Source organism: Rattus norvegicus, chromosome 19, assembly GCF_036323735.1.
Source record: "Rattus norvegicus strain BN/NHsdMcwi chromosome 19, GRCr8, whole genome shotgun sequence".
Taxonomy (NCBI): Eukaryota; Metazoa; Chordata; class Mammalia; order Rodentia; family Muridae; genus Rattus; species Rattus norvegicus.
In genome coordinates, this window is record NC_086037.1 from 10,230,042 (window position 1) to 10,292,526 (window position 62,485).

The 62,485-nt window shown below is 48.0% G+C and overlaps 2 protein-coding genes, 1 long non-coding RNA gene and 2 pseudogenes across 4 annotated transcripts in view; all 5 read right to left on the reverse strand.

The window, feature by feature from the left end:
• Positions 1-3,284: 3,284 nt before the first annotated feature.
• On the reverse strand, positions 3,285-14,815 carry Cx3cl1 (C-X3-C motif chemokine ligand 1). Of its 2 annotated transcripts, XM_008772329.4 has the most exons (4): positions 13,460-14,815; positions 12,690-13,011; positions 7,637-7,757; positions 3,285-6,138 (listed from the first exon to the last, which is right to left on the reverse strand). In XM_008772329.4, the coding sequence occupies exons 2-4, from the start codon at positions 12,757-12,759 to the stop codon at positions 5,148-5,150; spliced, it is 1,182 nt and encodes a 393-aa protein (XP_008770551.1). In that variant the 5' UTR covers positions 12,760-13,011; positions 13,460-14,815; the 3' UTR covers positions 3,285-5,147. The 2 variants fall into 2 exon arrangements, with proteins under 2 accessions (XP_008770551.1, NP_604450.2); NM_134455.2 differs by lacking the exon at positions 13,460-14,815 and having other exon boundaries at positions 3,293-6,138; positions 12,690-12,779.
• A 9,320-nt stretch (positions 14,816-24,135) lies between these two features.
• Positions 24,136-25,424, reverse strand: Gnb1-ps1 (G protein subunit beta 1, pseudogene 1; annotated as a pseudogene).
• Positions 25,425-28,777: 3,353 nt separating this feature from the next.
• On the reverse strand, positions 28,778-29,404 carry Psmg4-ps1 (proteasome assembly chaperone 4, pseudogene 1; annotated as a pseudogene).
• Positions 29,405-33,547: 4,143 nt separating this feature from the next.
• Positions 33,548-40,318, reverse strand: Ccl22 (C-C motif chemokine ligand 22). The gene is given in 3 exon segments (NM_057203.1): positions 33,548-35,072; positions 38,955-39,078; positions 40,223-40,318. Coding segments are annotated over 3 exon segments (279 nt in total). The 5' UTR covers positions 40,296-40,318; the 3' UTR covers positions 33,548-34,990.
• An 18,210-nt stretch (positions 40,319-58,528) lies between these two features.
• LOC102550889 (uncharacterized) overlaps positions 58,529-62,485 on the reverse strand; it is a 12,165-nt gene continuing 8,208 nt past the window's right edge. The window contains exons 2-3 of the long non-coding RNA XR_361619.5: positions 60,154-60,215; positions 58,529-58,833 (exon numbers count right to left, since the gene is read on the reverse strand). This is a non-coding gene — a long non-coding RNA (uncharacterized LOC102550889). The remainder of the gene's footprint in view (positions 58,834-60,153; positions 60,216-62,485) is intronic.

Sequence of the window (62,485 nt, forward strand, 5' to 3'; positions counted from 1 at the left end):
TGTGTGTGTGTGTTTGTGTGTATGTATGTGTGTGTTTGTGTGTGTGTATGTATGTGTGTGTTTATGTGTGTGTGTTTGTGTGTGTATGTATGTGTGTGTTTGTGTGTATGTATGTGTGTGTGTTTGTGTGTGTTTGTGTATGTGTGTGTGTTTGTGTGTGTGTGTTTGTGTATGTGTGTGTGTCTTTGTGTGTGTGTTTGTGTGTGTGTGTGTGTTTGTGTGTGTGTATACACAATTTCAAACCATTTGGAAATACAGATCTTGAGTTCTAGTTACCAGCCACTGGTCACAACCACTTGTCTTAAATGTTCGGTGAGGGTCATCTTACGATTTCTATACCCCTGAGATAAGTTCTCCTTTCTGTTTGATATAAGAGGAAAACAAGGAACTGGGTCAAAGTTGCACAGCCAGCAAACCCCATGTGATATTGTGTCTCTGTATTGCTAGAGACGAGGGGTGAGTTTTGAGCAGTACTCTTCTGCCCCCTAGGGACAGCAGGGCCACCTGGAGGTTAAGGAAGGGCATCGTCTGCTCTGGCAGTAGAGGCACTGACTGCAATGGCTTGAGATTACAGAGGTCCTTCGGGAGTCCTAGCTGAGGAACTCGGTGTGGTTCAGGCAAGCCAACCTAGAACTAGGTTTTGTTTTGGAACTAGGTTTTTTTCACATCCTTGAAATTGAGTCATTATGTACTTTGAACATGTGCATGGGCCCTTGAGGCCTTTGAGCCCTCCCTGCCACCCCCTAAGTACAGCTGTAGGCACTCACATACTGTGCTTGAACACATATACTACATGCAACACATGCACACATGTGCACACACACACACTCACACACATGCACACACACACACACACACACACACACACACACACACACCCTGCAAAACATCTATTATTCAGCTCAAAGCTGGAAATTCCCAGCCATTCACTTGTGTGTTTTTCTGTGTGGCCTCGCCCATCTGGGGAATGCAGAAGTCGGGCACAGATCTAGGAGCAAAGGAGCTAAGGTGGAGGAGCCGAGGCTGGCTACTGCTGAGTCTCCCTGGGGAGAGGGAAAGGGGTTTACCTGTTGCAGTGGGCCCTAAAACTCTGGCCAAGTAAGAGGTAGGGGCAAAGGGTGAGGAGGAGGGGCTGTAGCTTAATGGTACAAATTCCAGGCCTGCGCTCCAGGGGCTGAGGGTAGGAGGTCTGATGGGTTTAGAGGTCTGCAAGCTTAGGAATTGTGGCTGCTCATCCGTGACTTACGGGAACAGTGTGGAGCTGGGCGTGGTGACACACACTGTGGCACTTGGAAAAGAGAGGGCAGACCATCAAGGTTTTGGTAGGTTGCTCTGCCTCTTTATTTCCGGTGGATTCCTTGCCGTGTAGGAAGAGGTCAGGGGAGACATCATCAAAGCCAGCCTGGGCCACACGAGGAGAGCTGGTCTCAAAAAAACAAACAACAACAACAACAAAACCCAAAAAACCAAGAAAACACAAACAAACAAAAAACCAAAGAACAAAAACCATCTCCCAGAGCCCCAAAGCCTAACGACATATGCCATAGGATTTGAACTCTGGAGAAAGGCTTGGCCACGTGCCAGCTCTGCAGGAGACTGGAACAAGTCACACATCTTCAGATCTCACATCGGGAATGAGTCAGTTGCTCTACCACTGAGCTATGCCCCTGAGCCTGAGTGCACATATCCTGGCAAACTTTATTGCCATGGTAAAGCTCACTGCCGGAAGAGCTTGGCACAGAGCCTGGTGCGAGGAAACTACGAAGAAAGAGTGTCTATTATCAGCACGATTGCACGGAGTTTTAGAATAACTGCCATTTCAAACTTGGAACTGGTGATGGGAACTGCTTTCGCTAAGTCAAGCTTGCAAACTGAAAGAGAAAATGAGAGGTCACGGAACTTTGAGGTCCCTGGGGAGCCTTCAACCGGGATCCAGGTTTCTTGACTCCCTTCCTCTTCCTGAACCCGTTGGAGATGTCATCCACGCCTCCATCATGTCCAGCCAGGGAACGGCCTGGGGCAACAAACTGGGGCGGTTCCCATTTGGATGTGGGAATCATGTGAGGAGGATGAAGGTCCATCTGAAAAACTCCCCTCACAGACGGAGAGCTGACTGCAGCTTTCATGGATGTGGGGAGGCAGCCTCTTGTCCTTCAGGAGCTGAGGATCTGTGCTCCTGATGAAAATGGGCAGGAAACGAAGGGGCAAGGGAGGCCCCAGAAGAGAGGGAAGTGAGATCACGGTCTGCCTTCCCTTGACACATTTTTGATAGGGACAGTGACTCCAAAACAATGTCCTTAGCATAGGAAACAAAGAGGGTGGTGATGACAAATAGCACCTGATGGATCCAGTGAGCCCAGGGAGATGGTTTAACTGCATAGGACAGGCTGCAACCCCCACTCCCAACCCCCACCTGTCACCCGGAGAGAACACAGGCCTATGGGGTCCCGTCTCAGTCACAGAAAGAATTTAGGAAATGAGTGTACACGGCCGACTTCCTGATTTTTAAATGCTGTCTCTAATTTTATTTTCAAAGATTTACTTATTTTTATTTTACGAGTATGAATGGGTATCTGCAGGCGTGTGACGGTGCCCATAGAGGCCGGGAGAGAGAGCATCAGATCCCCTGTGAGTTGCTTGATCTGGGTGCTGGCAAGAGCAGCAGGTGCTCTTAAAACTCTCTCCAGCCCCTCGCTGCCTCCAGTTTTAAAACTACAGTGTAAACACTGAATCTACGATGTTATTGATAGAAAGATGTTCTGACATTTAATAACCACAGAATACGTAATGCTAGCTACTCAAGATGTTGAGGCAGGAGGATTATAAAACCTGCCTGGTGGCTGGAGAGATGGCACAGTGGTTAAGAGCACTGACTGCTCTTCCAGAGGTCCTGAGTTCAAATCCCATCAACCACATGGTGGCTCACAACCATCTGTAATGAGATCTGATACCCTCTTCTGGTGTATCTGAAGACAGCTACAGTGTACAGTGCACTTATATATTATAAATAAATAAATCTTAAAAAAAAAGATCCTGCCTGGACCAGACCAGTTACACCCACATGCATAGAGGCTCACCATTATACACAGAGGCAGCACTGAGCCAGGCCGGGGCCCAGTTCTCCTCATTCCCATCTGCAGTGCCTTCTGGGAAATCCCTGCCCATGGTGCATGATGAGTTAGACACAGGGTGTCAGAACTTCCCCTCACCTGTTCCATTCCTCATGCTCCCTCCTCCCCCCCAAAACCCCAGCCTAAGGCCTACCCCAGAGAAAAGTTCCCTTATTTGATCCACAAGACTTTAAAATTTTATTAGTAAAATACAAAATGGCACAGACATTGGTAATGATGCTTGAAAAACCAACTCCTTCCAAAGTCCTCCTCAGATTGTTTTGGCCCACGAGGCGCGGGAACCAACAAAGTCCAACCATGGGTGTCCCAACCCTTGAAGGCTCCCCACCGAAGGAACCAGGATATAGTGCACTCGGGCTGCTGCTCCTCAGGCCTACAACTAGTACTCTGGAGCCAGACCAGAGCCTCCCACAAGCTTCCCAAGAGAAGGGTCGCCAAGGGGCTGGCTTCCTCACTCTGGGACAGAGCCACCTGTTCTGAGCTTCCACCTATCAAGGAGTGAGTCACTGGCTGGGTGAAGCCCGCCCCTGGGAGGCTCCAAAGGTGACGGTTGGAGCTATTCAGAGCAGGGTGGGGAAAGCTGCAACGGAGGGCCCTCCCCCCAGGGGCGTGGTCTGCCGGTACAGCTCCCGCTGGGGCGCTGGGGCGCTGGGGCGCTGGGGCGCTGCTCTCTGCTTCAGTAGACACTTTGTGCCCAGGGCAGAGTCCCTTCCAGAACACGTCACAGGGCTCTTGGAGAATGTTATGGGAGTTCTGGCCCTGCCTGAAGTGAGGCGAAGGTGAGACCTTGGCAGGAACTGCGCTCTCAGATGTAGGAAAGGACCCTGGCAGCTTCTGAATGATCTGGGCTGTGCAAGTACACACATGCACAAGTCCCTAAGCTGAAATTGGGTGTGTGGCCACTCCAGGGGTTTGCCCTGGATCCTTGGCCTCCCAGGGACTTGTCATAATCTTCCTTCTGTGGCTTGTTCTTCAGGCAGGGCAGACCTGTGACTGTCACCTTGGTGCACAGGGGAGGGGTGCCAGTGAGAACACAGTGGAGCCTTCTGAGTTGGCCTCTCTTCCTGCAGGTCCCCAGCTCAGCCTCCATTTGGGGGCCCATGGGGTAGGATCTGCACTCTCAAGTCATCCCTTGCCAGCCCTCAGAATCACAGCATACAAAAGTGTCAGTCCAGTGGAATGGCAGTGACTATTCATGTTGATAAGGGCTGGGGGGGGGGTGGCATCCAGGGATGGGGACAAAGATCTCAGAGAAAGTGATGATGTCAGGGCCATGGGTTTTTGCCAGCTCTGGGCCGAGTCTCTTTTCCTTTACAGGTGGGGCACTTTGTTGTGCTGGCAGCGGAGTGGGGACCAGAGCCTTCCTTCAGAGGCAGCATGCCTTCACGGCACATCAAAGTCTGGGGAGGAACACTTTAAACCCTCACAGAAGCTCATCTCCCGTCCCAGAGAGCTCCAGAAAACACAGCATTAACCTCATGCAAGCAAAGACAGAACGAGTTGTTGGTGGTGATGGTGGTGATGGCTCTGTACACGGGAGAGAGAGACCGGGATAGATAGCACCGCAGCTGGCCGGGGAGGAGACAGGGCTGGCGACTGCAGCAAAGCCAGGAGACACGAGGAGGTCAGGGGACAGGCAGAGAGGCCTGGCCTGCTGCTTGTAAGATGGGTGGACCACGGTGCGCACGGGAAACGGGTGTCTCAGGGGCTGGGAATCCAATAAATAATTGCTCATAGAGTTTGGGATGTCAAGGGCCCCTCTAACCAGCCAGCAGCAGAGGATTCTTTCAAATATGGGGGAGCTGGAAGGCCACCTGCTCTGTCTGTCTCTGATAAGTGAATAATGGTCTAGGGTGGCCTCCAGGGCCACTCCTCGGGGGTTGGAGCACATGGCCCCTGGAGGATCCAGCTTCTGCATTCCCATTCTCCCAGCGTGGATGAAGGTGGGTATGAGGATGGGGGTCCCCAGACAGCTGTCTGAATCACACTCTGGACACGGGCAGGCAAGCAGGCAGCTCACACCGGCACCAGGACGTACGAGTTACTGCCACAGCTACGGGGGACGTAGCGGAGGCCTTCCACCATCTCCCCTGCCATTTTGCGGGGACAGCCCTGGAGGCTCTGGTAGGCAAACATGGCCACCCCCAGACAGAAGAGTAGACCAAGAAAGGCCAGTAACCCCACTGCCTGCCTCCGGGTGGCTGCCTGGGAGTCAGGGACAGGAGTGATAAACACACTCAGTTTCTGGGGATCTGCAGTGGCATGAATGGGTTCCTCTACCTTAGGAGCCTGGCTGCCCGAGGCCACCAGCTCTGGGCTGGGGGTCTTTTCAGAGGAGGTGGGAGCCACTGAGGGATGGACTGTGCTGCCAGGTCCTCTGTCTTGGAAAATATCAGTATGAACTGGGTTTGTCTCCTCAGGCCCTGGAGATTTCTCTGGAGTGGAGTCCTGCTCCTGGACCCATGGGGGCTGGCCTTCAGACCCAACATTCTGCTTGGGGCTTGAAGTGGTGGACACTTGAGTAGACAGGGCTATAGTGGGGGGGGATTCAGTAGCTTTTTCCTCGGCCCAGAGGCTAGATCCAGATTGGTAGACAGCAGAACTCGGCCAAATGGTGGTAGAGACAGCAGCCACCTCAGAAATTCCAGTGCTCTGAGGCTTGGCGGCAAGCCCTGCATCCTGAGCTTTGGAAGTTGAGGGAAACGATCCAGTCACTGCTGCTGGTGGCTCTTGGGAAGTCCCCATGGGCCTTCGGGCCTCCTGGGAAATAGCAGTCGGTTCCAAAGTAAGGTCTTCCACTGTGGCTGACTCAGGCTTTGCCAGGGCAGTTGGGGACAGTCCCCTGGTGGTCGAGGTGATCCTAGGTGTCACATTGTCCACACGCTTCTCAAACTTGCCACCATTTCTAGTCAGGGCAGCGGTCTGGTGGTCCAGGTGCTTCATGGCGTCTTGGACCCATTTCTCCTTTGGGTCAGCACAGAAGTGTCTGTGCTGTCTCGTCTCCAGGCTATAAGGAAGACAAGGGTCTGGTGATGCCCAGATTCTAGACAGCCAGGCTGCTGTGGTGTGGGGGGCTCCTTGCACGCTCTTCAGGAAAGCTGGCCTGGCTTGCTAGCATGAGGTTTTGGGTCACTCCATCCCCTGTCTCCTAGTCCTCGGCTGAGACACAAATACCTGTTGTCTGGAGGGAACCCTCCACCTCAGATGAACTGTGGCATTCAGCCTGAGGTGCTTCCCCTTTCAAAACCAGGAAAGTCCCAGGCCAAAGAAAAAAAAAGGGGGGGGGGTAAACTATCTAGAGAACGGGTGTTGTGAGATTTAGAAATAACCACAGTGTTAACCACATCACTGCTATCAAGGTAAGGGGGTGCTCTGGGCTCTGACCTCCTGGGGATGCCACAGGCGTTCTCTGATACCAGATATGTGGCAAGATGGGTTTTCTCGATCTGGAAAGATCCTGTGCATAAGATCCCGGTCCCATGGTGACAGCTGCCCTCTGGATCCCGACCTCCTCCTCTAGGGTTTGTCCTTTAGCTAAAGTATCTTCTCAGAGCCAAAGTCAAGCAGTATCCTCACTGGGATCTTGAGTGTGGTTTCTGTCTAGAGCCTTCCCGTGAGGCTGGGCATGACTGCTTTGCCCCAACAGCAGCTCAGAGCTGACCAGAGCCTACATTCCGTGCCTACGGCCTCTGTGGCTCACACATTCAGCTAACTCCACTACATTAACCCCATTGAACAGGTGGGAAAAATGAGGTTGACAGATGAAGTGCGACCAACTGGGGTATGCCGGGGTGCTGTGGCACCCCCAAAGGTCCCAAGTCCCTCTTCTACTTTCTCTAGAAGAGAGAGGCAAGTGTTTGGGGGTATCTGGAAGGAGCAATCCTTGCTTCTGGGGAAGCAGAGCCAGCAGGAATGCAATATGAACCTCACTCCTTGGGGGAGCTCTCTAGGAGACAGGAAAAGCTGGACTTCCTCCAGCAGAGCCCGAGTTAAAAGGGACACTGATCATTTCCTGCCTGACTGAGGCTGCTCAAGGGACCACCATCAATGCTGGGGAAGGCAGAAAATGACTGACTGGGCCTGTTTCCTCCCCAGAGGCCTGGAGGGCCCTGCTCTTCTGTCAGCTTGGTGACAAGAAGTTAACTTCTAAGTGTTTAGCCAACCGTTTTAGCTCCTCCATCTCCTCTCAGCCTCCTGCTAATCCATCTCCTGCTGGAGTCTGGATCCTGCTCTGATGGGCCACTTCCCTCAGCCTCCCCACGGAACTAGTGGGCTGAGGGGAGGCTCCATCCTGGGTGCTGCCTTGGACCACAGTGGGCCATCCAGGACATCCAGAAATCCGTTTCCTACCTCTGTGGTTTGCCACTGATCTTAAGGTCAGCGAGGGAGCCTGTGGGCCTGGAACAAGGGGGCACTTGCTAAGGCCTTTGTCGGGAAGCCCAGGGAGAGGTGGGGGGAGGGGGCGGGATGTCCCGGGGCCTCCGGAGGTCAGGAGTGATACCTACATGATGGCGCGCTTGCCGCAGGACTCCTGGTTCAGTTGATAGTGGATGAGCAAGGTCACCGGGATTGGCGAGGTCATCTTGTGGCACGTGATGTTGCATTTCGTCATGCCGAGGTGCTGACCTGAGTCCAGAGAGGCCCCCCAGTCAGTAGGACCCTTGGGCATCTGGTGTCCCATCCCCATTTCAGCTTCTCCCAGCTACACTCCCAAGACAGAGTCCACCTCTGACCCAACCCTTGATAACCTGACAGACAGCAAGAGTCTCAGCTCCTGGGGTTGTTTTTGGACCAATGAGAATTAATATTTATTCATAAATCTCCTTTTGCCTGATATCCAGGAAGCATTTAGTTTTGTTATCATTATTATTATTTTTAAGACAGGGTCTCTATTGTAGCTCTGGCTATCCTGGAACTCATTAAATAGACCAGACTAGCCTTGAACTCACTAAGACCTACTTGCTTCTGCCTCCCAAGTGCTGGGATTAAAAGTGTGGGCCACAACTCTCAGCCCAGAAGCATTTAGTTTTTAAAGTGAAGTCATAGCAGGGGAGAGGGATCTAAGGGAGACACAGATCAGTCACCTGGCCTAAACGTGATGAAGTGGCCCTACTCTTCAGGCCCCGCCTCACCCGGCTGGCCTTGCCTGCCCTGCTCATCCTGTCTTTGGCACGATTAAGTCAAGCGCTCGGCAATCACCCTACACATGCATCCTCCACACACATGATCAGGTCCATGGAACAGGTAAGGTCCTGTGTTGAATAGGAGAGTTCTTCCTGGGAAATGTATGAGTATCTGCTGAACAGGTTGCCCTGTGCTCTGCAGAATGAGTTTGGGCTAAGGAGTTCAGGAGAAAAGGTAGGGACAAAGTAGTGGGTAAGGACATGACACAGCTATGAAGCAAAAGCCCCTGGGCAGGGATTTCTGCGAGTGGATAATCCCAGGCATCTGATGTGAACATTTAACATTCTTTGCGTTCTATTTCTGTCAATCTGCTTGGTCGCAATCCTCCCAATGCCACCACTTTTGTTTGATACAGCTCCTCTCCTCAAAAATTTTTGAGCTGTATCAAAAATAAAATTATTTTTCGTTGCTACTTCACGACTGTAATTTTGCTGCTGTTATGAATCGTAGTGTACGAATCTGATATGCACCTCCCCTTCCTAAGTCCCTGGTCACAGTAGCCCGGTGGCCACTCCTGCATGGGTCTGGCAGATGTCTTCCTGGAGAAATCTTGGGATGATCTGAGATAGGAGGCTGTGTGGCAGGGAAGACCCCCAGCTAGGATAGAGAAGACCACTACTGCCTGCAGACTGCGAGGGCCACAGAGCCAACTTACGCTGTGAGCCACAAAGCCCTTGGCTGGGATCAGAGCTTGGTTCTACCAGGATGGCTGTGTCACCAGTTGGGGGAGGGCTTTCCCTTCTTCAGACCTAGGCTCTCATTTGTAGAAAGGGAGGCAGCACTTGTGTGCAGCCAGCCACCTACTGTCCGCTAAATGAGTTGGGAAGTTAGAGGGGCATTGTGTCTGCTCACACCACTGGGGGTCTCAGCTTTGGCTGCAACCTGGGCACTCAGTAAATACTCAGAAAAGAAGCAATATTTTAACCTATTTTAATCTACTTGTCCCTCCTTTAGATATATCCACCCACCCTTCTATCTACGAATGCATTTATTTATCCATCTGTCCATCAGACCATCCGCCCATCTGCCCATCTATCCATCTTTCTATCCTACTTACCCCCTTCCTCCTAGCTGCCTTCTTCTTGTTCCTACTCATCCTTTCCCATCCATCTACCCACCCTACTCACCCGCCTATCCGTCTGTTACGCTTTCAAAATCTCACCCACCCATCAATTTTTCACCCATTGCTTGTTACTAATCCACTCACCAGTCATCCGTAATCCATCCATCCAGTCACCCATACACCCATGCATGCACACATCCATCCATCCATCCATAATCCATTCATGCATCCATGCATGCATCTGTCCAGTCATCCATCCATACATCCATACATCCATCCATGCATACATGGAACCATCCATAATCCATCCATCCAGTCATCCATGCATCCATTCAGTCATCCATCCATCCAAGTCATGCATGCATCTATCCACCCACCCATCCATCCATCCACCCACCCATACAACCACGCATCCACTTCCCAAGTCAGCCAGCACTGGCTTGCGTTACGTCTAAGTCTGTACACAGCTCTTTAACTCTGAGCACTTCCTCCTGCAGGTGCTGCCCGTTTGGAATGATCACTGTTTACTTAGGCAGCAAGGGCTGGCTCCTCCCTCTTGTCAAGCCCTGAGCTGGGTGCTGTGGGGCATGTGGGGTAGTGGGGGGAGGTGAGGTGGTAGGGGTGTCGTGGAATGGGAGTGGGGGTATGAATGAGATCTGTCTCTGCCTTCAGAAGGGTCTTGGGTCTACAGGCAGGTAAGATACAGATGATGAGGAGGAGGATGTTGAGGACCTGCTGTGTTTCAGATCCTGTGGGCAGCACACACACATCTGCTTTTATTAACTCCCAATCCCCGCAAAGGGCACACTGTTATCCTCTTCTTACAGATGGATGCAGAAACTGACGATCAGAGGGTCCAGACGCTTGCCACTGTAAGCACAGTCTACTGTCCGTGGCAGAGCTGGTTTTCTTCCTAGATGCTACGGTTGCATAATCCTGGCAAAGCCCCTCATTCTGGCCGTTCACAAACACCCTAGGACTTACAGGAATTTGAGATAACTTTCAAATGTAAGGAGTAATCAGGGGAGGCTTCTTGGAAGAAGTATGCTCCTTCTGATTGTCCCTTAAGGACTGCTAAGACACATTGGACCCTGGGGCGGCTTTTCTCAATGGCCGTACTGTTCACAGTTTGGACCTGCTTAACTTTTTGTCCTGGGGGCTGATGCTGTGCACTCTGGAAATATCGGGATTTTCGTAATAATTAAAAATGTCTGTGGAAGTTGCCAAATATCCCTTGGGCAGGCCATCAGCCTTTAGAGAGCTCATCTATTCCTTCTTCCCACAGATAATGTCAACATTTCCTATAGGCCCCTCCCGGGAGGCTGAGACCAGTAGGAGAGCTACATGGAAAGACCCCGTCTCAAAAAAACAAAACAAGAACCAAGCAAACAACACAAGTTAACCCTCCCCCTTCCTGTGCTTTTTCCTTCTAATAGACCAAATGGCTCACTGGCTTATTTTTGTGTACTGCAGCCAAATTTCAGCACCCCGAGAGATGGGCTGCACGGACCCTTTATTCACTGCTGTGGTCCTAGCACCCAGAAATGAGCTCGTCACACAGCAGGTGTCTGGCTTACATTTGCCAAATGAATGGAAGTGCTTAACGGCATATAAAACCTCGACCAACAGAGAAGGGCGGAGTGGGGGGAGCTTTTAATAAAATATACAGGGCCCTCGATCTGGCACTGGAGCTGTCCGCCTCCGACCCCCTCAGCCCCCACTGAGGATGGGGGAAGCAGGCTGTAACAGCTGAAAACAGATCTTTTTTTTTTTTTCTTTTCTCTTTCTTGCTGAGACTTGAGTGGGAGTGAATGCGTCAGTGCTGGAGAGCCTTCTCTGCTCTAACTTGCATTTGCAGGTTTGTTACATAAAGCACTGAGCGATTGCCTGACACAGCCCTGCAGACCCACATTTGGGGACTGACGCAGATGCCCTGCATCAGCCACGCACCAGCCTGCAGCAGCCCTAAAGCCTGAGACCCCCTGCTGGGGAGCTCTAAGGCAAACCTAGCTGAATACCTCATTCAAGGGGAGGAGAAACTGAGGTTCACTGGGGTTGCATCATGCTCACCGTCTCCTAGCAGAGCCAGCAACCATGATTAGGGTCCCCAGACTTCAAACATTCTGGGTTTCCTTTCCAGCCTAGCCTAGGATTTCCCTATAAGCTTAGTGAAAGTGATATGTACTGGCCATGTCCACATGCACTTTCCAAAATGCCTCCCTAGACACTGGAGCCTTCTCACCAGTGGGGCAATGAATGGTACAGCAGTTGAGCCCAGAGAAGTCAAGACCCAGCTCCAGGACACACAGGGAGGTGATGGTCAAGCAACCTCCATCTGATTTCCACTTCCCAGTGCTCACTGTCTCCAAATAGCTCAGACACCATAAAGCCAGGCACAGTTTTAGCCTACCGCCCCCACTCCCACCCACTCACCCACCCAGCTCCCCGTGGCACTGGTGATTTAGTTCCATGGAGATATCCCGGAAGCTGGGGGTTGGCTATTATTCTTTTCAGTTTCACTGTGCACCCTAAGGCAGAGTGCCACCTTCTCTGAGCATAGACCTGCCAAATAGCCCTGCTAAATTAGCCTTGGCCCTCCCTGAGGATAGAGTTCTAGAGGATAACGGGGGGGGGGGGTGGGGGGGTGGGATGGTCAACAGAGACGGTGGGCAAGGCTGTTAGTCTCTCCTCCATTAAGTCCCGTGGGCCTCACTCTCTCCTGCCCTGCGCTGAGCTGGCTGAGCATCCTCAGACAGATCTCTATCTCTGGGTCTCTATGTCCCTAGGAATGTCTACACCTTGTGCTCCCAGGTAGTGGATTCCAGGAAGCAAGTCTGTGGAGACAAAATATTTTCTAAGCTGGGTTTGGAGGAAGTGGCCAGGATGATGGGGGAGACACAGGCAGAGAGACGACAAGCTGCACGCCAGTACAAGACACAAGCCCTATCGGTGAGCTGCAGTGACCTTGACCTTTAACTATTCCTGGGGGCCTTGTACAACAGGGCAGGGGAAGTCCTAACTATTCCCTGGCCCCGTGCGTGCCAAGGCTTATACAGGTTATAGTTTACCTCAGTAGGAAGAACCAGCTCTTGTCCATCAGCCAGGAGCCTGCTTAGGTTTTTCCCAGCCTTCATTCTCCTCCCTGCACACCTTGTGCTTCCCACAGATCCTCCGAGGTGTCTCCCCAACTCCCAGCCCAGTAGCCACTGGGATGACTGGGACTAGCAGGGGCCTATTTTCCCCAGGGAAATGCAGTCTGCACCCCAACATACCCTTCCTTTCTTCCCCAGGTAGGGTCGGGACCCACTCACCCGCCAGCAGAGTACACAGATGAAAGAACGCGGCCAGGCGCAGCAGCCACGCGAGCTGTGAGGGAGCCATGGCTGGATGGCTGGAGTGCAGGAATTCGGCGGGCCAGGAGACTGAGCAGTGTCGCAGCTCGGAGTAGTCGCTCGCCGATAGCCTGGTTGCTTTTTATAGTGGGCTGGCAGCCTCCGCCCCCGGCGCCCGCAGTAGGAGGCGGTGGGAGGGGAGAGGAAGAGCCTGTAGCTGAGGCTGGATTCCTCCCAGGTTGCCAGGGAACCAGTTGCACTCCAGCGCTGGGCTCCGCTGCGGGAGCGGCGCGGTGGGAACCTGGTGGGAAGCAGGGTTACCTTCCCCGGAGAACCTAGGTCTTGTCTAAGCCGACACGGAGCCAGAGACAGGCCGGATCTACCAAGCCCTTTCTTGATTTAGGGATAGATGGGGTCTTTCGTCCGTGTGATGCTGAAACCCCCCCCCCAGCATTCACCCCTTAAAACCCCCCAGATACATCTCAGCTAACGCAGCGGCTGGGCTCACACCAAGCCTAGCAAGCGGAGTTTACTGAAAGAATGATCCAGTCTCGCTTTCTGTGGACAAATGGGGAGACTGAGGCCCAGACAAGGGAGAGACCACTCCAAATCATACAGAGCTTCACAGTGGATAACAGACTTATTTAGACCACAGAGAAGACTGCAGAGTAGGGCTGCTGGGGACACGGAGGGAACACGGGCCTCCAGGCCTCCGTAGCTGTGCCCACTCTAGCCTTTGATCTACTCACTGCCAGCTCTGCCTTCTGTCAGCTCCCGGAACAGCACAGCCACGCACTTGTCTTCAGGGGCTATGGGTCTCTTGGCTCCTCCTGGACCCTAGTGCAGAGACTTAAAGAGGTCCTGCCTCCTTCCAGGACAGCTCTGCCGCAGTACAAGGAGAGTCTGGCTAACCCAGCTTCCGGCTCGGATCTTCCTGAAGCTTTCTCAATGAGACCAAGCAAGACTTAGCAGCCAGGCTTGGGTAGGGCAAACAACCTGCTTTCAGGGAAAGCAGGCTTCCCGGAAGACAGGAGGTACAATCCTGGGAGTCTAGAGGAGTCGACTAGAGCCTTCCCAGTCTCAGGCTGGGAGTGAATTGCGCTATTCTTTTTTGGGCTGCCAGCCAGAGGGAAAAACCAGTTTGTGAAGAAAAGTGTCCCGGGCTATGGAGCCAGCTGGACCATAGCCAGCCTGGTCCAGACTCCAGAGACTGCAGCTGCTGCACCAGAAGACCTCGTACTCTCTCCTGCTGTCCACTAGAGCAAGGCTGGTACCTGGGGTGGTTACTCATAGTGTATGAGGATGGCTGTCCTGGCAGGGGTCAATGTCCACAGAGGCCCAGAGAACCTCCTCTCACTTATCCAGATAAGAAGCCAGGAAGCCTCATTTTACAGCTGGAGAGACTTAACAAGAAGTGATAAAGATGGGGGGCTGGACTAGGTATGGGATTCATGCTTGTAATCCCAGCACTGAAGAGGCAGAGGAAGGATCCACTGAAGTCTAGCCTGGGCTACATAAGTGACTTCCAGTGGCTAGAACAACAACAACAACAACAACAACAACAACAACAACAACAGAAAAGAGGCAAGGGGGGAGAGAGAGCAGGGGCAAAGGGAGAGAGAAGAGAGAGGAGAAGACAGGAGGAGGTAGGGGAATCCAGGGAGGATTATGGGAAATCAACACTTGTATTTTTAAAGGAAAAGGATCTGGGAATGCAATCTTGGACTCTCTGACTCGAGGGTGTGCTCCAGAGTAGAATTTGAAGGGAAGGGAGATGGTTTGCAGGACGTAAGCCTGGCTCTGGAGTTACTGTTAAGTGTTTGGATTCTGTAAAATTAGGAAGGAGGTACTAACTCACGCTGAACCAGGTGCTGTCTAGTTCCCATGGTGCTGAAGCGGGGTGGGAGGGGTGGGAGGGGTGGGACGGGTGGAGCTCAGCTGTACGGCACTCACCTGGTGTGCCGAAAGCCTGGAGTCTATCCCGAACAAAAGGAAACGTAAGGATTTTCCATGACTAACCCGTGTAGTCATGACAATCAACCCAGGGTATAAGACTAGTCTCTATCCCTGTGGTGGCCTAATTTATGGTCAGGGCAGCTGAAGATAACCAGGTAGAAAAAACCAAGAAGGATGGGTTGACCCAGCTGAATGTCTCTTGGGTCTGAGTTACCATTCCCTGGCAAAGAACCATTTGATAAGCAAGTATCTGAATTGAGAAGATGAAGGCAGCATTATTTAACTTGCTCAGCTCCGAGGGCAGTCCATGCTCCCTCCAGGCCCAGCTCCTGGCCTACAAATGGTTGTTCCCACCCGTCTCATCCACGTTTCAAGGAGTAACTGTTGAGGTACGGTAGCCCACCCGGCCCAATTCAAGCTCAACTCTGCCGCTCCTAAAGATCCCACTTGGGCAGGCTACTACTGCTCTTTGTACTGCAGTGTTTCTGCCTATACTATGCTGTGGTGGATTGAATTTTGGCCCCCGTATACTCTTGTGTTTGAGTGCTTGGCCCATGGGGAGTGGCACTCTTAGGAGGTGTGGCCTTGGAGGAAGTGCATCACGGTGGAGGTGAGCTTTGAGATCTATGCTCAAGCTGCGCCCAATGTGGACAAGAGAGCATCCTCCTGGCTGCCTACAGAACACAGTCTCCTTCTACTGCCTTCTGATTAAGATGTAGAACTCTTGGCTTCTCCAGCACCACGTCTGCCTGAACGCTGCCATGCTTCCCACCATGATAATTGTCTTAGTTAGGGTTTTACTGCTCTGAACAGACACCATGACCAAGGCAACTCTTTTTTTTTTTTCTTTTTTCTTTTTTTTCGGAGCTGGGGACCGAACCCAGGGCCTTGTGCGCTCTACCACTGAGCTAAATCCCCAACCCCGACCAAGGCAACTCTTATAAGGACAACATTTAATTGGGGCTGGCTTACAGCCTCAGAGGTTCAGGCCATTATCATCAAGGCAGGAGCATGGCAGCATCCAGACAGGCATGGTGCAGGCAGAGCTGAGAGTTCTACATCTTCATCTGAAGGCTGCTAGTGGGAGACTTACTGCCAGGCAGCTAGGATGAGGGTCTTAAAGCCCACACCCACAGTGACACGCCTACTCCAACAGGGCCACACCTTCTAACAGTGTTATTCCTTGGGCTGAACATACACAAACCTTCACAACGGTAATGGACTAAACCTCTGAAATGGTAAGCCAGCCCCAATTAAATGTTTGCCTTTATAAGAGTTGCCTTGGTCATGGTGTCTCTTCACAGCAATGAAAACCCTAAGACCGATGGTAATGGCCACCTCTGCAAGTCCCTGGGGAGTAAATAAAACTGAGGGCTTTCTGGGTGCCCAGCATACAAGAGTGTGCTACAAAGCCCTGGAGTGTGCCTGGGACTGTGATAAGACAAGAGACTTAGGGGAGAGCAAATAAGCCGTAATTCTTGGCCTCGGTGAGCCTCAGCTCAGTAGCAGGAGGAAGGTACAAGGCCTCCCAAGGACTCTCAAGCTGTGGGACTGAGGCAGGAAATTAGGGAGCAGTAAGCTAGCAGTGTAGCTCAGTGTTAGAGTACTTGGCTGGCATATTTGAGGGCATGGGTTCCATCCCCAAGACTATAAAAATAAATAATAAGAAAGGAAGGAAAGGATGGGGCGGGGTGGGGTTCATTTGGTAGACTACTTGCCCTGCTTGTACAAAGCAAAAAGCCCTGGTTTCCATCACCGACAACACGCAAAACTGGGTGTGCTGGCTCATACCCCTAATCCTAGTGCTTGGGAGGTGGAGGCAGGAGGATGCGAATTCAAGATCACCATCAGCTACCCAGCCTGTGATATATGAGACCCAGTCTCAGGAAAAGAAGAAGAAAATGGAGGGGGAGGAGGAGGGGGAGGAAGAGGAGGAGAGAGACGGGAAGAAGAAAGGGAGGAGGAGGAAGAGGAGAGAGGAGGAGGGGAAGAAGGGGAAGTGGAGGGGGAGAAGGAAGAGGAGGGGGACGGTAAGAAGAAGGGGAGGAGGAGGAAGAGGAGAGAGGAGGAGGGGAAGGAGGGGGAGGGGGAGAAGGAAGAGGAGGAGGGAGAGGAGGGGGAGGGGAGGAGGAGGGAGAGGAGGGGGAGAGGAGGAGGAGGGAGAGGAGAAGAAGGGGAGAAGGAAGAAGAGGAGAGAGGAGGAGGGGAAGGAGGGGGAGAGGGAGGGGGAGAAGGAAGAAGAGGAGGAGGAGGGGAAGGAAGAAGAGGAAGAAGAGGAGAGAGGAGGAGGGGGAGGAGGAAGAAGAAAAATAAGAACTGAGAAAGGAAGGGGAGAGGGATGAATTCTTTGCCCAGAGAAAAGCACAGCAAGTCTGGCTTCTCAACATTCTGCGAAACGTTTCGAACAGTGCGGAAGAGAGCATGACACAAAGTGTTTTCACGTGTCAGTCTCCAAGATTCAGTGCTCGACGTTTTTCAGATCTGCTTCACCTCCCCCCCCCCCCTTGGCCAAACTATTGCAAAGAAAATTCTGGCTGCTTGACCTTTTGCCTTTAGTAGATCAGCCTGTACCTCCATTTTCACTCATAAGTATGCTAACAATTATAATTCTCCCACCTCACAGAGTCAACAGTAACTCGCCTATGTCATGTAACACTCAGCTCACATTCTAATTTGTCCCCAAATATATTCTTCTTTCTCCTTCTTGCCTCAAAGCCTTCTTGCCTGCCTGCTTGCTTGCTTGCTTGCTTTCTTTCTTTCTTTCTTTCTTTCTTTCTTTCTTTCTTTCTTTCTTTCTTTCTTCCTTTCTTCCTTTCTTTCTTTGTTTCTCTGTTTCTTTGCTTTTAAAAACCTTTCTTCTTCTTTTTTATTTTAGGATTTATTTTTACTTATGTGCCTATCTGTGTGTGTCCCACCTATGTGCAGGTGCCTGTTGAGGTCAGCAAAGAATGTGGCATCCTCTGGAGAAAGGGTCACAGGCAATTGTGAGCCGTGTGGTTCTGGGAAGTGAACCCAGGTCCTCTGCAAGAACAGCATGCATCTGAGCCATCTCTCCAGCCCTTTTTTTAACCCTTCCTTCTCCTTCCCCCCCAACCCCCTTCAGCCTCTCTTTGACACACAGCCCAGTTAAACCTTGAACCCATAATCCACCTGCTTCACTTTACCAGTGCTGGAATATCCAGGCTTGAGTCACAGTTGGCAACTCCTGCTTTTTTCTGTTTCCTTCTTGACTTAGACGATTATCTAACTGTTTGTCCTTGTAGACCACTCACATGTTTTTATTTTTATGACATTGACCTTTCAAAGAGTCAAGAGCATTGTTTGTACAATGCTTTCATTCTGTCTAGTTACTTCCTTATGACTCATCTACTTTTTCTTATCCTGTGTGCTTCCTATAAATCAGAACTTTAACCAACACGTTGGATGAGACCCAGAATACATATTCAAGGCAAGGCACTGGCATGAGTAAGGCTGGGAGGCATGTGTGAGCAGGACGCTCACTTTTCCTTTCAACTAAGAGTAGATGGACTGGGAGGTGAATGAATGGATTTTGTTGTTGAAGTTCTATTGTCTTGTAGCCCCACAGTATGCAATATGCACACGGCAGGTTTGTTTATTTATTTGCTCCTTCCTTCCTTCATCCTTCTCTGGTGTAGCTCAGGCTGGTCTAGAATGTACTGCACAATCCGGGCTAGCCTTGAGTTTGAGAGCCTGCTACCTGTGCTTCTCATGTGTGTAGGTTGCCGGGCTTACAGGCAGTGTTCTAACCAACTTTCCAGGCAAGCCTAGTGTGGATGAAGGTGCTGGCCCCCTTGATAACAAGAGGGGATGCCTGCACCAGTGGCTCTGAGGAAGGGGCTGGGGCGAAGCTGCATTACCAGGGCCTAATGTCGACAGAGGAACGCTGGGGTGTGCGGTGGGGAATGGGGGGTGGGTGGATGACTTTGAGCTAAGGATGACTAGGGAAGCAATTTTAAATTGTGCAGCAGGAGGAAGGTGTTTTTTCTCCCCAGTCACACTGAAGGTGACTCTGAGACCACCCGGGGGTTCACAGCCTTTCGGGGCTCCCAGCTCTTGTTCACTCTGTCTGGCCAATCAGGAGGACACACTCCCCTCTCTCCCTTCTTCCAGCTCCACCTCACAGACTTGGTTGTCCTGGAGGCTGATGGCTGTCTGCGCCCTTGCCTTACCTCAACCTCCTGCTCTGTTTTGATCACCTATTAGTTTATTAGTATAAAATGTGCATTTTAGTCCACATCGTTATACAGCAGAGTCTTTTTCGAGACGGGGAGCAGATACTCGTGTAGCCCAGGCTGTCTTTGAACTCCCGAACCTCCTGCTTTTATCTCATGAATGTTGAGATGCCAGGCATGTTCCATCGGGCCCTAGGATTTTATGTAAGAGAGATAGCATCCAGGACAGACTGAGCATGCGCTTTGCCTACTGAGCCAAACTCCAGGACCACACAGCGTTACCCAGAACAACAGACAGAACTTGTTGTTGTTGTTGTTGCTGCTGCTGTTGTTACCGTTTCTTTTTGCATGTTGAATGTTGTTGACATATTAAACATGAACACGGGTTGGTAAAATCGTTGTGCAGTTTCAGGGATGTGGAAGGGAAGCTTGCACAGCACTTATGTTAACCATCAACAGCAGGCGGGCACTGTGCAGAGATGCGACTGTACACAGAGAGTGAGTATGGGGGATACTGAGGAAAGGGGTGTTGTGCTGGGTGTATATGCTCTGCCCAGGGAGTGGCACTATTAGACCCCATTAGAGTAGGTGTATCACTGTGGGCATGAGCTTAAGACCCTCACCCTAGCTGCTTGGAAGTCAGTGTTCTGCTAGCAGCCTTCAGATGGAGATGCAGAACTCTCAGCTCCTGCACCATGCCTGTCTGGTTGCTACCACGCTCCTGCCTTGATGATAATGGACTGAACCTCTGAACCTGTAAGCCAGCCCCAGTTAAATGCTGTTCTTTCTAAGAGTTCCCTTGGTTAAGGTGTCTGTGCACAGCCTGACTAAGACAGGTGATATCTCTTGGGGTTCTCTTAGAGCTTACTAAATTAGCAGGGAAACTGGTGACCCAGGAATCAGAGAGAAACTGGTTTAATGGATAGTGGGGATGGAGTCCGTCTCCTGCCAAAACCTTTAACAAGGCATTAGAATTCCTCGAGGATCTCTAAAACCAATATCTCTAGGGTCTTAGGCACGGGCTGTGTTTAAAGCTTCCCTGGTAAACAGAACAAAAAGCTAGATTTAAACATCCTCGAGAAGTGCGGTGTTTACCTTCTCTGTGTGCGCTTGCATAGGAAGGCCTGTGTTTTCCTTCATGTTTTATGCGGCGCTTGGAGCTGAGAAAGCCTCTCATCTAGGGAAATAAAACTACATACCCTACCCATGAGCCCACCGCTTCTCTAGCTAGCCAGCAACCACGGGTAACTCGAGTATAAATATAAATTAAATCTGTGGTGTCAGGTGAGCTGCGCACTTAGGTCAAACTGCTTTTAGTCCACAGACCACAGTCTTACATGATCGCTTGTTTGTTTTATCTCTTTTAAGTCATGTCCCCAGCACCATATAGACTAGGTCTTAATGTTTTTTTCATCCACCATCGTATGAAGTATTTTCCCTAACCCTTTATTGACATGGGGAGCTGGGGAGAGTAAAAACCCACTGAGTGCCATCCTTTGGAGTTGTAACAAGCTTTGAGACGCGCCATCAGCATGGCGTTCAAGTTCCTGGCTTTAGTGAACATTCAGGACACAGAGTCTCAGCTTAGAAACACACAAGACAGGTTGGTGAGATGGCTCAGCGGTTAAGAGCTCTGACCGCCCTTCCTCTTCCATCCCGCGACCATCTGGAACGGGATGTGATGCCCTCTTCTGGTGTGTCCAAAGACAGCGACAGTGTAGTCATACACATGAAATAAATAAATAAATCTTTAAAAAAATAATATTAAATAAAAAGAGAAACACTCTAGACAAAACAGCCAGTGTCTACAGATTCTAAGCGAAAGACTACAGGAAATGAAAGTGTGGTATGTGGAGGCTCACGCCATAATCTCAGCACTTAGGGAGCAGAGGCAGGAGGATGGGGAGTTCGAGACCAGCCTTGGATGCATAGCAAGACCCTGTCTCACACAGAAATATGGAAAACATATTTCAGGCCACTCCCCTGTAATTTGGAAAGAAAACAAAAAACATGCTTTCCTTTGCTCAGAAGACCACAGGCAACTTCTTAGAAGTTGTGTTTACAATATTCTCAACCCACACTTGACTGCCTCCCAGTGAATGTTGCAAAAGTCCCCTGAGAAATGGAACTTTTATTTCATATCAAACTACTTTATGACATTTTAAACAACAGTACAGTTTAATATAGTGTCTATCTTGTACCTGTCCTCCTTGTAGTACGCTGACTTTAAAATTAAGTGCAAAGGTAGAAAGATTGCAGGTACAGAGAGCTCTGCAATCATTTGGTGGAAAGAGAAGGGGCTTCATTATATTCTCTTTGCCAGGTCCAGACCCACTGCTCATTCTCAGCTTTGTACAGGACACTCTCTGCTATAGAAAACAGAATGGCCTAGCTGCTCCTATTTGGGGTTTGGGGGGCGGTGCTGGACACAGGCGGAAGGGAGGACTCACAGAATGCTGATGTCCAATCGCTGCTGCTGAACATGGCTTGAGATGAAAATCACAAAGATCTGCACAGTGTCAAGATGGACTTCCTTGGCTGTGGAAGGCTGCTCTATGGAGGCAGGCTTCCAGGAAGTGACAGAGGCAAAAAAACAAAACCAGGAACAAGACAGGTCAGAGGCTGCCTGAGTGCTGGTTCTTTCGCTTTTGAGGGTAGGCATAGAAGAGTTTATCTGGCTTATACTTTCACATCTGTAGTCTACTTCTGAAGGAAATCAGGACAAGAACTTAACCAGGGCAAGAACCTGGAGAGAGGGCCATGCAGAGGCCATGGCGGGATGCCGCTCACTGTTGCTCCCTCTGGCCTGTTTTTGTTTGCTTTTCTTCCTTTTATTGGAAATAGATTCTTTTTTTACATACTATATCCAGGTCACAGTTGCTACTCCCTCTACTTCCCCTAGTTCCTTCCTACCTCCCCTGCTAACCCTTCCTTTCTGTCCCTCACCAGACAAGAACAAGCTTCTAAGAGATAATATAAAAACATAAAACAATATAATAAGAGAACAAAAGCTATCACATCAAATTTGGACAGGACAAGCCAACAGAAGGGAAAAGAGCCCAAGACAAGGAACAAGGATCAGAGACCCACTTGTTTGCACACACAAGAGTAGCATAAAAATATTGAACTGGAAGCCATTATAGACATGCAGAGGGCCTGGTGCAGCCTCATGCAGGCCCTGTGCCTGCTGCTTCAGTCTCTGTGAGTTCACACAAACTTTGCTCATGTTGATGAGGATCTTGCTTTCTTGGTGTCCCTCTGTCCCCTCTGTCCCTTAAACAATGTCTACCTCTTCTTCCATAGGTTCCCTTTGATGGGAGGGATTTGTTGGTGGCATCCCAGTGAAGGCTAAGTGTTCCAAGGTCTTTGATTTTCTCTGTGTCGCCTGGCTGTGCGTCTCTGTGTTTGTTAGATCCACTGCAGGAGGAAGCTTCTCTGATGATGGCTGAACAAGGCATTAATTTTTTTTAAAGATTTATTTGAGTACACTGTAGCTGTTTTCAGACATAACAGAAGACGGCATCGGATGCCCATTACAGATGGTTGTGAGCCACCATGTGGTTGCTGGGAATTGAACTCAGGACCTCTGGAAGAGCAGTCAGCGCTCTTAACCACTGAGCCATCTCTCCAGCCCAAGGCATTGATTTTTATCCCTCCATTTTTGACCAATAGTATTTGGTTTTACTGTAGGTCCCTGGGCCATCTAGTCTCTGGTTCTTGTCCACACAGTGTTGGGTATAGGCTCCATCTCATGGAGTGGGCCTTAAGTCAAATCAGGTATTGGTTGGTTACTCCCGTGAACTGTGTGCCACTATACCCCTGGCATATCTTGCAGTCAGGACACCATTGTAGATAAAGGGTTTGTTGCTGGCTTGGTGTTTATATTTCACTTCTGAGAGAGTGCTGAGTACCTTTCTGTACCAAGAAGCTAGAACATAGATGTGAAGGCAGCAGCTCGAATTCTCCACTCTGGTTAGGTGTTGTATTTCAGTAGCAGGGCTTTGCTGATGGTTTCTGCAGAGTAACCTATAGTCTTGGCAACAGCTTAGGTTGTTTGGGGGTTTCCATGGGAACCCTTTGGCCAACAACTCAATTAGATGTAACCCAATCCTGGTCCTAGACACTTCCTTAGGTGACAAGAAATGGTCAGTTAGGACTCTGTCTCCCCCATTTTTGGCAATTTCATTTAGATTGCCTACATATATGTATATATTTTAGCAAGTTTCTACTGTATTAGCTTTCCATCCTACCCCTCAAAAGCCCCTTAGTTTCTCTCTCTCTCTCTCTCTCTCTCTCTCTCTCTCTCTCTCTCTCTGCATTCCCTCCTGTTGAGTGTTAGATCTAATGCTGTTTGTAGTATGCTAGATTGGGTCACCCAAACTACATGAGAATCTACACGTTCACACTAAGACACTGAGGGAACCCTGCCCCGAGATGGTTTTGATTGGTAAATAAAGTTGCCAGCAGCCAATGGCTGGGCAGGGCAGACAGCGGGGGCACCTTTAGGATTCCTGGACAAGGGACTGAAGAAGGAGAGGAAGAGGAGATCCAGGATGCCGGGAGAAGGTAGAGGAGAGAAGATACCACACCTGGAAATGTGTGGGATGGAGAACATAGCTGCCATATAGGAACTGGAGAAGAGTGGCCCCCAAGAGGACCCCTGACTGGGACTAGGACAACAAAGATAAAATATAGGTTATAGTAAGTAATAACTTGGATATATTGGAGGGACACATAGACGTTAAGAAGTAATTCAGCCATTGAACTATTTTGGACATATCAACATATAAAGGCTATCTGTGCTTATATTCTGTTCAGGAACCCAAAACATTGGGGTGGATAGCAAGGAACACCGCTGCTGCCGGGATCAATTTGAGTAGATTAATTGGGTACTGCCATACCTCCCTCATCTCCCTCGTCTCCCTCATCTCCCTCTTCCCTCCCTGTCTCTACTTGACCCTTCCGTTCCGGCCCCTAATCCACCCACACTTATCTATTCTACTTGCCTTTTCTGATGAGATCTATCTGTTTTCCCTAGTCTTTTACTCTATTACCCTCTGTGCTTCTACAGACTGTGAGCTCTGATTCACTAAACTGCTGAACGTAAAGAAGTGCATTTAAGAAGAAAATGTGAGTACTTCCCAAATCCTGCTACAAATGACTTGATATTTAAAACTATTATTACAGGTAATCAAAGTCTTCAACTAGTTTTTCATGGGTACCACAAAACAGGATCTGGGTCTAAAATGTAAATGAACCAGTCAGGAGGAGTGTCTGTTTCATGTTCATACTCGAGGTTACCTTCTGGTGAACATCTTACTGTAATATTTCCTTTTACAATTCATCCCAATAAGAAACCAAAGACAGTGGCCCAGAAGAAACAAACACACAATTTGTTTTAGTTCACAGCACAGAGATCCTTCTTTTAATGGAAGTTCTCTTCTTGGCAACAATATTAAGTGGAGGAAAAAAGATCGTGCCCTTTTGAAGTTCTTACAGGAGGCATGGGTGTCTGAGTTGGGTAGAATAAGTTATCACTGTGTATCTTTTTAAGGTTGGAATGGTCCTCTGGTCACCATGGCATCCACCAGTAGCCTCAGTTCCAGATCTTGAGGAAGCTGTCCTGGGACCCTGTTGCTACAGCCATGCCATCACTAGTCACTCCCAGGCAACAGACATGGTTGTGGTGTCCTGCTCTGTCAGCCTTCCAGACACTGCAGGTGAAGTCATCGTTCTATCCAGCAAGAAGGAGGTGGTGGCCACTATTAGGGAAGAATACAGATGTGATCCCACAGATGATGTCATGGGAGTAGGTCATGAGCTGCATGGATGTCAAACAGCCTGCACACAACCTCATCTGGGCCAGTGGCAAAGGCACTGCCACTGGAAAAGAAACAGATGGCATTGATGTGAGACTCACGGAAGGTCTGCCCGCACATCTCTTCTCAGACATCCCAGGGCTTGGCTGAACCGTCGTTGCAAGCACCAGAGACAAACAGTCTGGTGTCAGGAGGACAGGCTCATGACGTGTCCAGTGTGTCCAGTTAGTGTGGTTGTCTGTTGGCCTGTGTTCTTGATGACCTACAGGACACATGTGGTAACTGTAGAGTTGGTGACTGTCTGATCATTGTCCCGGAACCAGCGACATGACAGATAATTTGCATGTTCTCCCAGCTCACGATTCGCACACTCATTTCCTTAGGGAGTTTGGAACAGATGTTTTCCAGAATTATGCCACCAGACATAATTCTGGTGAGGTCTGCATAGGTCATGACCCAGGAAGAGCACAGGGGAATGGCATGGACCTTGTTTGTGGCATGGCTGTCCCAGATGATGAGTTTCCCATTCTGAGAAGAACTGGCATAGAGTGTGAAGTCTGTGTAGCAGTGCCTGGCATTAATCTTGGCCTGATGTCCTCTCAGTGTTCACATCTAGATTATGTCCACTGGATCACTCTTGTTTCTGGTCTGCAAGAGTTGCATCTGCATATGGATGGGTTTTGAACATCTTTGATCCGGTTTTTTACTTGTTCAGCCTCCTCCGGTGCCTGGCCAAGCCCACTCATCTTTAAGTCTCAACGCTTTTGACATTCTGCAGAATCCATGATTTTCATCCGCAAATGTTTCTGGTCTGGTCTCCCAGACACACGAGTCTATCTTAGCCTCAGTCTGGCATGACCATGCAGGCCTGGTCTTCCCACTCTTGGACTGCAGACAGGAGCCTGTCTACAAGGCAGGTCAGTCCACATGGAGGTCAGCAACTGGGCCCACCATTGCTATCCCCCAGAAATGGAACGTTTGACCCATGTTTCCTCTACACAGGTTTTCCTTTGTGTGAACCCCATTCACTCCTTAACTGGTTCTTTTGGAGGCTTCCAAAACACATTACTCTGGGTGACAATTGCTGTCCACCTCCAGAACGCTCTCTTTCCACATAAACCCATCAAAAATGGCTAACTCTTGCCTCCCCCTACCTCTTGTGACTGTCATTTTGCTTCTTGCCTCTGAGATTTTTAAAATGTAGCGGGTTTTAGTCATTTTTATTTAAAAAAAAAAGATCTATTTATTTACTTTATGTATGTCACACTGTTGCTCTCCTCAGACACACCAGAAGAGGGCATCAGATTCCATTATGGATGGTTGTGAGACACCGTGTGGTGGCTAGGAATTGAATTCAACCTCTGGAAGGGCAGTCAGTGCTCATAACTGCTGAGTCATCTCTCCAGCTCCAATTTTAGTCTTTTTTTTTTATCCTTTATTTCCTTCTCTCACCCCCATACTCCCTACCCTGCTAACACTTTGTCTTAGCCTGTGTTCTATTGTCTACAGCAACTCCTTTTGAAAGAAAGCATTTAATTGGAGCTTGCTTACAGCTTCAGAGGTTTAGTCCGTTATCATCATGGTGGGGAGCATGGTGGCAGCACATAGACGTGGTGCTGGAGAAGGAGCTGAGAATTTTATATCCAGATCCACAGGCAGCAGGAAGAGGAAGACACCTGGCCTGGCTTGGACTTTTGAAACCTCAAAGCCCAACCCCAGGGACACGCTTCATCCCCGAAGGCCACACCTCCTAATCCTTCTCAAGTAGTGTCACTCCCAGCCGACAAAGCATTAGCCTATTCAAACTCCCACATTGTATTCCCTGGATCCTATAGGCCTGTAACCATATTATAATGCATTCAGTCTAACTTCAAAAGTCCCATAGTCTGTCTCAACACTGTTATAATGGAATTCCTCCAACTTCCCTCCTCTTCCCTCCTAACTGTTATTGAAGATGGAATTGTTTCCCTGATTTACTTCAGCGTGTTTGTCTTTGTTTTTTTTAAGAGGCTAGTGATTTGGGGATGTTAATTTTGCAACTCTTTGTTGAAAATGTTTATCAGCTCTAAGCATTTTCTGTGAAATCTCTGGGGATCTCTTATACACAAAATCATATCATCTGCAAATATACACTCTTTGTCCTTTTTCCTATTCGCATCCCTTTGATTTCCTTCTGTTGTCTTACTGCTGTAGCTAAGACTTCAAGCATTACATTAGACAGAAGTGAGTGGGGGCACCTTCATTTTATTTCCTGATCTTAGTGGGGAATGTTTTGGGTTTCTCCTCTTCCTCCTCCTCCTCCTCCTCCTCCTCCTCCTCCTCCTCCTCCTCCTCCTCCTCTTCCTCTACCTTCTCTTCTTCCTCTTCTTCCTCCTCCTCCTCTTTTTCTTCCTCCTCCTCTTCCTCCTCCTCCTCTTCTACATTTATCATGAGAGTGAATATAGGTTTGTCATATATAAGCTTTATCACTTTGAAATATGTTCTTTCTCTCCCTAGTCCCTTCAGAGCTTTTATTTTGAGGGGATGTTGGATTTTTCTGCCTCTGTTGAGATGAACATGTTATGCCCACGTTTGAGTGCATTTATGTGATAAATTACATTTATTGATTTCTCTGTGTTGAACTATCCTTGCATGTCTGGAATGAAGCCACTTTGATCAGAGCGAATGATCTTTTTTTTTTTTTTTTTTTGATGTGCTGTTAAATTTGGTTGCATTTTATTGAGTTTTTTTTTTTTTCATCTATGTCCACTGGTGAGATTTGCCTATAATTTTCTGTTTGTCGGACATTTACCTGGTTTCGGTATCCAAATAACACTGGCTTCCTGAAAGGAATTTGGAGTGTTCCTTTCCTTATTTTTCAAAATTTAAATTTTATTGATTTATTAGTGTAGGGTGTGGATGCACATAGAGGCCAGAGGGAACGTTTTAGCCCTCTCTTTCCACCTTTATGTAGAATCCAGGAATCAAAGTCTGGATGTCACCCGGCACAGCAAGGATATTTATCTTGTGAGCCATTTACTGGCCCTCTTTTTCTGTTTTATGAAATAATTCGATATTGTTATTTGTTCTTCTTTCTGAAGACCTGGTAGAATTTTTTACTGAATTCATTTGGCTCTGGCCTTTTTTCATTTGGGAGATTTTTGTTGCACGTTATAGATCTTTGGTGTCATTGGTAGGATCATATCCATCTAGAAAGCCACACACTTCTCTTAGACCTTCTAGTTTCAATGAGTATAAATCTTAAAACACATCCTTGTGGTTTTCAGAATCTGCTCTGTGGAGATGTCTCCTTTTTCACCTCGGACTTTGTGGGTTTGTGCCTTCCCTACCTTTCCTCTGATTAACTGGCTGAGGGTTTGCCAATCTTTTCTTTTTAAAGAATCAACTCTTTGCTTCATCAGTTCCTTATGTTTACTTCATTAATTTCTGCCACGATCTTACATCTTGAGATTTCTTAGTGCTCTTTGACATTCTAGGTCTGTGGTAAGCGCGTGGTTTACAAGAATGAGCCCTGGGTCCATTGCCACTCCAGGAGGGGGGCAAAGAAAAAGAGGAGGAGCAACAACGAAAGGAAAAAATATAACATTTATCCTCGTGGCTGGATAATTGTATTTCCCTTAGTACAATGTCCTAAAAGTTCATGCATGTAATAGCACCAGTCAGAATTCCCCTCTTTAAGTGTTCAGTAATAGCTGGGCAGTGGTGGCACACGCCTTTAATCCACACCCAGGAGGCAATTCAGGCAGAGCTCTGAGTGGGAAGCCAGCCTGGTCTACAGAGTGAGTTCCAGGACAGTCAGGGATACGTAAGGAAGCCTTGAAAAAACAAAACAAAACAAAACAACCAACCAAACAGAAAGGGGGCTGAAGAGATGGCACTGACTGATCTTCCAGAGGACCTAGGTTCAATTCCCAGCACCCACATGGTGACTCAGTGACTGTCTATAACGCTTGACGCCCTCACACAGACACACATGCAGGCGAAACACCAATGCACATAAAATAAAAATATATAGAATATAAATGCTGATTAGTATTTCACCGTGGCTGTGCCACATCTGCTTCCTACACGCTTGCTGGTGGATGCTGAGGATGTCCGTCTTTGGCCAGTTGTAAAGTGTATTACAATGAACACGAATGCATAGCCATCTCCTTGGCATGTATACACACTACCCACAGGCTTAACCGTGCGGTTGCGTGACTCCATCATTTGATTCTGGAAGGACAGCCAGTGTCTTAAAGAGCAGCTGTAGCAGTCTGTACCCCAAACACCTGTGCCCAGGAGTTCACGTTCCTTTTTTTTTTTTTTTTTTGAGGACAAAATCGACCTGTTTATTTCCATGTAATTTATATACAAGTTACAAACGCTTCCTTCTGCTGCTCAGAACTGTTCTGGGAAGGTCTCCATTTCTTCTATAATCCTGTTTTCTACGAGTAACGTGAAGTCGCTGTCTGTATTGGAGAGGTCGTAGCTGACAAACACCTGTTTGTGGTCCTCCTGGCTAAGCGCCGAGCGAGGCCGGTGGAAGTCGCCTCAGAAATGTCTCCAAGAAGGGAGATGCACACAGGGATGGAGTCGAAGCGGCTGCACATGGCCACTGCCAGTTTGCGTAGATGCGGCGCGCCCCCACCCACAGGAAGAGCGTAAAAGTGGACGAGCTGCTCCCACAGCCTTGCAAGGAAGTTGGGGAAGTCCGTAGGTCCGCAGCGGCTCGTGGCTCCTCCATCCCCCTAGGAGTTCACATTTCTCCACATTCTTGCCAACCGGTGTTACCTTTTAGGTTTCCTGTTGTGTTTTCTGTGGGTTTTATTCCCATTTCCCCAATGGGTGGTGGCGCTAAGCATATTTTTCTATGATTTCTTGGCCACCTGAGTATCTTCTGCGGAGAAAGGTCTCTTCAAGTCCTTCTGAGACAATTCAGGGAAGATTATGGAAGGAAACGGGAAGGGAAAGGAGCCTCAGTCTAGAGCCTCGTTGAAGCTTTTTGCTGGCACATTAACAGCATTGGTGTGCGGAGTCCACATAGAAACAGTTTCTTCCTGACAGACGTTGTGTGTTAACACAGCAGCGAACAAGCCTGAGACCTGAGTGTCTACGACCTGGGGAAAGGTCTATTCCACTCCCAGATGGTCTCTGGAAATCTCAAACTTTGTTCAGAGTAATGGAGATGTAATAATAGTGGTCCAGCTCCTCGGGAACCAACCCGGGATCCCATCTGGGTTCCTTAGCAACCCTTTGAAAATAAAGCCTCAGAACCCATCAGGCTGGTAGATACTTATGGTAAAGGCAACATGGCGGGGAGGGAGGAGCTGTCTGTGAGAAACCACCCCACACTCCCATGTGCTTGGCTTCGTCTTCCCCTCTGAGCGCCTCTGTATTAACCCCTGCTTCTAAATCTATTAAGTGCCTTTGAGTAAACTCTAAGTCTGCTTCATACTGGCTCGTCCTGAAATTTTTTTCTGTGCCGGAGGGAAGGATCTGGTTACACCCAAGTAGAGGTCTCTGAAGAGAACTCTTCAGGCTGCCCCGAGCACCAGTTCAGAGCTGTGTCTCCACTACTGTCACTGTCGACCCCTGTCTACTTTGTTATTGGGTTGGTGTCCTGGATCTTCTAGTCTTGCCAGATTCTCACTGGTGTCTACTATTTCCTCCTTGGTCACAGAAAGAGAACCGAGGCTCATGGGGCAGAGCACCTTGGTAGCCCTGCAGAAGCCTCGTATCTGCCAGCATCCTTGGCGTGTGCTCCTCTAAACGCTGTTCCTGGCAAATGCTTTGCATCTGCGGCGACTGCCTCGAGAGCCCAGCAAAGCAGACGTGAAGGGAACGAGGGCTGACAGGATGTGGACGGGCAGGAGACCACACAGGACACACGGAAACCTAGTTCCCAGCACAAAGGAGATTTATCTGCTCCAGGGGGACAAAGGGCAGGGAATAAGAGACAAAGACAGGAGACAGAGGATGAGGGAGAAGGGAAAAGGAGCAAGGGAGAAGGGGAAGGGGATGTTTGCCTAGGACTACTCCTGGATAGGGAAGAGACAGACATGGCCTGTAGTCAAATGGCATTTAACTACAAAGGGGAAAGGGGGAAATCCCGTGTTACGATGAGTTGGTTTGTTTTGACTGGGCATGTTAATTAAGGTGACCAAAAGGGAGATTTTGACCGCTGGACTTCAGTACTTTGATAGCTGGATCCTAGTGGTCAGACTCAGGAGGAGGGATTGGTCAAATAGGGGAATAGACCTTGGTGGGCAGCTTTAGGAATGTCATTAGTCTAGCAAGGAGGAGGCAATGGGGGAGGGGCAGGACTTACCAGAGCTATGTTTGACATGCTCCGGCCATGCTCGGGCCTACCAGAGCCCTTCAGTCCCACCTTTTCATTTTATTAACGTGCCATTAGGTGTTGGGTAGGTCCGTACTGCTTTCTCTGGCTGCTTCCTGCAGACATTGGGGTATTGTTGTTAGGGACCCAAGGAAGCTGAAATGTTGGTCAAGGTCAGGAAGAGCAGGCTGCTTTACTTGTCCAGGCTCTGTGGGACCATCTGAGGTAGTCTGTGAGGCTGGACCATGGTGTGTATTCTGAGGAAAGAGCTGGAGCAGTTTGAGTTGATTTGAAATCTGCTGTGACAGATAGATGAGAGACAGGAGCAAAGTGTCCGTCTTTAAGGAGTTTAGGGTTTTTATCCTGAGCGTACATGTAAAACTTTCAGGTTTATGGCCCTAATAGTAGGGAGAGGGGAGTTCTGAGACCAGAAAAAGGGGGAGAGACCCCACCCTTTAGGAACAGACAGGCAGGGGAACAGGCTGTTGGTTAGCAGAAGTCCTTTTGACCTGTGAGAGATGGGTCGAGTTGGTCTTTGATGCCTATAGGAGTTTTTAAGTTCATAAAAAGAGCTAAATATTTTAGATGTGTTAGCATTGCCACCGTTTATCTGTACTGAAGTCTACATGGGAGCAGTAGGCCCATGGAGCGAATCTTAAGAGGCAGACCAATTCTGTACAGAACACCCCAAGACCAAGTTCTCAGCACAAAGGAGATCTATTTACCCCAGGGAGACAAAGAGCAGAGAACAAGAGACAAGACAGAAGACAGAGGATGGGGAGAAGGGGAGAGGAGAAAGGGAGAGGGGGAAGGGATTGTTAAGTTACCTGGTAGGGACAAAGAGCTGCCTCCGGATAGAGAAGAGACAGACGTGGCCTGTAGGCAAATGGCAGTTTATAAAAAGAAAGGGGAAACCCCAAGTTAGGATGAGACCTGTAATTTTAATCGGACAGGTTAATTAGGGCAGCCAAAGGGAGATTTGACTTTTGGACTTCAGTACTTTTTGTTAGCTGGACCTTGGTGGTCAGCCTCAGGATAAGGGATTGGTCAAATAGGGGAATAGACCTTGGTGGGCGGCTTTAGGAATGTAATCTAATGGGTTTTAGCAAGGCAGAGGGAATGGGGAAGGGTGAGATCTGCCAGAGCCATGTTTGCGATGCCTACTAGATCCCTTCAGGATGCCCGTGGTTGGAGCTTACACTCAAGAAAACACGAAGACATTGAGCTGTAAGGGTCATTCTTTGTTTCCTGGGCAGTGTGAAATGTGTGTGTGTGTGTGTGTGTGTGTGAGTTTGAATGAAAATGGCCCCCACAGAGTCACAGGGAGTGGCATTATTTTATTGGTGGTGTGGCCTTGTTGGGGGAAATGTGTTACTGGAGGTAGGCTTTGAGGTGTCAAGTGCTCAAGCCAGGCCCAGTGTCCCTCTGTCTTTTGGCGGCCTATGGGCCCAGATGTAGGACTCTCAGGTACTTCTTCAGTGCAATGCCTGCCTGTGTACCACCCTGCTTCCCACTATCACAATAACGGACTAAATTGTAAGCTGGCCCCAATTAAATGTTTTCATTTATAAAAGTTGTCATGGCCTTGGTGTCTTTTCACAGCGATAGAAATGCTAGGACAGAAGTTGGCACCAGGGGACCGGGTATTGCTGTGATAGGCCTGACCATGCTTTTGTTTGGAGGGATATGGACTTTGAGACTTTGGGTTTGGAAAGGGGTTGAAAGCTTCAGGTGGGGCTTAATGGGCCAGCCTAGTAGGAGCAGAGGAAAGTGGAGGTGCTAAGGGGTGATTTGAACTGTAGGGGCCCGGCTCAGAAGACTTCAGAGGAAGAGAATATTTGTATGTGGCCTGGAAATCGTTCTTGTGATATTTTGAGTAAGAATGTGGTTGTCTTTTGCCTTTGTCCGGAAAAATCTGACTGAGGCTAAATTGAAGAGTTTTGGCTTCATTGCACTGGCAGAGGAAATCTCAAAACAGCCTCCATCATGTGGTTGTGAGTGGCCACTCTTATGCAGATCTATAAAAAAATACAAAATGTACAGTTTGAGGAGAAATGGGGCACCAGGAAGTGAAATGGAGCTAAGTCCTGTGTTCAAGGAGATAAACAGATTAAAGAAAAAGAAGCTTAATGCTTTTTAAAGGGAGTGGTAAACTCAGGACAAGATCCCAGCCAGTGAAAAGGAATTAAAGTTTAGAGTCAGATCTGGGTGAAAAAAAAGACATAGGTTCCTGGATATCCACTTCAGAAGCTGTCCATGTATCGGGAATGTTGGATGTGCTTATACGAGAAGAGAAGTCTTCCATTGAATGAACATTCTATATCCAGTTCTGGACATGGGGATGAGCAGTGATCTTATGCACGGCCAAGCAAGGTGAGTGTGAACTTGGGGACAAATGCCTGGCTTTTCTGTTGGTATTTGTGTAGCCGCCTCCCAAGCCTTGTATCCACCACAAGTCACTTTATATTTAAATGTCAAGCCTTTTCCAGTAAGCGGCACAGGCCATGGTTCTATTTCACAGCGAAACAGATGACAAGGAGACAAGTCAGGCACTATTGACGAGCATTTATTTTCCCAGAAGTAGGAGAGGAGGTGACCCTCAGGACATGCATGGCAGTGGGCAGAGTAGCACTAATGGTGGCCCTGGTCATCGGGTGCTCCTTCTGGAAGGACATAAGCCCTGGACACAGCTGTGGCTGGCACTGTCAGTCCCTGTGGGTTGGGGAAAACCCTTTGTGGTCCCATATTCTGTCAGCTGAGGCTCCGAGGGGAAAAGCAATGTCCTCAGGCTCACGCAATCCAGTCACTCAGCTAAGCCAGGCCACTGTTCCCTCCAGAGGAGCAAGCAGATTTATTTCCCCACCCTGGGGCACTGTTGTCTCCAGGGAAGCAAGAGTGAGTTTTAAATTCCTGACTTGGCCCCAGCCACTCAAGAATAATTTCAACTAAGTTCTTTAATTTAACTATGCCACTGTGCCTGTAGCTCCCACAACCAGCTGCTTTCTGAAGGGCTTTGTATGGTCCTTCCTGCCCCCAGGTCCTAAGACTCTCCAGTTCGTCTATTTGGCCTCACATATATTTATCCTCTTTCCTATATAAATATAACTATAGCTTATAATACCAAGCTATGGCGATCACTGTCACCATAGCATGACTTTGATTATCAACTACACAGGCATGGAGTCAGAAGTAGAAAAAGTAAAAGACCTAACATTCGGTTGAAGAGGGATGGATGGAAGTTGATTCTTGGTGAATTTAGGTCACAGTTGACCTACATAGCCCCTTTCTAACAACCTGAGTCTCCGTGTTGAGAGGAGACTGCCTTTTGCCTACATCAGGGATGGGGGAAGATTAATTTTACTGGTAGAATTTGCAGCTCCTTTCAGAAATCTGATTCTGAGCCCACTCCTGTGCTGGAGACCGAGAAACAGGAGGAGCTCTTGTGGGGACCTCCTCCCTTGGGGCCTAGTGGACCAGTCTGAGACTCCCAGAATTCTGAGTGTAGGTGGGGGCCAAGGAAGTCTGAAGCATGGGGCTTGGGACTGGGACGGATGGAAGCCTGGGAGGTGAGTGGTGCTGGAGAGGGCCTGCAGCAGGGATAATATTCCGGGTCCCAGCAGCCTCCGAGGAAGAGGAACTGGGTAGCACATACTTGAAAGATATTGGTGTTCCCTACATGTAAGAAGAGAAGGGGGCCAAGGCATCATAGGATCCAAAGGCACCAAAACAAGGACCCTGGTCTCATCTAAAGCAGTGGGGAGTAGGTATTGGGTAAGGCTAGCCAGAAGTGCTTCCCGGCTGCCACGTTGGAAGAGAATGAGCTGGAGGGGACGGACAGGAAGTACAGGGACCTGAGGCTTCACAGAGTGACAACCCAGGGGATGGAGGTGAGCAAAGGTGGAGTTGTTGGCAAGGCTCTTGCTGGATGGCAGAAGGATAGGGTTTGCTGAGCCTTGTGGAGACACCAGACCCGTGGTCATCAGGCCCTTCTCCCTAGGCCAACTTGTGGAGTATCTTCTTCACCCAGAGCATCCTGGGGTCAGCACAGATATCTCGGTTCTTGATGGTTATCAAACTGGAAGAGAGGTAATGGAGAAAGCCATAGCATTAGCAGGCTCGTTGCCGAAAGTGTGGGCCTTGCAGCCTGCCTATCTGGACTGTATTCTGGTTTTGCTCCTTGCTAGCAAGTCAGCTGACTTCTCTAGGCCCTGGTCTCTACATCTGCAAAATGGGGCTGACAGCCCTGCCCAGCTGCATGGTATTGATGGAGCCATCCGGATACATACTGTCCTGCTCAAGAAGGCAGATGCTACTTAGGGCTGCAGCACATAGTAGGTGCTATATAATGGCCCCAACTTTTTTTACACTGTTATGTTTCTGTGTGTGTGTGTGTGTGTGTGTGTGTGTGTGTGTGTGTGTGTGGTGTGGTGTGTCTGTGTGTGAGAGAGGGGGTGTGGTATGTGCACATTCATGTAGAGACCAGAGGTCAACATAGAGTGCCTCCCTCACTTGCTACCCATCTTAGTTTTAAATATAGTTCCCTGAACTCGAAGCTCTCCAATTCAGCTAGACTGGACAGCAAGGCTGAGAGATCTTCCTATCTTTGCTTCCCCAGGACTGGGGGTTTCTAATCACATGCTGCCACATCTGGCTTTTTTTTTTTTTTTTTTTTTTTGCATGAGAGCTAAGGATTGGAACTTGGGTCCTCAATACTTGGTCAGCAAACATTTTACTGACTGAGCAGTTTTCCATCCTCTTTATAATGGCTTCTCTAATTCTTGCAACAACTCTGTGTGCCCCTGCCCTGTGCTCCCCGTCCCTGTACATCCATTCTACCCACAGATGTAAAGAAATTTGGCTGAATAGAAGAAAGCATGAATTATGTCTTGGGTGGGGGCTGGACTGTGACTTTGAAGAGCATCCTTTTCAGGCCTTTTCGAGAGTCCCAGAGCATCTATCTGGTGGAGAAATAGGTTTGTCCATGAGGGTAGTGTTAACTGTCAATTGACAGTATCTAGGATCCCTTAGGGGGATCGCTGGGCATGCCCGTGAGAACTGTCTTATTTTTTTTTTAAGATTTATTTATTTATCATATATAAGTACACTGTAGCTGTCTTCAGATACACTAGAAGAGGGCATCGGATTCCATTACAGATGGTTGTGAGCCACCATGTGGTTGCTGGGAATTGAACTCATGACCTCTGGAAGAGCAGTCGGTGCTCTTAACCACTGAGCCATCTCTCCAGCCCGGGAACTGTCTTATTTTAAGTGATGTGAGAAGGCCTGTCTTAACTGTGACGGAGCTATTCCCCGGACAGTAGATCCTGGATGGTAAAAAGTAGAGAGAGCAAGCTGAGTATTTGCACTCATCCCTCTGTTTCCTGAGGGTGGATGGCATGTGGCAAGCAGCTTTTTTGTTTTTTTTCCTCCATCTTTATTAAATTGGGTATTTCTTATTTACATTTCAATTGTTATTCCCTTTCCCAGTTTCCAGGTCAACATCCCCCTAACCCCTCCCCCTCCCCTCCTATATGGGTGTTCCCCTCCCCATCCTCCCCCCATTACTGCCCTCCCCCCAACAATCACGTTCACTGGGGGTTCAGTCTTGGCAGGACCCAGGGCTTCCCCTTCCACTGGTGCCCTTACTAGGATATTCATTGCTACCTATGAGGTTGGAGCCCAGGGTCAGTCCGACAAGCAGCTTTAAGTTCCTGGTGCCATGACTTCCCTGCCGTGATGTCCTGAACCCTGAACTGTGTGCTGAAACACACACTTTCTCCCCCAAGTCATTCTTGTCAGAACCCAGTCATTTATCACAGCATTTAGAAAAGAAACTAAGACAACCAACAAGTGTGGCCCAAGGGACACCTGAAGCAAGTACCAGGCCAGCCCTGGGCACTGAAGCTGTAGTTAGCAAAGTGGGTACAGCCTGGCTGGTGGTGGGGCCTCTGCTCCCACTCCATCTCTGTTTCCTAAGAGTCCAGCCACAGGGCGGAGAGCAGCTGGCTCCCCACATAACTGACCTGACTTGAATCACTGACCACTAGTGAGCAGAGCCTGAGGACAATAGCAGCACTGAGCCTGTCTTTTTTGTTTTGTTTTGTTTTTGTTCTTGTTTTGTTTTGTTTGAGACAAGGTCTCACCATGTAATCCTGGCTGTCCTGGAACTCACTATGTAGACCAGGTTGGCCTTGAACTCATGGAGAGCCACCTGCCACTGCCTCTTGAGTGCTGGGATTAAAGGTGTGGGACACCATGCCCAGCCTGAGTTTGGCTTCTTGGGCAGTTTACCCACAGCTGGTCCCTACCTGTGTATCTGTCTTTCCATCTGTCAAGCCGCATTCTTTCTACAGTTCCTTTGGGCTCAGAGTCAATGGATCACTAGAGTCTGTCCTTCACTCTCTCCCGTGTAGCAGGCCATGAGCTCTGTGACTCCCACTTGTTGTAGCTGTCCTGTGATGCTAAAGAGACCCTTAAGCTCATGCCACCTCCTCATTGTGCAGGGAAACCAGACAGACTACAATCACTGGACAGGGCTGTAAAGGGTTAAAGAGCACATGCTGCTTCTGCCCTTGAGAAACAAAGAGTTAAGGCTCTACTGAAGTGATGGGAAAGAGTCTCCGAGCTGAAGGGGCCAGAACCTTGGGAAAACTCCTATTCTGCCATTTGTAGACACCTCTGAGAGATAATATCAACTGTAAGGGGAGAGAGAGAGAGAGAGAGAGAGAGAGAGAGAGAGAGAGAGAGGGAGGGAGGGAGGGAGAGAGAGAGAGAGAGAGAGAGAGAGAGAGAGAGAGAGAGAGAGAGAGGAGAGAGGGGATTATAGAACAGAGGTGGGGTCATGACCCCAAATCCAAGAACCATCAGATAGGTGATGTGGCTAGCAGCAGGATCTAAGGGGTCAGAAGCAGCCAGAGGACTACCACAGAAAGATGAGTTTTCTGGTAGGGTGGAAGAAACTGGACCAGGATGGAGAGCCACAAGCCAAGACTCCGCCCAGGAATACAGGTGCTCCTGTTGCAGCCTGGGAAACCTTGCTCCATGCTTTTCTTTACGTAGCCTGCTTTTCTCGCCCTTTGCTGAGCCTAGGTTGTGTTCCCTTTGCTAAGCCTGAGAGTCCCTTCCCTCTCCTGAGCCTGGATCCCCTTCCCTTTGCTGAGCCTGAATCCCCTTCCCTTTGCTGGGCCTGGATCCCCTTCCCTTTGCTGAGCCTGGATCCCCTTCCCTTTGCTGAGCCTGGATCCCCTTCCCTTTGCTGAGCCTGGATCCCCTTCCCTTTGCTGGGCCTGGATCCCCTTCCCTTTGCTGAGCCTGGATCCCCTTCCCTTTACTGAGCCTGGATCCCCTTCCCTTTGCTGGGCCTGGATCCCCTTCCCTTTGCTGAGCCTGGATCCCCTTCCCTTTGCTGAGCCTGGATCCCCTTCCCTTTGCTGAGCCTGGATCCCCTTCCCTTTGCTGAGCCTGGGTCTTGCCTATGAAGAATTGCTCTAAAGATTGAATGAGTCACGCGGGTAGTATTCAGAATAGCCCGGGCACGTGGGCAGCCATCTCTGGGTGTCAGCTCTTAATAGTATGTCTCTGATTAAAATGGCTACCTCGAAGAATTCCAGGTCACTGGGAGGACCCAGAATGTCTTGTCAGGGAATGGCTCCAGGCATGTTGTTTGTACTCTAACAACTATGCTGCTTCTCATCGTCAATAGCCTGTGGCTACACACTGCCCACAGGTCCATGCCATGCTGGGGTGGTACCCATTTATTCAGCGGCCGTCCTCAGCTCTGTCAGGCCACAGATGTTCAACAGTATCTATGGAATAATGCTATCATTCTTGGATTCAGAAAACCCAAGCCTGGCTGAGCCATCCCATCCAGCCAAGCCTTCTTGAATAGGAGTCTGATACATCCTGCCTACCCTTGGGCCCACCCTCCAAGGCTCTGAAGCCCCAGCTCCCTACTCACACGACGCCAGGCTTGCGGCAGGACTTTGAGGTCCAGTAGAACTCCTTCACGAAACGTGGTGGCAGAGGGTGACGGATGTAGTCCTGGCAGCAGATACTGTCTTCCACATTGGCACCATAGGGACCTGGAGGAGACATGGGACCCAGGGGACATTAGCTGGAGCACAGAGAAGCCAGCTTCAGCCTTACCCCTGATCACAAACTGACCTATAGGGAAAAGATTCTCTTCCACACTGATGAATATCTTCTAAGCCTCATGTACCCCAGCCTGGGGAGTCTCTGAGATGCCACTAAGGGCCCAGTGTCTATGATCTGGGACAGTCAGTTCTAGGAAGTGGATTCAGAAAGACTAAATAGCTTCTAAATGGGTCCTGCACCTCTTTCTCAGCCAGGAAGAGCCTCATGCTCACTTTGGGCCAGTCTGTGGACAATAGCACCAGCTTCCCTGGAGCCTGGGGAATGCTCAGCCCTACGGCAGACTTCCCTACCCCCATGTACGCGACACAGAACTAGAGGTGCACCTTCCTCTTCTCAATGCCTCAGTGAGGCTACGTCAGAGAGGGGAAGGTAAGCATCCAAGATCCCAGTGAGACCGTGTAACAGAATCAAAATCAAGGCTCAGACAGGTGACAGTTACGACACAGACCTGGTTCAAATCCCACTCTGTCTCTGACTGACCCTGTTCATCTGTTATCTCCAAGGCTTGTGGAAGAATACCAATTCCATAGGGTTTTGCTACAAGGAAGCTCTCCAGATACTCGATCCTGTGAGCAACAACTGGTTGGTTGTAGTTGCCTCACCTCCTACTGTGACCACTCTTCTGTCCAGCCCAAAACAGAAGTGTTGACACTGCCATGGGAAAGAGGGATCTGGACCCTGTATCCACAACAGGCGACAGAGCAAACCTTGGGTGTTGGGGGAGTGGGGTGGCGCAGGGCCAGCTTTTAAGAGAGGCTCTACCTTCCCTGATTCAAGCCTGGTACCTTGCAGGCACTGCACCCACTCCCAGGGACCCTATATTTGAGCTGTCTGGGCAGCGAGATCCCCAGGTCTTGCATAACACAACCCCCAAACCAATTGGCAGATCCTAAAAGCTCAGCCTTCCTAGCGACCCGATTTATAAATGTGTACACCTGGGCTCTGAGAAGTAATAGAGCTGGTCCAGGGGAAGTGTTGGAGCTAGCCCAAAGCCATAGGGCCCAATGGCAGACTCACTCTGGGACTCTTTCCAGATTCTCTGGTGTCCACCCTCCTACTCCCCAGCCTCACCTGCATCGGAGGTCTGAAGTGCCACAGCAAGAAGGACGAGAGCCACCAGGAGTGGGACTCGCAGGCTGGCCATGATGTGTGTGTATCCCAGTCAGGTGTCTATTGGCCAGAGGACAGAAGGTCTGATACTTAAGTACTCTCTCCACCCACTAACTGGCTCAGGGACCTCTTAGTCATTACCAAGCCTGACCTTCGTGTCCTGAAAGAAGAAGTCCCACTTCCCCTCATGGGAGGATCCAAAGGCGGGGGACTACTCAGAGGGGACTGCCACTCTTCCAAACTGCGGGTCTCCAGAGACTTGTAAAGTCCCCTTAGCGGTGCTCTGCAGAGGATGTTTGTTCTGTGACCTCAGCCATGTCACTGGGGGCCTTGGAGAGGACCGTGGGTAGAGATGGAGAAGCTAGGCAAAGCTCCACAGCCCACCTCAGTGGCCATGGGCGCATGGATAACGGACGAGGACAAACGTTGCCTAGATTTGGGGCTTTCTTAATGCCTCAAGGCCGGGCATCAGAGTCTCTTTTCAAGGGCAGAGGCCCAGAGCCCTTTGGGTCAGGCTCTTGGCCCCATAACCTGACTCTTGTTGGGTTTTTCAGTAGACGGTGCCACCTGGCTCAGAGCGGGCTGCTCCTGCATTTGCACAGAACCTAAGCCATTTCGGTCTTTCCTTACCCACCTATCTCCCCGTCTTACTGTCACACTGACTACCCATTGATACAACCCAGTCCAGTTCAGCTCCACCTCCTGTGTGGACGCGGGCAGATTCGCCTCCCCATGCTGCTGCAAGCCAGAATGAGTGTGGCCCTCTCCTACTCTAAAGCCATGCTGGAGCTCCCCATTCACCTGAGGACCAAACCCAGACTCCCTTCAGGGCCTCTTTTCCAAAACCATTCCCCACAGACGGACCACGCCGCACTACTTTACGCTTCCTCAAAGAACTCTTTGGCCTGACTCCGACTATATTTCCACTTTCCACTTCTCTATTGCAGAAACTCCTACTCATCCATCAAGACTGTTTGAAATGTCACTTCTCTGGTAAGCCCACCTACTCAGAAATTCATACTCTCCACGTAACCTAGAACATGATCCAGGAAGAGACTTTCTCCTGAGCTCCTCTCATAAGCACAGGGGAGCTGATCCCTTGTCTTTCTCAGCACTCAACCTGTTGAGCTGCCTGCTGGCCGTGTGCTCCAGGTTCCCGGCTTTGTGAGCGCTCACCCATGCTGGTGTGGGCCTTGGTGATGTAGCTGTCTTTGAGTTATTGCTTTTCTATAAGTGACCCCCCTCACTCATATTCCTCTAAGTAACCCCAAATAAAACTCATGTTTCACCAAGTTGGACCTTAGTAGTATTCATACTTTGTTCTGTCTATCTGGGTTGAGAAAATGTGTGTGCTGCGTTTCCTCAGGAAAAGTCTTGACGCACGATATCAGGCAAAGTAGAACATTTGGGAAGTGGATGGCAGCCACAGTCGCATAATCATCTGAGCATGCCCACTGCTGCTGAGCACGCTGCACACTTAAAAATGGGTTGAGATGCTAAGGATGTGTTGGGTATTGCATACCAAACATGTGGCCCTCTCCAACTCGAACCAAGCTCCCAGCACTAATTTCTAGTTGGAGAAGATGCAGGTGTTGGACTTGGTGGCTCACGCCTGTATTCCCAGTCACTTCAGAGGGTGGAGAAAAGGGTTGCATAGACCCATGAGATCAAGACGCTCTGGGCATTAGTGAGGTCTAGTCTTTAACAAAACAACAGTAAACATACTAGAAGAAAACTACCCCACAAAAGCAATTTGCTACTCACCAAAGGTAGGTAGGACCTTCAGACCTTCAAGTCAGCTGACCCAGGTGTGTGTGTGTGTGTGTGTGTGTGTGTGTGTGTGTGTGTGTGTGTACACTTATACATATATTATACATATATATTTCAAAAGTTAGGTAGCTGATCATTGTTCCATATACCTATAATTAGTTCTAGCACTCAGAAGGCTGAGGCAGGAGGATCCCTATGAGTTTGAGAGAAGCCCCTGACCCTGTCACAACAAAGGTTGTGTGGTGGAGATGGTTCCGTGGACAAAGCGCACATGTGTGAAGAGCTTTGGTCTCCCAGACCCACAAAGGTCAGACACGTGACTTTAATGCCAACCTCCCTGATGAGGTGAGGATGAAGAGGGAAGGGTCCCTGGAAGCTCCTTAGTCTGGTTCACAGTGTGATGAACGAGAAACCCTGTCTCAAGCAAATGCCAAGCCTAAGACTGACTGCTATCAAGGACTTTCCAAAGCCAGGCACGGCGACACACTTGTAGTCTCGACATCTGGGGGTGCGAGCTGGAAGGATCATCATGAGTTTAAGTCCAGCCTGAGCTATATGTTAAGTTGGCAAGAGCTAGATTTAGATCCTACCTCAAAAAAATAAAACAAAACCAAACAGAAGCAAAGACCTTCTAGAGATAATCTGAGAAATTTTAACACCAACCAGTATGAGATGCTATTGTGAGTTAGGGTAGACTTGCTTTGTGCATTGAAGGCTTCGGTGTGTATTAGGGATGGTCCTGTTCCTTAAAGAGGCACACTGAGGTATTTAGGAGTGAGAATCGTGATTTTAGAGTTGGCGAGAAATACATGATATGGGTATGTGACACCTTTGGTTATAGCGTCAACTGCATCCCTGTGCACACAGAGAATACAGTGTGTGTGTATTTATAGACACAGATGCATGTATAAGATATGTGTGTGATGCATATATAAATGTACAAGTACATGTTCAGAGGGGAAACCAAGACAAAATGGCAAGTTGAAGCTGCCACCAATGGTGGGACTTGGTGCTGCACTCTAACAACACACTTGACCACTGAACTGGTTTCTCACTGGGCTCGATGGTCCATTCGGATAGTCCCAGTGCTCAGGATGCTGAGGCAGGAGGATCAAGAGTTTGAAGATAGCCTGGGCTACATAACGAGACCCTGTCTGGGAAACAAGCAAAAAAAAAAAAAAAAAAACAAAACACGAGAAAACCAGAATGGTTTTGTGTCTTGGTTTTGAGACAGGGTCTTGCTGCAAAGCCAGGGTGGTCTCTAGTTTGTAGCCATTCTCCTGCCCCATGAGTGCTGGGATTACAGATATGTATCAACATGGCCCGTACCAAAAAGAAAAAAAAAGTGTGTGTGTGTGTGTGTGTGTGTGTGTGAGAGAGAGAGAGAGAGAGAGAGAGAGAGAGAGAGAGAGAGAGGGAGAGGGAGAGAGAGAGAGAGAGAGAGAGAGAGAGAGAGTCAAATTATATTGTCCAGGTTGATCTCAAATTTGTGAATGCAAAGTGTTCCTCCTGCTTTAGTCAAGAAATATTTCTTTAAAATAATTTTGCATTTATCTATCTATTTATCTATCTATTTATTTATTTGGAAAGTGAAATCATATAGATTTTGGGAATTACTCTCTGGTCATCAAGTTTGACTCCAACCACCTTTACCGTCTGAGCCATATCACTGAACCCCAAAATTATGTTTGCCTGTAAGAGCCCTATCATTAGAGCATTGTAAGCAAGTAACGCTCGGGGCTTTCTTACAGGGCCCCTTAGGGCACAGGGCCCTCCATGGGTGGGTCTGGGGGTCTCCCCTGGAGAACACCTGGGTCCCCAGGGACTTGGCAATCCCCAAGGTTCTCATCCTGGCCCAACCTATGGGCCTCGTTCTGGCCCCATCCACCCTGACCTGGGCACATCTGCCTTTCCATTACCGGGGCTCTTGACCTCCCTGACAGGAATAGAGGCAGAGGAATAAAGCAGCCCTGATGCCCAGTCAGGGCACAGAACATGGAGATAAGCTTTCAAAGGAAGGGAGGGGAAATTCTTGGGGCTGCAGGTGGTGAAGTCCGGGGACTAGAGTGGTAGTGAGGGTTGGGTGGAGTCTAATGATGAAGAGGCCACTCTTATCTCCCCTTGGTGGCTATACTATCTCATTCTGTGCTTTACAAGGTATAGAATCTCCTAGACAATTGTCTTGTCCCAACCTCCCTTTTCTTTTGTCTAAATTAATGTCCGCTGTTTTTGGAGAAAGGGTCTCACCCTGTAGCCCCAGAGGGTCTAGAAGTCACTATGTCAACGAGGCTGACCTGAAACTTGCATTGATCCTCCAGCTGTGTGCCACTGTTTCCAGCTCCAAATTAACTTTTATTTAATAAAAGCATAAAGCAGGCACGGAGTGTGTTGGAGCACACCTTTAATCCCAGCACTGGAGAGGTAGAAACAGGTGGATCTCTGTGAGTTAGAGGCCAGCCTGGTCTACACGATGGGTCCCAGGGCAGCGAGGGCTCTCCTGTCTAAAACAAACAGTAACAGCAATATCAGAACCATAGAGCAGAACCAGGTGGCACGAACTCGTCATCCCAGGTCTTAGGAGGCTGAGGCAGGAGCATTTCTTGAAGCCTGGGAGTTAAGATTCCGTCTGAGCATCATAGCAAGACTCCAGAGAGAGGGTTAGGGAGATAACACAGTAGTAAAGTGATTTCTGCACAAACATGAGAACCCAAGTTCAGGTTCCCAATACCCTCATAAAAAGCCAGCTACAATGGCAGGGGAGGTGAGGCAGGAGGTTCACTGGGAACTTGCTGGCTGACTGGCACAGTCTAGTGAAAGCCATAAACTCCAGGTTCAGTGACAGACCTTGTCTCGGGAAATAAGGTGAAGGCTAGAGATGGGCAAGGTTCAGTTGTACATACTCTCTTGCAGACATCAGGGGGCTCACAACCACCTGTAACCCCACATCCAGGAGAACGGTTTCCCTCTTCTGGCCTTTTTGGGCACTGCCCACAGAAACACATACTATACACATCATTTAAAAATTTTAAATACACCTTAAAAAAATAAGAAAAAGAGTGATTGAGGAAGTCACCTGCCATGGATCATAACCTCCAAATGCACATGTACACACATGCTCACACACACATGCACATACACACACATACACACACACATACACACACACACACACACACACACACACACACATTCCAAAAGAAGATGGGCTGGAGTGATGGCTCAGCTATTAAAGGCTAGGTTCACAATCAAAAATGAAGAAGGAGGAGGAAGAGGAAGAAGAAGGAGGAGGAGGAGGAGGAGGAGAAGAAGAACAAGAACAAGAACAAGAAGAACAAGAAGAAGAACAAGAAGAAGAAGAACAAGAAGAAGAACAAGAAGAAGAAGAGGAGGAGGAGGAGGAGGAAGTTGAGGAAGAAGAAGAAGAGGAAGAAGAAGAGGAGGAAGAAGAAGACAGAGGTAAGAGGAAAGAAAGGAGAGAAGGAAAGACAAAGAAAAGAAGAAGGGGAAGAAGAAAGGAAGGAAGGAGGAAGGGGGAGAGAGGGAAGGAATGGAGGGAAAGGGAAGAGGGAAACATTCAGTCAACATGCACCTTGCTTTTTTTTTTTTTTCCCAAAATGAATTGAATCTTGGCTCCAGCCCTGGGCCCCACTGTCTCTCCCAGTTTTATGGTTCTCTGCTGGGAGGATGTACACAGGCACATGGTCAGTGTCCTGCGGTAGTTAAATTGGGGGTCTTCCAGTCTTTTGCCTTTACATAGAAAAATGCTCAAAGTTCCTTGATCGAATTTCCAGGGGGAAGACATGCGGTAGATAATTCCTAGAAGTAAGGTTTTTGCTTTGACTGCCACTCAGAAAGAAAGTCCCTGACCCAAACAGCCACAGGAACTTCCTCCTTTCAGCTGAGCAGGGGGTGCCCCAGGTAAGGAGTCCCCATGCATGCAGTCAGGGGACTGTAGGACTCTGTGAGCTCTTCCCTGACGCTTCCCCAGTATGCCTCTCCTTGGCTGTGAGGAGGTGGGCTTCCCAGTTGGATTCAAGAGCAGACAAGGAAAGCACACTTGAAAAGGAGACAGGAGCACAGTCCTGGCAAAGCCTTGTGAGCCTAAGAGTTGGATAAAAGACAATGAGGAAGCAAGCTTCAAAGCTGTGGGTGGCTAACCTAGGGGCCAAACCAGGAGACTGAAGCAGGCAGGCTCGGACAGAGGGCTAGGCATGGAGAAGCCTTTCGAAGCTGATTGACTCAAAGGTGACATCAGTACTATAATGATATTTAATAGCAATTCCAAGTGTGATAAAGCTTGGTTCTAGAATATTCTCCAAATGTCCCTGTGTTCATGTGCTTGGTCCCTCAGCTAGTGGTACTCCTTTATGGTATATCCATAAAGCAACAGGGTCAAACACAGCTGAAACATCCGAAATGGCGAGCCCCCACCCCCAAATAAACCCTTTTTCTTTATAAATTAATTACCTGTTACAGTAACAGGCGCTGGTTAGCAGAAATAGACACTGATGGGTGCCAGACTAACTTTGTTGAAAGGGTTGGTATTGGTCCTGCTGCTCAGAAGAAGAAACTGAGGCTTAGAGAGTAGCAGGGGCCAAGTCAGAGTAGAGATGGTGACAGTGATCAGCTGAGTGGAATCCAGTTCAGCCTGAGGTCCACCTGAAAACCCAACCCTGACCCCCAAGAGGAACTAAGGCTCAGAGGCAAGAAGCCACCTGCCAAGGCCACTCTAGTAAAGCCTAGATTTGATCCCAGGTTTGGGGGTTTGCTTTTTCATTGATTTCTTTTATTAGTTTTAAGATTTATTCTTATTTTTAAGACTAGGAATATGTGGACATGTGCATGTCTGTGTGTAGGTGTGTGCATGTCTGTGTGTAGGTGTGTGCCTGTCTGTGTGTAGGTGTGTGCATGTCTGTGTGGAGGTGTGTGTCTGTCTGTGTGTAGGTGTGTGCATGTCCGTGTGTAGGTGTGTGCATGTCCGTGTATAGGTGTGTGCATGTCTGTGTGTAGGTGTGTGCATGTCTGTGTGGAGGTGTGTGCATGTCTGTGTGGAGGTGTGTGCACATTAGTGCAGGTCCCCACAGAAGCCAGAGAACGTTGGAGTTACAGACAGTTGTAAGCTGCCTGATGCCATGGGTCCTGGGAACTGAACTGAAGTCTTCTGAGGGAATAGCATGTACTCTTAACTCTGGATCTCTCTCTCTCTAGGCCATAAGTATTTGGCATGTTTAATGTGAGTGCATGTATGTATGTGTGCCATGGTACACATGTGTAGCTCAGAGGAAAACCCCCCAAAGTCTCTTTCCACAATGTGGGGTCCTGGGGATTGAACTCAGGTCCTTGGGTTTGGCGGCAAGCACCTTCACTCACTAAGCCTCTCTCCAACCTTGAGATTTAACTTATATACTCCTAAGCTCATTCTTTTAAGACATAAAACTCAGTGGTTTTTAATGCATCAAGGGATATATGAACCACTCTCTAATAATTTTAAGACTTTCTTCATCTTCAAAAAGAAGCACAGTCTCTATTCTTAACACCACCCTCCCTGCAACCAGTAATCTGTTTTCTTCTTGTTTTTGTTTGCGTCTTTATTTTTTTTTTTTTAGTCTTTCTTTCTTTTGAGACAGAATTTGATATGTAGGCCAGGCTGGCCTGGAACTCATGGAGATCTTTATGCCCTGCCTCCTGAGTGCTGAGATCAATGGTGTGCACCACCATTCCTAGTGAGTTTACCTCTCGAGGGCATTTAATATAAACAGGATCATAGAATATGAGATTTTTGTGTCTGCTTTCTTTCGTTTAATGCAATACTTTCAGAACTCCCTGTGCCAGAGCTCATATCAGTGTTTTGTTTGTTTTTACTGATTAATAACTTTCCATGTTTATGGACGTGCCACGTTTCTTTCCTCTTTCTGTCAGCCGATGGACATTGGAGTTGTTTCATTTGGGGACTTTGCTAACAAGTTTCCACATGAGCATACCTTTGGTTCTTTGGGGTATAGATGGAGGGAGGAGGGAGGTGTCCAGGTTATATGCTGACAGTAATTGACTTCATAAGGCCTGCGGCACTGTTTCCAGGGAGACCTGCTATTTCCCACAGTAACTCGTGGTCCTTCCAACTTCCCACCTCTCAACAGCTCACCATTACCGGTTCTTGACTGCCTAGCGGGTGTGAAGGGGTGGCCGTGGTTTCGACCGCTGGCATTGAGCATCTTATCCTGTCCTCCTTGGGCATTTGTGCATCTTCTCTGGAAAAAAGGAAACTCGCCCAAACCTTTCGCCCATTTTCCAATCAGGCTGCCCGAGCAGATTTCGATGTGAGTGTTAGATCTCCTTCGGGCGGTTTGCAAATAGGTCCTTCCGTTCTTTGTGCTATCTCTTTGTTTACTGGAGATCCTCACTGCGATGGCCTCTAATTTGTCTTCTGTTTATTTTGTTCCTGTGCTCTCCTGGCGTAGCAAACCATTGTCGAATCCCGAATCTGTGGCTATGCAGGTTTCCTATAAACAAGACATAGGATCGTCTCCCGTGGTTTCTGCAGGAGCTTTGTACCGTCAACGCCTCTGCTTAGCTCTTCAGTCCGTCTGGGCTCACACTGTGTGCACCGGACTGCACACCGAGCTATCAGAACTACTTTTTTTAAAAAAAAATTACTTATTTGACTTGTATATGTATGTGTGTGTGTCTGAATGTATTATGTGTGTCATATGTGTACAGAAGCCCAGTGGAGGCCAGGAGAAAGCATTGGATCCCCTGGAATCAGAGTTAGAGGTGGTTGTGAGCCACAGTGTGGGTGCTGGGAACTGAACCCAGGTCCTCTATGAGAGCACCTAGTAGTCTTTGCTGCTGAGCCAGCTCTCCAGTCCCAGAACTACTTGCTGTGAAAACTATTTCCCTCCACTGAATTGTGTGGGCACATTTGTCAAGATCAGTTGCCCTTAAACGTATGGTCTTGTTTTTAGATTCTCACTCTGACGGCAATGTCTTGATTATTGCACTGTATTATAATTCCCTTACCTGACTTTTTTTCTTTTCAATTTCTTTCCTCATATCCTGGTCCCCACCCCCATACCACTTCCTTTAGAGAAAGAGTATAGCCTTGCATTTAACAATCCTTCTGCTTTAGTCTCTCAAGTGCTAGGAGCCCAAGTGTTGACCCCCAAATTCACAAACCTTTCAACCTTAGAGGCTAGTGTTTTAGGACCCACAGCCCAGGTTATGCAGTAGACAACATTTTACTGTATTTTGTTTTAAACATTTATTTATCATATATAAGTACACCGTCACTATCTTCAGACACACCAGAAGAGGGCATCAGATCTCATTGGAGATGGTTGTGAGCCACCATGTGGTTGCTGGGATTTGAACCCAGGATCTCTGGAAGAGCAGTCATTGCTCTTAACCACTGAGCCGTCTCTCCAGCCCATTTTACTGTATTTTGTTTCATCCCTTGGTGAATCTTTTTCTTGGTCATTAAGAAGTCAAAACTTTTCAATACGACCCAAGCTGTCCTTCCTCACATTTCACCCCTCCCTTTCCCTGTGCATAACCACAAAACCAGGGCCCTGATATCACTTGGGATCTTTCCCTAAGTATATGCTTATGATTTTGTAGCTTTATAAGTGAATACAGCATGGTTCTGTGCTGCTCTGCTGTGTTCCATAACTTTTCAATCAGCCATTTCCGAGTAGATGCTCGCCTGCTCTTGCTGTCCTGATGATACTTAAGGTTCCCCACTTTCACTTTCGCCGTGCGGGTCCTGCTGTGGTGTCCTCTGCTGTCCATGAATTCCCTCAGCACCAAAGATCTAGGTTGTTTCCAGATTTTCCAGGACTGACTGCTCTTCCATAGTGCTGGGGTGTCCCTGTGTGTGTCCCTGCTCCCTCTGTTTTGCTCTTTTGTCCCTTCTAGTTTCATGTAGTTTTTGTTGGCGTCAGACCTACCATACTTCTAAGTCAGTCTCCCCGAGTGCCAGGTTATAGAGACAGCCCACCGTGTCTGGCTTCTCGTCCTTTGGCTCTGATCTTGGCTCTCTTTCAGGACTGTGCCTCTCCTGTAGCCTTCTGGGAGGTGCTGTTCCCACGTGGCTGTCCCACACAGAGCCAGGGCTGGGAAAGGCATCCTCCTTGCTCTGTGTAGCTTCTTCTGAGCCAACTTCTCCCTTCCCGGAAAGCCTTTGTTCTTTCGGCACTCAGCACCTTTTGCCCTCTATCACCTACTTCCTTCATTGGAGGCAGTGACAGCTGCCAGCTCATGGTCACACTCTTCACCAAGGTTCTCTCTTGTAGCACTTTCAGCGCTCATTTCTCTTGGTTTCACAGCCCCGTTTCTTCCAGAGAACTTGGGCCTCACTTCCTCAGTCTCTCCTGCCCCCAGACATGCTGTTCAGCCCTGGTAACTACTAAGACATACCCTCAATTTCAAATACCCCACCATCACCCCCATCTCGACCCTCCAGACTGATGCCTCGAGCATTCAACTCCTGCCATCCAGCCCCAAGGGACTGAGTTGTCCCTTGTCCCTGGCTCCCTGCCCTGTTTCTAATCCTGTCCTTACTTCAGCTTCCCCACTGTAAGCAACGCTTGCCTCTACCTTGCCTACCCCTTTTTCCTGCTTTCATCTGGAGAATCCAGGACCCGAGGGAAGCCCCATCTCCACCAGCTTCACCCCTGCTGCCCTGGTACAGCTGAGCAGTGCTGGGGTAAAGCGGATCATGCCAACTGCTGGTCAAGGTCACAGCCTCCCTCCATCCTCTGTGCCGCCCCAATCCCTATCACGTTTCCCCAACCTGTGCATCTCCCTGGTTTCTCACAGCAAACCTGAAGTTGGTGTTCCCAGCGAACTGCAGGTCTCCTCCAGGGCTGGGTTTAAAGTGGCTCTCCTGTGCTCATCTGCTGAGCTAGGGCAGGAAAACAGCATTTTATGTGTGTTGGGGGTGGGCCAGCATTGTGTGTGTGTGTGTGTGTGTGTGTTTCAGAGTGTGTAAGCGGCTTTTCTGGTCCAGGCCTGGAAGCTGAGAGCATTTGCTCTGATCACGCTCAGTCCTGCCTTCCATTCGCTCAGGAGACTCTGGGAGAGGGCCACACAGGCTCCATAGCGATTAGTGACGCAGCCAGGGAACGATGGCACATATTTCATTCAATACCTTGTCCCGGGTGGAGATCGTGCTCCAGCCTGGGTGCCTAAAGCAAGAACCACTGCAAAGTCCTGACTGTGTGGAGGTCTGAGTTCCCTAGAAGGCCAGCAGCCTTCTATGCTCCACCTGCCTCTTATACCATTTGATGCGTTGTGTGGACTGCTGATTTGGGTTTTCGGTGTGTCATAAAAATAGCAGATGTGTTAGAGCCTGCAGGGTGTGACCTGTGTACTAATGCCCTAAGTCTTAGATACAGCTGTCTTGTCTCAACCGCCAGCTGGCAGTGGGTGTGGCTTGTGGGTTAGTGAGCCTCGCTGCCACCACGTTGTTTGGAGGATGGAGGACTTTATGCTGTCTGTCACACACAGTTCACAATAGCCACTGGCGCTGGAGGCACATGATAACCTTTGGAAAGACCCACGCTGGAGAGAGAGGCATCGATGCCAGGAAAGATCTGGCTTAGCACACAGACACGAGGTGCCTAAAACTAGATCAGGAGATGATGTCCTCCTGGAAGGGAAGCAGAGAAAGGGAGAAGCATCATGGTGTGAGAAGAAAGGAGAAAGCCCCAGACATTCATCCCTTGGCTCATGGTTCTTTCCAGAGCCTCTCTAATATGCACTGTCCTGGTCAGAGAACAGTAAATAAAACGTAGGGACAGAAACAACACTCTCATTTCTGTAGGTGCCCAAAAAGCCAACAAAATCCCACACCTCTTCACAGCAAAAGCCCTAAAGAAACCAGGAGTAGAAGGGACACAACTCAGTCTAACAGAAGAATGGGCTCAGCCAAGCCAGCTCTACTACATGGGCGTGACCCAAGGTTCTCCAAGATCAGAGTCAGACAGGGATGTCCACTCTCGCCTTTCCCGTTGAATGCAGTACTTCAAGTCTTAGTCGGATTCATCAGAAAAAATAAATAGAAAGATTACAGACAGGAAGCAAAGAGGTCAGTTTACCCCTTTTTGCAATCCACAGGACCCTATGGGGGAATACCCTGATATCCTCGAAGTACTTAGAGCTGATAGACACTTACCGTCCAAGTCGCAGGTTAGGAAGGTAACTATCGTTCCCATGGACCAACAAGCTTACAGAGAAAGAAATCAGGCCAAAATGATGCCACTGGCAGTAGGAGCCTAAATGGATAAAACACTCCGGAATGAACCAAACCAAGGAAGTAAAATACCACCGTAGTTAAGCCACTGAGGAACTTCTGTAACAGGAAGCATTCCGAGCCCACAGAATGAGCCATCTTCTTTTTTATAGGAGAGGTTTACGTATGTCTAGTCTTCTCCCAGAGTGGACAGGTCCTGTGTTTGTAAGCATAATGTCCCTGTTCCCCCACTCCAAACTGCATGCAGCACCATGTTAGCGGACACCCCCTTTCGAAGGGTGCAGGATGGAAATGTGGGAATATGCTATGTTCTTCTGCTCCGCGAGACATAGTTATGTGGGATAAGTTTGTATGTAGTGGGTCTCTGATGCTGCATGAACAAATTCTATCTTATTAGCACACACCCCAATTAATCTCATACGTAGCATGCACATAGTGTGATTAGGACCTGTCGAAGCAGCCAGACAGTGGTGTGAACATGTGTGTGTACACACATGCGAGCGCGAGCGCACACACACACACGCACACACACACATAAATAAGAATCAGGCTCAGCAATTAAGAGTACTTCTTCTAGAAGACCAGGATTCAATTTTCAGCATCCCATGATAGCTTACAACTGACTGTAATTCAAAGAGCTCTTTTCCCCTCTTCTGATTTCTGTGTGTTCTGCGTGCACATGGTACACGGGCATATAAGGAGGCAAAATACCCATACACATAAGATTTAAAAATTAATTAATTAAAATAAGAAATTGTCGAAAGAATGAAAGAAAGAAAGAAAGAAAGAAAGAAAGAAAGAAAGAAAGAAAGAAAGTTGTGGCAGTTCAAATAAGAATGGCCCCACATGTTTGAATATTTAGTTCTCTGTTGGTGGAGCTGTTTGGGAAGGATTTGAAGGTGTGGCTTTGTTGGAGGAGGTGGCCAACATTCAGTACCTTCTCACTACGAGGAGGCACAGCTTACAGCACACAGTGTTAGGGAACATGTAAATACACTTGCCTTAAGAAAAGAGCCATGATTCAACTAGGAATATACACACAAAACCTGGAGAAGAGTAGCATCTGAAATAATTCTAGTTCAGAGGACAGCTTGGTAAAGTGTCCTAAGCTTTACACCTTAGAAGCCTTACATAACCCTAGAGGTCTATTATACATACGCCAGAGCCAGCAGCAATTAGAATCATTACACAGAAGAATTACATATATGCCCTTTACGTATTGTCTTAGGTACTTTTCTATTGCTGTGATAAGACACCAGGGCCAACACAACTTATAAAAGAAAGTGTTAAACTTGAGCTAATGACCTCAGTGGTTTAGAGTCCATGATGGTGGAGCAAAGGCATGGCGGCAGAAACACCCAAGAACTTAAATCTTGATCCATAAAGAAGAGGAGAATTTGTTTTGAGTGAGATTGGCCCCATAGGCTCATATATTTGAATGCTTGTTCCCCAGTTGGCAGGACGGTTTGAGAAGGATTGGGATAGCATTATTGGAGGAAGTGTGTCATTATGGGCCGGCTTTAAGGTTTAAAAAGCTCCCCACCATTCCCAGTTAGTTCTCTCTGCCTTTTGCTTGTGGGTCAGGATGTAAACTCTCAGCTACTGTTCCAGTGCCACGACTGCCTGCCTGTCTGTTGCCACGTTCCCCGTGATAGTCATTATAGATCATCGTCCTCTAAGAGTAAGTAATGGTGAGTCCCCAGGGAATTTTCTTCTGCAAGTTGTCTTGGTCATACTGTCTATCACAGAAAAATAACTAAGACAGAGAGAGAGAGGGGGGGGGGGAGCATGCAAGAAGCTGGGAATGGCATAGGTGTTTGAAACCAGAAAGCACCTCCAGTGATAGACCAACGAGACCAAATCCTTCCCAAACGATTCCATCAGCTGAGGACCAGGATTTCAAATATGAGCCTATGGGAGCCGTTCTCATTTGAGCTGTTATACATGTTAATTTAGGTTTCACTTTTTAAATAATTTTTAAAATTTAGATTACTATTATATAATCTTTCCTTTCCCTTTCCTTCTTCTCTTCCATGCAAAGTAGCCCCCTTACTCTCTCTTTTTCTTTAATTATTCATATATAAATAAGCATATATACAAACACATATTTATAAATATATATGAACACATATAAATAAATATAAATATATTTATTACATATCGATATACTATTATATAATTGTTTATATATTGTAATTATATGTAATATAATTATTTCTGTACATAGTATTATGATTGTATATATCCTGCTCGGTGCATATAGTGTTAATTGTATGTACATGATCTCGTGGCCGTCCACTTAGTGTTAGAGAGCCAATCACTGCTCTTTCCTGGGAAATACTGGTTTTCCCACTCTCAGCCTTCCTTAGCGAGCTGTAGCTCCCTGTTCAGAGTGACACCTCCTGCGCCTCCCACTTCAGCATCTCTATTGGTGTCATTGCTGTTCAGGACGCGTTTAGGTAGCCATGGTGACGGTTAGCTTTTTCACCTTTGAGGCAAAATTTAGAACCGTTGGCTAAGTAGAATGAATCTACTGCAACTGGCAAGAATCAAAATTTTAGACATCGTACAAATTTAGAGAGCTATGCTATAATAATTACTAGAAACGGATTGATTGCTTCTTGTGCAAGCGTATCTTATATTTAGAATAACAACGTAGTTACTGAGTCAGGGCAAGTAGGTACAGACCAGGGTTTTCAACAGGGGGATTGCCTGAATGGCAGATCTAGCAACGCTATGCCTTTTGGTAAGCCTCTTTTCTCCCACGAAGGATCACTTTTTTAAAAAGAAACTCCTTAAATGTTTTTTATTTTGTCATTTTTTTTTAGGTGCTTTTCAAAATCTTTCTACAGAGGGTAGACAGGGTTCCTACAATAGGGCCCATGCCTGCCCATCTCAAGTGCTGGTTGACTCAGGGAGCAGCAGCCAAGGGGGCACCAAACAAAACCACCATTAAGGTCCAACACAGCCTGCATGGATTCTATTGCTTGTATCAACTAAAAGAACAGCCAGGCACAGCGGTGTGGATGGCCTCAGCCTCAGCCTCATGAGCTGTCTGTCTGTCTCTCTTATCTTCCCAGGGTGCTACTATGGTTGTGTCTGCCTTTCTCCACTCTCAATCGGGTTCGTTCATGCTGTCAACCTGGCTGGTGGCAGAGGGAGCATGGGACAGTTGGCCCACTGCTGCTAAGCACAGCTTCTGCTGAGGTCATGGTTGCCATTTTTTATCTGACTGCCAAGAGGGCCTTGCATGCTCACTGGTCTCTCTGTATGCACTAAATCTTCATGCGTTTCACTCATAAACTTTTGAATTATATGTAAAGTTTAGACATACTGCTCCCTTCTAGGTCGCAGATGCCTAGGGAATTAACTGTTCTAAAACCACCCTAAGATAGCTGCTTGCAAAGCATCCACTCAGAGCGTTTTCACATAAACAGTCACTTGACTGAACTTGACTGTGCTTAAATAGTTTCCCAGGACTGGAGATGTGGCTCAGAGATTAAGGGTGTTTGTGCCTCAAATATTAGGATTGGAATTTGGAATGGCACACACGGCAAGCTGGGCATCTCCCTAATTAATCATAACTCCAGACCCGAGAGGGACAGAACAGGAGGGTTGTGGGGGGCCTGCTCAGCTTAGTTGAAACACCTGAGTACCGGGGTCAGGTGGAGACCCTGCCTCAAAATGAATAGGCGTTACCAATGAGCTTGCTCTGAGGCTAAAGGTACTTCCCCGGAAGGTTGGCGCTGTGTCTTACTCCCAGGAACCCCATGGTAGGAAAGAACTGCCTCCAGAAACTAATATCTTACCTTCACATTTCTCTATGCATGTTCACATCACACAACCTGAGTAAGGGTTACTCCTGCTGTGAAGAAACATCATGACTCAGGCAACTCTTACAAAAGAAAGCATTTAGTTGGGGCTGATAGGTTATTTCTCTGCCAGTAAAATGAGCAAGTTCAAGCCAGATTAGATTACATTAAACACAGGTTAATTGGGAAGCTGTTCTTGGGCGAGTTCACTGGCCCCAAGGGACCAAGGTCAGGGAAGTCGCCATGGGATAAGGGGGTTTAGGAGAGAGGGAAATGGGTGCACATGCACAGAGAGAAGAGAAGAGAGAGGGAGAGACCAAAATGTTTGGATTATATAGGGAAGACCCTCAGGGAGAGAGCAGTCCAGCCTCTGTGCATGTGTCTTGCTTTCAGTTCTATTGCTACAAAGAGATATCACGACCAAGGCCACTTATAAAAGAAAGCATTTAATTGGAGGCTCGCTTATAGTTTCAGAAGGCATCCTGGAAGGAAGCATGGCTGCAGGCAGTCAGGCATGATGCTAGAGCAGTAGCTGAGAGTTTACATCTGATCTGCAAGTAGGAAGCAGAGAGAGAGGGGGTGGGGGAGAGGGAGAGGGAGAGGGAAAGGGAGGGGGAGGGGGGAAGAAGAAGAGGAGGGGGAGAGGGGAAGGAGGGGGAGAGGGAGAGGGAGGGGGAGAAGGGGAAGGAGAGGGAGAGGGAGAGGGAGAGGGAGAGGGAGAGGGAGAGGGAGAGGGAGAGGGAGAGGGAGAAGGAGAGGAAGAGAGCCTGTAATGGGCTTTTGAAACCTCAAAGTGACACATCTTCTCAATAAGATCACACCTCCTAATCCTTCCCAAATAATCCTCCCAACTGGGAACCAAACATCCAAATATATGAGCCTATGGGGGGCATTCTTGTTTAAGCCACATCAGCACACAAAATAAATAAATAATAATGGTAATTGTTGGGGGTTTGTTTGGTTGGTTGTTTGGTTGGTTTTCTGGTTTTTTTGTTTTTTGTTTTTGTCTGTTTGTCTTGAAAAGAGTGGGGGAAGATGTTTCACACCCAAGTAAACTGCAGTTGGATCCTATGGTTCAGTCTAGTTGTTGGGAGACAGTTCTTAAAGAGAAAGAGGGCACAAGGAAGGAGGGACCGACAGCTGTTTCTAGGACTGCTGCGTGCTCTATTTAAGAGAACAGATGACAAGTTTAGTTAAACTGCAGAGTTTTAAGTAAGAGGAAAGGACACAGGTAATTAAGGTCAACTCCATTTGTCGAAATGTTCTTTAAATATGTTAGTGTTGGGGCTGGAGAGATGGCTCAGCTGTTAAGAGCCCTTGCTCTTGTAGAAGAACCAGGTTTAGCTCTCAGCACCCACATGGCAATTCACAGCCATCACTGTTCCAGCTCTAGGGACTCCAACATTCTCTTCTGGCCCCTGAAGGCACTAGGCATGTGTCTAGGGAGGGTTTTACTGCTGCAAACAGACACCATGACCACGGTAAGGACAACATTTAATTGGGGCTGGCTTACAGTTCAGAGGTTCAGTCCATTATTATCAAGGCAGGAGCATGGCAACATCTAGGCAGGCAGGCATGGTGCAGGCAGGGCTGAGAGTTCTACATCTTCATCTGAAAGCTGCTAGTGGAAGACCGGCTTCCAGGCAGCTAGGATGAGGGTCTTAAAGCCCACGCCCACAGTAACACACCTACTCCAATAAGGCCACTCCTTCTAATAGTACCACTCCCTGGGCCAAGCATATACAAACCAACCCGTTACTTCTGTCTTAGCTGGGGTTTTAGTGCTGTGAAGAGATATCATGACTAAGGCAATTTTTATAGGGGCAACATTTAATTGGGGCTGGCTTACATGTTCAGAGGTTCAGTCCATTATCATCAAGGAGGGAGCATGGCAGCATCCAGGCAGGCACGATGCAGAAGGAGCTGAAAGTTCTACATGTCCATCTGAAGGCTGTTAGGAGAAGAATGGCTTCTAGGCAGCTAGGATGAAGGTCTTAAAGTCCACATCCACAGTGACACACCAGTGCCACTCCCTGGACCAAGCATATACAAGCCTTCACAGCACGTATGTGGTACACAGACATACCTGGAAGCAAAACACCCAACACATACAAAATAAAAATAAATTAAAAAATTTAAATACATAAAGAAGGACCCGTGAAAACAACTGTTCACCATGTAAAAGTGCTTGCCACCAAGCCTGCTGACCTGGGTTCCTTCCCTGGGACCCATGTAAGCATGATAGAGATAACTGATTCCTGTAAGTTGCCCTCTGACATCTGCATATATGCTATGGTGTACACATGAGCATACATACACACATCATACACACATATCAAACATACACCTGCATCACACACACAATACTACTACTAGATAATAATAATAATAATGTTCAATAAATTAAAATAAATAAAAACATTAGTCTGTTTCTAGTAAGTTCATCCAAGTTCAACTTTATCCAAGATCTTCTGAAGCATACAGAACACATGAGGAGAACTTAGCATGATAGTTTCAACATACAGAACGCATTCCAGTCACAGCCAAGGCTCCCAACAGTCAGGCATAAGTCTCAACACACCAGGGAGATGGCAAAAGAGCAGTGGAAGAGGTTTTCCGACTGAGGGCGAGTGCTGATGTCCTATTCTATGAGGAAGGAGTGAGACTTCTTTCTCCAAGAGCAGAGAGAGCAAGGTCTTGGGTACATTGTTGACGCTGAAAGTGTCACTTCCTGCTGGAGACTGTAAACACACACGCTTTTAGCTACAGTGTTACATTCAAAGCAACTCCGAAAACTAAAACTACAGAACAAAATTTCTCATAGCATCTTGTCTGCTTTGTCTGTCAAGAGTTACAGAGCGCAGTGTATATGCTCTGTCATGAGCAAATTAGGTCTGGTGGCAACAACATTGCTTTTCTTGAATGATACAATTTTTATCTTGGTAATTCTACAGTATACATAGATAAAGGATACATTGTAATAGTTAATGTTGGAGCTGATCAGACACATAGTGGGTAAAGGCCCTGAAGTCAGTCCCCAGAACCCAAGTAAAGGAGAAAACCAACTTCTCAAAGTTGTCATCTGACCTCCACATGTACACCACAGTACACACAACACATAGCAAACACAGAATAATAACGTAAGAAGAAAAATTGACTTCTAACTTCATAACACTTTTACAACAAAATATATTACCTGTTAACAATTATTTCGTTAGCGGCATTGACCCGTCTTGATGGGAATGGTGACACACTCCTTTAATCCCACCACTTAGAAGGCAGAGGCAGGCAGGTCTCTGAATTTGAGGCCTGAATTTGAGGTATATATAGCAAGATAGTGAGATCCTGTCTTTAAAAAAAAAGAAAAAGAGTCCCCATCTCCGAAAAAAAAGAAAAAGAAAAAAAGAAAAAGAAGCAATCTCGATATTGAAAAATGTATTTGTATTTCATATGCACCAATGCCCCAAAATCATGTAAAAGTATTTCTCTAATACAGGCTACGCATATAATTAAACTTTTAAATTACATTTTAAGTTTGCCTAGATAAAGACCAATTCAGAATTTTCTTTTTTTTTTTTTTTTTTTTTTTTGGATCTTTTTTTCGGAGCTGGGGACCGAACCCAGGGCCTTGCGCCTGCTAGGCAAGCGCTCTACCGCTGAGCTAAATCCCCAACCCTTCCAATTCAGAATTTTTTTTGTCTTGTTTTGTTTGGCCGTTTTTAGGAAAAGTTGCTTCTAGGTGGCCTTGGCTGTCGTGGAACTCACTAAATAACATAGACCAGGCTGCCCTTGAACTCGCAGAGATCCTCCTGCCTCTGTCTCCTTAGTGCTGGGATTAAAAACTTCACATCAGGTTCTACTTTGGAATTTTTTGACCACTTAATATTTAAACTCTCATCTTTTTGTTCCCCTTGACTACATAAGAAATGAATAAAGGGAGTGGAGAGATGGCTTAGTGATTAAGAGCAACAGTCGCTTTTCCAGAAGTTTGACAGTCCATTCCCAGAATGAGCATGTCCACTCACACAGTCTGTAACTCCAGTCCCAGGGGGATTCCATACCATTTCAGGTTTCCACAGGCACTGCTCACATGTGGTACAGAAACATGCATCAGGAGAAACACCTATACACATAAAGTAAAACTAAAGGTTAAAACACATTTTTCCGAAGTGTTTTCTTTTCATACTGTCTTAGAGCTTTTACTGCTCTTGTATGTGGTTTGAATGGTGTCAGTGAGACCCCATTGTAGAAAACTATTTTCCTCTGTGAGCAGTTGTCAGTTGGAGATAGCTTCTTGGGTAGGGAACGAGAGACCATGTTCCCTCCCCCTCTCGGTGATGGGACCCCATCTGGCTGGGACCTTTGCAGACCCCCGTAGATGCTGCCACAGTCTCTGCAAGTTCAGATGTGCATCAGGCCTGTTGTGTCTGAAGGGCGCCATTTCCTTGTTTCTCATCCCTACTAGTTCTCACAATCCCTCTGATTCCTCTTCCTCAAAGGTCCCTGTGCCCAGAGGGGGAAAAATCGGACTGTGTGTTTCAAGGTCTCTTCTTATTCTCAGCACATCATCCCAGTCATCGTGGGTCTCTAGATCTGTTCCCATCTCCTGCAGGTGGGAGAATCTTTGATGGTGGTTGATCTATGGGTATGGCAGAATGTCGTTAGGAGTCATTGCATTGCTGTGTGCCTATAGCAGAATAACAGTATTTGTCCTATCTAGTTTCAAGCTCTTAGCCATCCTCGCAGTGTCAGGAATGGGTCCATCTTATGAAACGGCCCTTAAATCGGATGGTAGTGGTTGGTGACTCCCACAACTTCCGTGGCACTCTCGCCCTAGTGCACTATGTAGGCAGGTCACCATTGTAGACTGAAGGTTTTAGAGCTGGCGTGGTGTGGTGTTCACTTTTCCCCTCTAGTAGCATGCAGGGTACCTTCCAGTGCTGTGTACATTACACAGTAGGAGGGCAGCTCTCATTGGGCAATGGCTGGACTTCTCCATATTCAAGTGTTGTCTTCAGCAATAGGGCCTTACCGTGGGTTTGATGGACAGAAATTAATAGCATTTGCCACAGCATGAGCTATTTGGGAGTCTCTGACAACTCAATTAGATGTAACCCATTCCTGGCACCACAAGTTTCATTTGGAGGTAGGAGGTGTCTACTTGGGGGCTTTGTCTCCCAGTTATTTGGGGATTCTGCTTGGATTCTTTCGTATGTGTTTAGGTAAGAAGTCTCTATTGTATAAGTTTTCCATATAACCCCTCAAACAGCCCTTGGTCTTAACTGTCCCTGCCTGTGTTTTCTTCTTTACCACCATCTCCATTTAATACTCCCATTCCAGACTCCTCTTGCCCTCTCTTTCCATAACTGTAAATCCTATTTCCCTTCCTCAGAGAATTCTTCCCTCCCACGTAGTCCATTATTCTATACGTGCATTTACACAGGTTGTGGCATGCCTAGTAAAGGTTTAAAAGCCAACATCTACATACAAACAAATATATACCATATTTGTCTTGTGGGGTCTGGGCCACTCCGCTTAGGTTGATTTTGGTAACTCCATCCATTTGCCTGCAAGTTTCATGATTTCATTTTTTTAACAGCTGAGTAATATTCCATTGCGTAATGCACGATTCCTTTTCCCTTTTTTAATTTTTTTTTTTTGAGACAGGGTTTTTTTTTATTCTGTCCTGTCCTGGAACTTGCTCAGTAGAGCACACTGGCCTTGAACTCACAGAGATCTGCCTGCTTCTGCCTCCTGACTGCCAGAATTAAAGACATGCACCACCATGCCCAGCTCACATTTTTCTTTATCCATTTTTCTGTTGCCAGGCAACTAAGTTGTTTCCAATTTCTGGCTTTATGAATAGGGCAGCAATGAACGTGGATGATCAGGGAAGTGTCGCTGTGGTCGGATGTAGAAGTCTTGGGTAGAGGCTCAAGAATGGTACAGCCCTGAGGTAGATCTATTCCCAGCTTCCTGAGGTGCTACCACACGGCCTTCTGTAGTGACTGTGCAAGCTTGAACTCCCACAAGCAATGGTTGCGTTTTCTCCTTACCCCACAACCTTGCTAGCATGTGCTGTCATTTGTTTTAAGGATGGAGGTCATTCTGGCTGGAATAAGATGACGTCTTAAAGTGTTTCTAATCTGCATTTTCCTGATGGCTAAGGATATTGAACATTTCTTCAAGTGTTTCTCAGCCATTTGTGTTTTATCTTTTGAGAACTTTCTGTTTAGATCTGTACTTCATTTTTAATTGGGTTGTTTGTTTTCTTGATATCTAGTTTTTTGGGGGGGGCTCTTTATATGTTTTAGATATTAGCTCTCTAACAAATGTGTAGTTGGTAAAGACCTCTTCTTCTCTGTCTGCCTCTTTGTCTAAATGACCGTGATC

Bases quoted from the DNA above. Each gene is read 5' to 3' on its own strand.
- Cx3cl1 (XM_008772329.4), bottom strand. From the start codon at position 12,759: ATGGCTCCCTCACAGCTCGCGTGGCTGCTGCGCCTGGCCGCGTTCTTT. The intron at 7,758-12,689 runs GTGAGTGGGTCC...CTCTGGACTCAG, and splicing joins TCTGTGTACTCTGCTGGCGG to GTCAGCACCTCGGCATGACG. The intron at 6,139-7,636 runs GTAGGTATCACT...TCTTCCTTATAG, and splicing joins TGCGGCAAGCGCGCCATCAT to CCTGGAGACGAGACAGCACA.